General features: G+C 49.8%; 3 protein-coding genes across 4 annotated transcripts; all 3 read right to left on the bottom strand.

The window, feature by feature from the left end:
* Positions 1-16,333: 16,333 nt before the first annotated feature.
* Positions 16,334-24,052, bottom strand: KRT71 (keratin 71). The gene is made up of 9 exons (XM_019960506.2): positions 23,606-24,052; positions 20,935-21,149; positions 20,416-20,476; positions 19,808-19,903; positions 19,299-19,463; positions 18,975-19,100; positions 18,071-18,291; positions 17,392-17,426; positions 16,334-16,573 (listed from the first exon to the last, which is right to left on the bottom strand). Exons 1-9 carry the CDS (start codon positions 24,050-24,052, stop codon positions 16,362-16,364), a joined length of 1,578 nt encoding a protein of 525 aa, XP_019816065.2. The 3' UTR covers positions 16,334-16,361.
* Positions 24,053-34,004: 9,952 nt separating this feature from the next.
* KRT74 (keratin 74) lies at positions 34,005-41,452 on the bottom strand. Its single transcript, XM_070788709.1, has 9 exons — positions 40,979-41,452; positions 40,167-40,381; positions 39,670-39,730; positions 39,080-39,175; positions 38,437-38,601; positions 36,873-36,998; positions 35,224-35,444; positions 34,703-34,737; positions 34,005-34,222 (listed from the first exon to the last, which is right to left on the bottom strand). Exons 1-9 carry the CDS (start codon positions 41,450-41,452, stop codon positions 34,005-34,007), a joined length of 1,611 nt encoding a protein of 536 aa, XP_070644810.1.
* An 11,075-nt stretch (positions 41,453-52,527) lies between these two features.
* Positions 52,528-65,043, bottom strand: KRT72 (keratin 72). Of its 2 annotated transcripts, XM_019960021.2 has the most exons (9): positions 64,582-65,043; positions 62,160-62,374; positions 59,466-59,526; positions 59,031-59,126; positions 58,095-58,259; positions 57,392-57,517; positions 54,676-54,896; positions 54,006-54,040; positions 52,558-53,256 (listed from the first exon to the last, which is right to left on the bottom strand). In XM_019960021.2, the coding sequence occupies exons 1-9, from the start codon at positions 65,041-65,043 to the stop codon at positions 53,063-53,065; spliced, it is 1,575 nt and encodes a 524-aa protein (XP_019815580.2). In that variant the 3' UTR covers positions 52,558-53,062. The 2 variants fall into 2 exon arrangements, with proteins under 2 accessions (XP_019815581.2, XP_019815580.2); XM_019960022.2 differs by lacking the exon at positions 57,392-57,517 and having other exon boundaries at positions 52,528-53,256.
* Positions 65,044-69,748: the final 4,705 nt, after the last annotated feature.

The following is a 69,748-nucleotide window of genomic DNA, read 5'->3' as shown; positions in this document are numbered from 1 at the left end:
TTCCAAACTGCTTGAACTGTTATATTCTTTAATATTTTTTTAAAAATTAGCTTGTTTAATATATTTATATTTTAAGGCAACTTTGTTGACTAATGAGTGACATCTTTTTTAATACACATTAAAACAGCACCGGAACCACAAAAGGGCCTGAAATGACTCTGTGCCAGCAGCGCTAGCTGCCAGCCATCTCTGCTTTGGAACAGGAAGAGACCCCCACCCCCTGCTTGCTGGCTTCCTATATCCATTCTCCAGCCATATAGCCAGGCCTTGCTCTCAGCTCTTGAGGCTCAACTCTCACCAAGTGAGGAGCTCCCTGGGGGGCAGTTAGGAGAGACAGGGCCAGAGCCATAACTGGGCTGCTTTACCTTCTCAGAACATCCAGCTGTGAACACGGGCCAACAGGTACACCTGACCCAGAGTCAATGAGGTGGAGAGTCCATTTCTGTAATTACACCACTGAGTGTCTGGAAACCACAAATGAGCGCTTAGAAAGCCAAATTACAGCCCTTAGAGGGTGAGTGTAGCAAGTGGCAGCTTCTGACCGGGCAGTCAAAACAACGGGCTGTGGGCAGGTCAGCCCAGGTGTTTTTCAGAGAAGATGGAGGTAGCTGAGGCTCCAAAGCCCATCCCCAGCTGAGACAGGTAGCGCCTATCAAGAGATGCTGAGAACATGAGAAGATGCTGAGAAGCACTCTGCCCGGCCTCAGAAGAAATTCCTAAAAAGCTACTCATCTTAAGGCATCTGCCACCTCCCCAGGGCACCAGGCTCATAACCATGACCATGCTGGCCAGCCCTCAGGGCGGCCCTAATCACATGGGCATTACGAGCCTTGCGTGGCCTTGACTGTGTCTGGTGGCCCTGCCCAGTCCACAGGGCTGGCTGCCACCTCACCCTTTGCCCTCCCAGCCCCGTATCATTGGTCCCATATGGGGTCCTCCACTGCTCTGAAACACCTCTCCAGTGCCACGGTCTCAGACCTGGCTCCTGAAAACAGACTCAGGCCCTGCAGCAGACTCAAGATGGGGACAGTGAATTTCTTGTCCCCACTCGAGCACTCTGTACCTCATCGGGGTACGAGAGAGTGTGGGGGTTGCTTCTAGCTGGTGGCCAAAAGCCATCTCTCCAGCCCTATGTTTCTTTATTTATATACAACAGGGGTGATAATGGTGCTGCTATTGAGGACTGAATAAGGAAATGCCCTTAAAAGATCCTAGCCCATCATCTGGCACACAAGAAGCCCTCAATAGACAATAGTTCTTATTGTTGTGTGCTGTGTGCTAAGTCGCCCCAGTCATATCCAACTGTTTGCAACCCTATGGACCGTAGCCCACCAGGCTCTTCTGTCCATGGGATTCTCCAGGCAAGAATACTGGAGTGGGTTGCCATGCCCTCCTCCAGGAGCTCTTATCATTATTCCTACCTTCAATGTTTTCTCTGTACTTATTTCCCATCTACTTGATGGGCTCCGCATCACCCCCTGGTCTGCTCCAGTCTCCTGGCCTTCGACATCCAGAGCTTGGCCCAGGTTCCTAGTTCTGCTCCAGTCAGTGTCACAAATGTGAGTCCTATGTCCAGCACCTTACACTTGGACATGAAGGGCTCCTGCTCTGGACTCACTTTGGTGGGCCCTGCTCTGGCCCCTTCCAGCCACCCTCTCCGCACAGAGCAAGGAGTCTGCATGCCCACAGGGACAAGTTCATCTGAAGTCACACTCCCCTTCTAGATCAGCTTAAGTAACCAAGACCTTGGAATTCCCTGCCCCATAACCCCAGCCTGTGTGGGCCTCTTCCCAGCACCATCCTCAGAGCACAGACTGCTTTGCTGGTGGGCACTCCTCCGGGTTGCTTGCAGCTCCAACTGAAGCTTGGGAGTGTAGGCTGGGATTTACAGTAAGGACAGAGCCAGAGGTAGGAAGGGAAAGGGGCAGACTATAGACAGGAGCTGTAGTGCTGTCTGCAGCCTCATTCTGACCTGGGACTCTGAGGAGTCCAAGAATACTCCATTTGAGCCTGGCCTGCCATTTGTTGCAGACCAAAGTCTGGATATCTTTGCAGGAGCAAGGTGGTCTCTGCCAGCTCCTTGGTCACCAGCCTGGAGACATTTTGGAAACCTAGTCTTTGGCTCAGTGATCGGTGCTACCTGGGTGCCTGGGGAGGCTGCCTGGAGCTCTCAAGAAATCTCCAGATGGTGGAACTTGTTGACTGTATTTGGCTTGATCCTTCAGGGTCTCTGGGCTATGGGCTAGGACATGAAGAGAAGTTTCTGGGATCTCCCTACCATGACAGTAGATGCAAAACTGATGTGTGCAAACACCTGGGCCCTCTCTCAGAGGCTAATGCAAGCTAGTAATTCTGTCAGGTGTTTTCACTGTTTCTTCATAAGTGTTTTATAGTATTATCTCCATTTTCTATGGCCTTTATTGAAGATGCCTTTTTGAGAATTCTGCACCCAAGCATGTTTGTACAAAGAGAAAGATTTTAGGTTTGTTTTCGTCAATGATTATCCTACACTCAAGCATCTGGAAATAAGTGCTAAGTGGGATAATTATACAAATGGGTGAGTATGGACATGAATGCATTAATTACATATATCCTTATCTATATCCTTTCACATGGATCTGATTTTCCCATCTGCTAGCTGTGTGACCTTAGGCAAGTTACTTACCCACTCTAAGCCTTAGGTTCCTCATCTAGTAGCTCTCTGGATAAACCCTAAGAACCCTTCCACCCCTAACACCCTGGTACTTACCCTCTTTGGTCTTCCTTCCTCATTCTGCCGTCACGCCAGGGCACTTGCTTCCTTCCAAAGGGTTCTTCCTGTTCCTGCCCCTCTACTTTTGCCTTCACTGTTCCTGATACCTAGGATTTCCTTATTCCACATCTCTATGTACTGAGAAAAGCATTTTTCAAGGTAACACAAATGCCACTTCATCCAGGGAGCCACCACTCCCACTCATCTTGCAAGAAGACTCATTCTGGAAGCTGGAATGGAACCATTCACTCAGCCCAATCCTCTGATTTAAAGACAAGGCCAATGAGGGCAAAATGAGGCAGCAACCTAGAGAAAGAAGCAAATGTCCTTTTAACTCTCCACCTCTGGAGTCCACAACCCTTGGAGCCACCATTATAGCTTGACTTGTTATTGTTTCTGTAGGTCTCTACGCATCCCTTACATCACAAGACTTCTGAGGGCCAGAGTCCTATTGTGTTCATTCTATTCCTCACCACCATTCCCACCCTGCACCAGCTATCTGTATATGTGAATAGCATTAGCTCACATGAATACAGAGACTGACAAGTCCCAAAATCTGCAGTTGCCAAGCTGGAGATTGAGGAGAGCCAGTGGTATAGTTCCAGGTTCTGTTTGAAGGTCTAAGATCTAGCAAAACTCATGGCGTAAATTCCAGTCCTAGAAAGAAGATCAGTGTTCCAGCTGATATAACCAAGTTTTTTCTTAGTCAGCATTTTTCTTCTATTTGGGTCTTCGGCTGATTGGATGAGGCCCACCCACATTGGGAAGAACATCTGCTTTATTCTGCCTACCAAAGATTCATAGGTAAATCTCATCTAGAAACACCCTCACAACAACCCAGCACTAATGTTTGACCCAATGTCTGGGGACTTTGTGACCCAGTCAGGGTGATTCATAAAAATAATCAATAAATGTCTGTTTTGTTTAACAAAGAAAAATCTCATTTTGATCCCTGCTGAAAACTCACATGTCCCATTTGAAAGCTCCCTTTGTTCTGATCTTTGACTAGTGTTATGCTGGACCAAGTTCTACTGGCTTATAACAGCCAACTGATAAATTTTCAAGAGCTTCGTGAGTTGGTTTTCAAACACAGCTGTAATTCAAATTAAATTATATATACTCAGAATTAAATAAATTAAATCAAAAGGAAAAGTAAAAAAGGCTTAAAACTGATAACTTCCTAACTATTTTACTACTCTCTAAGCTCTTGAGGTTATTTACATCTGTGGAATCTGTAGAGTGGAAATACTGGGTTAGCCAAAAATTTTGTTCGAATTTTTCCATAAAACGGCTCTAAGTAACACTTAGTTGTCCTTAACTTCTTTCAAAATACTTTTGTTAGATTGTTTTGTGACAGCTGTCATATCAGGGTGCACTTAAAAGGATTATCAAACTTGGTGAATTTTTTTGTATAGCCATTTTAATTTTGAAGATGGAAGACAAAAGCAACATTTTTGGCGTATTATGCCTTATTATTTCAAGAAAGGTAAAAATGTAACCGAAACACAAAAAAACCCACATTTGTACAGTGTATGAAGAAGGCGCTGTGACTGGGCATTTCAAAAGTATTTTGGGAAGTTTCATGCTGGAGATTTCTCACAGGATGATGCTCCACTGTCGAGTAGACCAGCTGAAATTGACAGCAATCAAATCAAGACATTAACTGAGAACAATCAACATTATATCACTCGGGAGATAGCTGATATACTCAAAATATCCAAATCAAGTGTTGAAAATCATTTGCACCAGCTAAAGGCTATGGTTTTTCCTGTGGTCATGTATGGATGTGAGAACTGGACTGTGAAGAAGGCTGAGTGCCGAAGAATTGATGCTTTTGAACTGTGGTGTTGGAGAAGACTCTTGAGAGTCCCTTGGACTGCAAGGAGATCCAACCAGTCCATTCTGAAGGAGATCAGCCCTGGGATTTCTTTGGAAGGAATGATGCTAAAGCTGAAACTCCAGTACTTTGGCCACCTCATGCGAAGAGTTGACTCATTGGAAAAGACTCTGATGCTGGGAGGGATTGGGGGCAGGAGGAGAAGGGGACGATAGAGGATGAGATGGCTGGATGGCATGACTGACTCGATGGACGTGAGTCTGGGTGAATTCCAGGAGTTGGTAATGGACAGGGAAGCCTGGCATGCTGCGATTCATGGGGTCGCAAAGAGTCGGACACGACTGAGCGACTAAACTGAACTGAAACTGAATGTTAATCTCTTTGATGTTTGGGTTCCACATACATAAGGTAAAAAAAAAAAAAAAAAAAAAAAACTTCTTGACCATATTTCCGCATGCAGTTATCTATTGAACCACCACCAACCACACCAACGGCCGGTCTTCATCCAATGAAGGTGATGTTGTGTATATGGTGTGGTTGGAAGGGAATCCTCTATTACGAGCTCCTTCTGGAAAACCAAATGAGTAATTCCAACAAGTACTGTTCCCAATTAGACCAATTGAAGGCAGCACTCTACAAAAAACATCAGGAATTAGCCAACAGAAAATGCATTATCTTCCATCAGGGTAATGCGAGACTGTATGTTTCTTTGATGGCCAGACATAAACTGTTACAGGTTGGCTGAGAAGTCCTGATTCATTCACTGTATTCACCAGACATCACACCTTCAGATTTTCATTTATTTTTGTCTTTATGAAATTCTCTTAATGTAAAAAATTTTCAATTCCTTGGAAGATTGTAAAAGGCACAGAACCATTCTTCGCTCAAAAAGATAAAAAGTTTTGGGGAAATGGAATTATGAAGTTGAATGAAAAATGGTGGAAGGTAGTGGAACAAAATGATGAATATGTTGTTCAATAAAGTTCTTGGTGAAAATGAAAGATGTGTCTTTTATTTTTACTTAAAAACCAAAGGAATTTTTTGGCCAATCCTATACTGTACAATGATGAGCTGTTGCACATTTCTGCAGCTCTGAGATCACGGACATCATGTTGGCAGCTTGAAACCACTACTGTGGGAGGAGTCACACCAAAGGAATCATCAAACACTGCAAACCAGAGCTTAGTCTACTGTTTTTCATTTTTTTTTTTTTTTTGTATTTTAAGTTGAAATATATGTGACATATAACATTATATTTGTTTTAGGTGTACAAAAAATGACTATATATCTATATATACACACTATATATATGTGTGCATATATGCACATACCTATATGTATCAATACATGTGTGTACAAAATTGATTGTTTTGTTAATTGTCTAGAACTATACTGTCAGAGAAGGCAATGGCACCCCACTCCAGTACTCTTGCCTGGAAAATCCCGTGGACAGAGGAGCCTGGTAGGCTGCAGTCCATGAGGTCGCTAAGAGTCAAACATGACTGAGTGACTTCACTTTCACTTTTCACTTTCATGCATTGGAGAAGGAAATGGCAACCCACTCCAGTGTTCTTGCCTGGAGAAACCCTGGGACGGGGGAGCCTGGTGGGCTGCCGTCTATGGGATCGCACAGAGTCGGACACGACTGAAGCTACTTAGCAGCATACTGTCTACCACAGTTGCCTCTAGCCCCATGTGACTACTGAGCACTTGAAATGTGGGTGGTTCACATTTCAAAATGTTGTATATGTAAAATGCACATTGGATTTTGAAGACTTAGTATGAAAAAAAGAATATCAAATATTCCATGAATCATTCTTATATTGGTTATACGTTGAAACGATAATATTTTGCATATATCAGGTTAAGTAAATACATTATTAAAAAGAATTTCAGCTATTTTTCTAGTGTGGCTACCAGAAAGTTTTACACTATGTATCTGGCTTGCATTGCACTTCTGTTGGACGGCTCTGGTCTAGGTTTAATGAAGTGATGGTAAAAATGTCATGCAGATGAAACTTAAAAGTGTGTCATGTTCATAACCATTACACTATGCATAGCAAAAAAAAACAACAACCAAATAATCTTCCAGTATTCAAAACCTTTTCCCTGATTCAGCCATTCACATCACTGGGTAGCAAGGAAAGCTCTAAAGCCATGTTCCTTGTTCCACTTCAATCTTAATCATTAGCATGAAAATATGAACTGACTAATGTTCCTGTCGGAACTGTACTTGTTGGTAAGTTGTGGTTAACAGACTGGCGGTTAGCCAAGAGCTTAGGCAAAATCAATTGAAAGTATTTCATGAGATTCAGGAGGTTTTATAGTTTATAATGAAGAGTATTGAATATTTTATTATTTATAAATTGCATGTTATACACCTCGTTGCTGTTGTTCAGTTGCTAAGTGGTGTCCGACTCTTTTGTGATCCCATGACCTGTAGGCTGTCAGTCTCCTCTGTCCATGGGATTTTCCAGGCAAGGATACTGGAGTGGGTTGCCATATCCTTCTCCAAGCGATCTTCCTTATCCATAGACCAGCATCTCCTGCATTGGCAGGCGGATTCTTTACCACTGAGCCACCCAGGAAGCCCCATAAAAACACTTTATGTATCACTAAAACATAAAAATGTTTATGTACATGTATGTGTTATACATATGTACATATATGCATTTGTGTGTATATATTCGTGTGTGTGTATTTACGTATACACATTTTTTCTCGAAGAGCTGATTAAGCTTTAACCAGCACACCACTGTCTCTGACCCTCCTGCACCCAGATCCTGCCCATTGTCCCCCCCTATCCTTCACTTTCCAAATGTGCAGACTTCAGCAATGTGACTGGTGGATCCTCCCCCTCCCATCTCCAAACCCTCCTCCCTCTCTCCCACCAGGCTTTGTTCCTCTCAGGATGTCTTTTTTCAGCCTATTCTCCTCTTACCCATCCTGGATCATAGCCCAGTTTCCAGACACCGGCCCTGAATAGTCAATCATGGTGTCATGGAGTTTCCATTTCCAGGCTTGGTTCTTAGCCCAAGCCCTGCCTGCCTGCTCTTGCCCTGAGACCCTCGCCACTGGAAGTCAGCTTTGGCAGTGACTTCTGGCACACCTGGCCCTGCGGGATGAAAGGTGGCCATTCCCAGTCCAGTCAAAGACAGGTCTTCAGGGAGGCAGAGAGGTGGGCTGAGCTGCAGCAAGGGGTGTGGTGCGGGGGAGTAGCCTTCAGAGTTCTGCAAGCATGACTCTGCGGGTGTCTTCTTCCCACCATCATCAAAAACAGCAAGTTCACCTGGAGACAGTTCTGTCCTGATCACTGCACAGGGAGACATGGACCTCCCAGGCTCTGCCCACCAGGGACCCTGGAGAAGATACCTCCAGCACTGAGACTACTAATAAATAACCAGGAGGCCCTGGGGGAAATGTAGCAATCCTGTTTCAAGTAAGCCACAAACTTAGCAACATCTACATGATAGGAGAAAGGCAAAGTTTTAGGAGGAAACTCCAGGGGTTTGGTTCAGGAAAAAGTCCAGGGGCAAAAGCTCCATTCTGGTGGGGTGAGACTGAGAAAGAAGCCATGGGCTCTGTAGACCTGGATTAGTTCCCTGGAGGAGGCAGTTTCAGAAACAGGCTCAAACATATCAGTCTGACGTGTGCATGGCTAAGTCGCTTCAGTTGTGTCCAACTCTTTGAGACCCTATGGACTGTAGCCCACCAGGCTCCTCTGTCCGTGGGATTCTCTAGGTAAGCATACTGTGGGTTTCCATGCCCTCCTCCAGGGGATCTTCTTGACCCAGGGATCAAACCCGCATCTCTTATGTCTCCTGCATTGGCAAGTGGGTTCTTTACCACTAACATCAATGCCAAAGAAGGGAAATGCCAAAGAAGGGACTCGCTGCTGGGAAGTCAAATTAGGATCGGAGTCCCAGTGAACCTCTAAAAGTTATCGGTGGTTTCCTAGCTATCATTGTTCCTAATAACAATAACAATAATAGCTAACATTTATTATGGGCCTGGCATTTTTATGTCTCAGCCACTACAAAAACAGGAGGTGGTTATTATTTTCATTTTTGCAGAAGAGGAAGCAGGCATAGGGAACAAGTTTCTTGGTGTGGGCGCAGCCCTGCAGGGTGGACCAACAGCCCACTCCTCCCTTCCCCTCTCGCCACATTCCTTGTGCAGGATCGTCATTGTCATCAGTCCTTTCATCCTGCAGCTCATGCTCCTTTTCTACAGACTTCCCTTTTATTATTGTTCCTTTTGATGATTTTCTCAATGTCGTGTCATTGACAGAGTGCTTTTACGCTCATCATTTGGATGAGGGGCTCAGATAGGAAGAGGTTGTACAATAAATGCTGAAGCAGTTTTCACTGGTCTGGAGCTAAGGGAGAAAGATAAGTATGGTGCAATAAGTTTCTTGTGTGGCTGACTTTGTTTAAACTCAAGGGCTGATCTTGTTCTGAGAGCATGTGCCTCCTACTGTTAAATGGTCCTTTTCTTTTTTGAAACAATAAAGGCAGTCAATGGTCATTGATCCCATTTTGGCCCAATTAGAAGCTGGCAGCCTTAGCATCTTATTTGAAATCCTGCTGGATCGTGGACTCTGAACTGTTCACACTGTCATCACTTACATCTTTCAAGCAGGGGGCAATTAATCAAGTGCTCTTAGGGCCTCTGAGAAACTACAAAGGATCCTCAAAGGGTGGTACCCAACCCCCACCACCTCTGACTGTGGAGGAAAGGGAGTCAGAGGGAACGCTGGGCCTGGGCTGACCTGCCAGCTGATGATGTGCAGAGAGAACACCCCAATCTTTCTGGCTCCAGAGGGTGCAGTGTCCCCACCAATCCTCCTTTGCAAACCTGCCTTAGCCTGCATGGGGCCCCTTGCCCTGACTCTCTATTTGCTGACTTGAAATGTGGGGACTGGAGGTGGGGGGGTGGGTGGGGAGTCAGACAGGAATCTTCCCACCATCTACCCTGTCCCATCCGTCCTTTGGGCAGTCAAAGCCATGATTCATCCACCTCTTATTTGCTTCGAGGATTTTCTATGACAACCTGGAGGCCCCTCTTTCCTGATTTGGCTGGATTCCAAGGCTATCTATGAGCTCTTCAAACAAACAAAAGAGTCAGGACCAAGTGAGAGGAGCTAGTTCATACAGCATAAATTTATTTTCTATTTCTCCTAAAGGAAAGACTCCTTGGCTCCTCTGTGCTTCTCATTTACCTCCTCTGTGGCCTATTCTTCATTTTTGGATGGCTTTTTCTCCCTCTTCCACAAACACTGGCCGTGCACAGTGATTGTATTCAGTCTAGAATGGTGGGACAGAAATAGCTAAGGCAGAGAGACTCTCAGACTTGAAAATGTCCCATCTTCTCAAGTGGTGTTGATCAGCCCTCAGTTGATAAGATTTGGGCCAGTGGGGTTAGGCCATGGGCCCCAAGGATCTCCAGCCCTGAGAGGCAGCAGGTGAGTAAGCCAGAGGAGAAACAGTCTTCACTGCCGGGCAAGATGACACACGCATGATAGGGAGCCAGGGTCCTGGATGGCTTGAGGGGTGGTGGTCAGAGAGGAAGCAGAACTTTTCCAAGGTCAAGTGGTGAGACATGAGGTCTCCTGAGTCTCCTCTGAAGATGCTCAGGAAAACTAAAGATACCCCTGTCATAGTGGTGGCAGAGGTGGCAGCCATCCTCAGCTGGCTGGACTGGCCACCATACCGATGTCTAGGCAAATGACAGGGACCAGAAGCACTAACTTGCATGGCCGGGCTGTCTCCTTCTTGTATCTCCAGATTCTTCTTGCTGATCTAGGATTTCATTTTGATGCTTCTGCTCCCAGAGCCCAGACAGCTTCTCAAGATAAACTGCCCACTCTAGTCTGCTTCAGTTCCATTCCTTCCAAAACCTCTTCCACCCCTGTCCACTTAGCCCACCTCCACCACCTCTTCAGGGCTTCCCTGGTGGCTCAGATGGTAAAGAATCCAACTGCAATGCAGGAGACACAGATTTGATCCCCGGGTCAGGAAGTTCCTCTGGAGAAGGAAATGGCTACCCATTTCAGTATTCTTGCCTGGAGAATTCCATGGACGGAGGAGCCTGTCAGGCTACAGTCCATGGGGTTGCACAGATTTGGACAAGACTGAACGACTAAGCACTCACCACCTCTTCATCACCCCCACCTGCTCCTGATCCAGGGCCGCCACCACCCCTGGCTGCCTCTAGCATGGGAGACCAGGATCAAGAGAAGTTTGATCAAGGTACTGCCCTAAAGACCCCCAACATTGAGGGGATGGGCCCCTGTGACTGACCAGTGACTGTGGGGCCACAGCTTCTGCAGGAAGCTGGCAGTATGTAAAACTGAGATGGCCTAATGGCAATCAGGAGGTGAAAAGGGAACCCAGCCCAGTGCCAAGGACTCAGAGACATCAGGCTTCCGATGACAGAACACTATGAAAGTTCCAACAGAGAATGGGCAGGGAGCCCGTGGGATGTCAGGGTAGGGTGGGAACAAATGCACAGCAGCTGGGTGGGCAGAGGCAGGCCGTTCCCACGCCAGGCAGGGTGGCAATGTGGAAAGAGTGTGGGCTCTGGGAGACGGAGCTCATGGAATCCTGGCTCCAGGTACTGCTCAGTGGCCTTGGATTTAGCATGTCAGTCTTAGGAACAGCACCACCTGCCTCAGAGAGGTGCCAGCCCAGGGCTAGGGCTCCATAAACATCAGTTTCCAAATCCTGTCCTAGGACCCCTACCTGCTACTCTGGACCTGAAGTATAGGAAAGGGGCTAAGGGCTGAGGCTCCACAGATGAAGAGAGGGAACAGGGCAGAGGTCAGAGTCAAGAGGCTGCAGCCCCTTGGAAGGATCCCTGGATGCCATCTGGAACCCCCTTTGCTCTCCTTGCTCTCCAGAGATGTCCCAAGGGTGCCAATGTCCACATCTACAGCCAGCCTGACTCACACACCCCGACAGTCCCCCAGCTGGGCCACTGATATGTCTGGCTTTCCTGCTGCAGGGCCTTTAGTGGGTTATACCAAGGACCAGCTCCTGTCAGGACCCTCCATGGCAGCCTGGAGTCAGAGCGTGCTGGGTGTTGGGGGGCTTAGTTCACCCACTTGTGCTGAGCACAAACGGTGTGCCAGGCACAGGAGTACACAGGTGAAGACGATTCAGTCCCTGTCGTTGGTCTGGGAGGAGGAAATGAGTCAGGTGGGCAGGGGAGCAGAGACAGGGTCTCAGAAAGCAAGGGGCACTTGCCAAGTATCAAAGGCCTTCACTATCTGCATCTGAGGAAAGGAATCATGATGGCTCCTCTCTCTCCTCTTCTCCCATTGATATGGCCAACCATAGCCTCTATACTCTCAGGATCCATCCAAGCCCGGCCCTTGCCCCTCAGCTCCACTCCAGGCTCCCTCTGACACAAGCCATCCTGCACAGTGCAGCTGGCCAGTAGTCTCTAGGCTGTCTCTAAACCAGTCTCCAGACTATGAGCTGCCCCAACGTCTCCATCACCCCCCAGTGATTAACCTCCAGTTCCTGCCTGCAGCCTCAGAGACTGGCTTAGAGATGTTAGGCGGGCCCCCTAGTCATCCCCTTCCCACTTTGGGCACCCATTTAAAGTGTCCTGGGCCCCGGACCTGGCCCTTTAGTCAGGCAACCCAGCTAGAGAGCACTACAGGGCTCCTGGTCTTCCAGGACTTGGGCTTCCCTCCGCAGGGCCATCATGTTCTTCTACTGGGATGACGCAGCCTGGCCCAGGAGCTGCTTGTTGCCTGTGGACAGAAACATGGACATGTCTGAGGCCCAGGCCTGTTGGTTCCCTCCTGGAAGGCTGTGAAAAGCTCAGCCCCAGGCCTGCAGGCCAGCTCTTATGACACTGTAGCCTGAGGAACTCCCTGACTTAGAAACACACTTTGTACTCTGAGTGCACGTGACCAGGCCTTTGTCCTCACACCAGCTGGATCTGCGGGTCCAGAATGAACTGTTTTGGCAGGCAGGAACCCTCCAGAAGGAATGTTTGGAGTCAACGACCTGGCCCAGGCTCCATCACTTTCCCTTCCTGAGGTTCAGTTTTGGTGTGTGTGTGTGGGAAGTGGACATGAAACCCGACCCTGGGGGTGGGGAAGATGGAAACAGTTCAGCAGCAGAGGAAACCCAGGCCATGGCAACTCCAAGGGCACACTCAGCTTGGTGTCATCCTGGAGAGACCAGAACCGACTCAGTCACCCCTCTGACCCCCAGAGCCAGCCCCGATGGGACCCCTACACAGCACCTCCATCCTGGCCTTCAGCTCCACTGAAGTTCCCTCCACACCCCGAGGGTAGGAAGGACCCTGGACCTCATCCCTGTTACAGTGAGCCCACCCCTCTTTTCCTCTGTCTCCAGGGACCCCGTTTCTTCCCTCTGCCCCTCCTGGGCTTCCAGGAGCAGAAGCAAAAGGCTACACATGATGCACCATCTGCTCCCCAAAGCAGCCTCTTCCTGCTGCCCCTTCTGCTGCCTCCTCCCCCGGCCTCCCTGATTTGCCACAGGCCCACCTCCACTGTTCTGTCCACCGATGCCACTGAAGGCTGTAAAGTGCTCTCCCCTATCTGACCGTCCAGAATCCCCTATACTCCCAAGGCTTCTCGGGTCCCTAACCTGCCCACCTTCGGGCACAGTGCCTTCACCCCTGTTGCAGACTGATGACATCCTGCCATGGGTGTGTTGACCAGATAGATCATAGGACTTTGGGGTCTGAGCCTGGCTCTGCCCCTGATGACCTAGGTGATCTTAGACGAGGCCCTTGCCCCTTCCTGGGTCTCAGTTCCTTCACTGGTGAAAAAAAGAAAGCAGCTCCTGCTATGCAGCACAGAGGGCCCTCACATTAGGATATTGGGGCCTGTGATGTGTCAGGGCAACCCTGAGCCCTCTTCTGCACTGACCCTGCGGTTGATCTCCCCTGGAACCTGCCAGGATGGGGGAGCAGGCAGGTGGCAGCACTGTCAAGCACCTACTCCAGTCCAGACTCGTGCATTAAGCTAGAGCCCTGCCCTCACTCTCCATTCAGTCCTTTAGGCAAGAGACAGGGTACCTCTGAGGTCTTCTCCAGCCTAGGATGGTTGTTGATAGACCAAGGATCTGATCGTCAGTTTTTTTGCATGTAAAATTACAAGAGTGGCATTCCCTCACTTTCAATGCTGTTCAGATGATGGACGTGAAAGTACTCGGCAAACCATGAAGCCACAGGTGAGCACCAGTGAGAGAGGGCATCCTATGCCTCGACTCCCTTCACCTCCCACCACAGCAGGCATTACTAATCGATCACGGCATTCTTCCTTTCTGGATCCCTAAGACCACATCCTAGACCAGCGGTTCTCAGCTCAAGCAGCTCCCTAGAATTCCTTCACTAACTTCAAAAGATACTGGTGAAACTTGGACCCCACCCCAGTAGCCTGACTTAACTGATTTGTAATAGAGGCTCAGGCAACAGTATTTGTTTTGAAATTCCTAGGTTATTTTTCAGCCAATGTCAAGAACCATTGCTCTCAGTAACCACAATCCAATGACCTTGTAGACTCATGTAACATAGTGGCCACCCTACTTGCTAGTCATTGTCATTAGTCCTTCCCCAGAGCCCTCTCATGCTCCCCAAACCAAGTCTGCAGTGCACATTCAGCCCAGCCATCCCACTCTCAGACCTGCCAAGCTGATAACTTAAGTCCTGATGAGGGGCCTCAGTGCGTGGCTCCTGATTGCCTGCTGCAAGAAGCTTCACTCACTCTCCAGCACTGTGATCTGCTGTTCTAGAAAATGGACCCAGAACCCAGAAACACCCTGCCCACTCAGAAGACCTCCATGAGCCCTGGGGAGGGAGCCTTCGCTCCCTCCCCACAACCTGGTTGATAAAACAGCAGCATCTAGAGAGACAGTCTCTATCCCCATATTTGAGAATCTAGCATTTCTTCTAAACTTCTCAACCGGAAAGTTCTTTCTGCTGTCTCATCTCAGTCCTTACTGCTGCAAAGGGAGGAGAGTGGCAGAGATAGCAGGTGTGTGTGACTCCTTTACTGAGGAAATGGCAATGTCTCTACCCAGTTCTGGAAGCACACATACACACCAGCCTCACCTTGTCAACCAGGGAAGCAAAACTTGCTTCTGAGTCTTGATCTGCTTGCCCCTCCTCTACCCACACCTGCTGAAAGGTGGCATTGACTTCCTGGTTGAGGGCAGCCTGGAAGCCCTGGCCAATGGTTACTTCCTGGGTGGTGGGGGGTTCAAGCCTGGCCTTGTGGCCTTGCTCTAAGCCCAAGCCACTACTCTCGAGTTCTATCTGCCAACCTAGCCCATCCATCCTATTATCCAATCCCTCCTCCTCCATCTTTGGAAGCCCTTGTGAACTCCAGGGACTTCCTGGCTGAGGTTTGCCAGCTCTCTACGGTCGCTGTGGAATCCATCCATCTGCCTCCTTACAGTCCTTCCCACCACAGGGCAGGAATGGCCTCCACCACAGTGGGAGCAGGACAGACAAGTATCTGGGGAAGCGCCAACTGCACAGTCACGAAATCTCACAGTCTGCCCCACACCCAACTGACTCCGCCCCAGCCTGGGCTCAGGCTCTAAAAACTTGTTCCCTATCTTAGATTTTCTAAGAGGAGCGAGGGGGTTCGGTCCCCACCACCTCCACCCTCCTTGGGAGATCCACTGCCCTGCCCAGAGGCCAGGACTGTGAGAGTGAGGCACAGGTTGAACAAATGCAGATAACTGCCTGCCTAGCTCCCACCATCTAGGAAACAAGCAGTTCTCAGAAAGAGACCAGAGTCTCTGTCAAGAGCAGGACCATTTCTGCCAGTGGACACAGGCAACACTTGTTGAAAGCTGCAAACCAGGCCACACACACACCCTGGCTATGCTTTCCTTTTCTTTCCCCCATGCCCTCTCCCTCTCTCTTCCCAACTCTTCTCCACACTTCATGTCCCTACAGCCCAACATGTGCTCCCAGCCCCTCTGCCATGTGGGCTCAGAGAGCATCTTCTTTTCTGCTCTACAGAGAAGATTAACCTGGAAATACGGGCTGCCCAGGTGATATGCCGTGGTGTAATGTGTGTGTCCGTGTGCCTGTGTGGCATCTGCTCACATGAGCATCTGAACGGAGGTCCGTGCGCGCACCTTGACCACTCAGAGACCAAGCCATCAGATCGTGCTGTTTATTGAGGATGCAGTGGGAGGGTCTTTAAGGGGAAAGGAGAAATGAAGGGGCCTCCTCTTCCCTGCTTGTGGGTGCAGGATAGAATGAAGAAGAGTCCCTGAGTTGTACTCGGTCCACTCAGAATGAGTCGTGAGCCAGACAGGGTGGGGTGGGGATGGTCTCGTTTGGTGGTCTGTCCTTCAGCCCTCTTTTAACTGAACACAGAGCCCTCTCCTACCACAAGCAGGAGCTGGGACAAAGGCCCCAGTGTGAGAAGAGGGCCTGGGTCTGAGACCCACAGAGCCAGACAGAGTAATCAGCAACTGAGTCAAAGGCTGTGCAGAGGACGAAAGGCTGGGAGCCCATGGCATGGTTCAGGGACCACAGCCAAGGAGGCAAACTCCAGCATGTGCAAGGAGGAATTTCACCAAGCTTAGTTGTCCACACCTGTCCAGGTTCAGTAAGACACAGTCTGGAGAAGTGAGCGGCCAAGGCCAGCACCGGAGGTACAAGAGCAGGCTGGGCGGGGTGGGGGTGGGGCTGACAATGGGCTGGGGAGAGCGCAAGTGTGCGAGCCAGAGCGGGGACGCAGGGATGGGGGGAGGGCAGCGGACTCTACCGACTGGCTTTCTTGGAGGGGGCACTCAGGCTGGAGCCCTTCCCCAAGGCATCCTTGTAGTCGGTGGTGCTGCTCCGGCTCCGGCTCTCCCCGCCACGGACACTGCACACTCCAGAGATGCAGCTGCCGCTGTTGGCCACGTAGCCTCCGCTGACCGAGCTGGGCCGGAAGCCATAGCCGCCGCTGCCGCTGGTGCTGCTGATGATGGCTGCGCGGGGAGAGCAGAGGGGAGAGCAGGGTCAGCAACCCGCAGGCACAGCTAGGGCCTGGGCCAGAGGAGGCCGCCTTTCCCCAGGACAGGTGCAGCTCTTCTTGGAACAGCAGGTTGGCTGGGGGACCCAGTCACAGTCAACTCCCTCCCCACTGGGGACAATATTGCAGAGACTGCTCCCCCCATGCCCTACGCTTGGTTTGCCCAGCTTATATTCAATCCAGCTGATTCTTAACTCTCAGAGGTCCACCTCTTTGGTCCAGGTACCCACTGACTCTCATGTCATTCTGGACACCTCCTGCCTCTTCTGTTAGCCTTTTCTCTAAACTTCTCAGTCTCCAGCCTCTTCCTCCTGCCTTCTGCCAGCTGTCCTCCAGGGGCATCTTTGGGAAGCTACGATTTAACTCTTAACCCTGGTGAGAAATCTAGAGATCTAACAACTATCAACTTGACCTCCAAGGTCCATCAGTCCCCCAGCCCGGGTCTGATCATAACCTTGCAACCTGGCTCTCCGGGCCTCTCACCCATACTCATTGTCTTGCACCATGTCCCTTGTTTCCCCATTCCCATGGTGAGAGCCTTCCTAGCTGCCATTCTCTGGGAACAGGGAGAAAGTGATAAGTGGGAAGGAGACCTGGGTTGGGAGTCAGGAGGCCTGATTGCTTGGCCATGCCCCACTATCTGGATGTGTGATTTCAGCCAAAGGTTTTCCCTCTCTGGTCCTTAGATTGCTCATCTCCACACGTGGGGTATAACTAAGGCCCTTTCAAGTCCACAGAGTGTACAGTTTTAGGTCCAAGCATACAGGTACTTACAGATGCTGACAGGGGAGGGAAATTCTCCTGACATCCTGTTAACAAGGGGAGAAATAAGAGCAAGCAGTCATTCAACCTGCAATCTATTAACCTCAAAGCTAATGCCCCCACCAGACTAACGTGGGTTTCTGAACTCGGTAGACACCTATGGAAATTCCGGGGCTCCTCTGGCACAGAGCCTGAGAAGCTATGGGGACACCCTTGAGTCTTTGGGGTAACAAGGCAACCATCCAAGTTAAACCTAATGAGGTTTAACATCTGAGAGACAGCATGACACCTCCCAAAGGTCAGACCCAGGCATTGATCTCTTCCTTCTCCCAAGATCACTGGGGATGCTGGAGTGGCCGCCCATCTCTCACAAGCTCATCTTGGACCTGGGCAGTTAAGGAAGATGGAACAAGTAATGTGTTTTTCTTTTTCTTTTTGGCGGGAATGGGAGTGTGCCCAGGTACACACAGGGAAGTTGTGAAGATTGAATGAGCCAATCCACGTAGCACAGTACCTGGAATGAAGTAAGCACTCATGTCTGGGTAGGTATTATCAATTCTATTAATTTCCCTAGCATCACCACCTCTTCAGTCCCCAAGAACTCATCTTTTCTGGATTAGGATGTGTTGGGCTTTCTCCTTGGGTCCTTCCCGAACCCCCGGGGCCTTCCTGCCAGAGCGTCTCCCATTACCTGCACTCCTCACTCTCCAGCAGCTTGCGGTAGGTGGCGATCTCCATGTCCAGGGCCAGCTTCAGGCTCATGAGTTCCTGGTACTCGCGCATCATCCTGGCCAGCTCCTCCTTGGACTGGTGCAGGGCGGCCTCCAGCTCGTCCAGCTTGGCCCTGGCATCCTTCAGAGCATTGTCACCCCTCTGTTCGGCATCAGCGATGGCAGTCTCCAAGTTGGAAGCCTAAACAGGGAATTGGAGACCAATTGGAAACCAGAAGCGCTCCCCAGAATCATCCACATCCAAGTCCCACTCATTCTCTGAGATTCTGAAGCAGACACGCCCACCTCCACCTGTCAGACCTCCCTGTTCCTCCCTTCTAGTTAGAGCCCTTTCTGGCATTGGCAAGTCCTTCCTTAGCTTTAGCTTCACTGTCTTGTGTTTAGACATTGGTGGATGAAAAATAGTGCATTCTGCAGCCTGATAAATTCAGCACCACTCAGTTCCTTGCAAAGTGATTTATTTGGCCAGCCTATGCTGAGAATACAAAGTGAGTGAGAGTAGAGCTCAGCCTTCTGCTCTTGACTTTAAAGTCTGAGAGAAGAGACCACTGGAATACTGTACTGAAGGTACAATGTCAGTGGCTGCCCAGGTGTGTGGGGTCAGAGACAAGGGCGTGGGGAAGGAGATGCTCTAGGACCAACTATTATTTCCCAAGTGCTTACCATACCCCCGGCACTTGAGCCACAATTGAGACATCCCAAGGATGCCTGCTCTAAGAGTTTGATGAGGTGACCTCTTTGGCCCCTTTCCCTTCCTGGGCAGAGATTTGGGAGGCTGACACCCTCAGCCCATTCATCACCTCCGCCCCCACCCCCCACCAATTGTGCCCGTCTGCCCCAGGCAAAGGCAACCAGCCATCTCACCTGCTTCTTCACATTCTCAATCTCTGAGCGGATTCTCTGGATGAGCCGGGTGAGCTCCGAGATCTCATTCTTGGTGTTTTTGAGGTCGTCCCCATGCCGGCCGGCTGCCAGCTGCAACTCCTGGAACTGGGGACCCAAAGAACAGAGCCATGGTTAGGGGTGATGAGTGTGTTGTGGGAGTGCATGGTGGCTGGGGTTGGTAATGTGATGGGGACAGGCCATGCTGGACACTTAACTGGATATTGTCTCCACTCTGAGAATGATCTGGCCCAGCCCTCCTGTCTAAGGGGGTCACCCTCCCCGGCCTAGCTTCAGCCAGCTCACCTTGGTCTGGTACAGTGCCTCAGCCTCAGCCTTGCTCTTCAGGGCAATGTCCTCATACTGGGCGCGGACCTCGTCAATAATGCTGTCCAGGTTCAGGTCACGGTTGTTGTCCATGGACAGGATGACAGACATGTCACTGATGTGGGACTGGATCTGAGCAATCTCCTGCGGGGGAATCAGGGATGGTCTCAAGACGTGACTGATGGAGGTCAACAACCTCCCTCATAAGGTGAACAAATCAGTGATGCCATTTAGAGGCTCCAAACCAAGACTGCTGCTCACGGTGCATAGCGAGTTCCCTCCAGGCCCCAGACGGAATCCTGCTGCCATGGAGGTAAGGCCAGGACCATTTCCCTCCCACCCAGAGAGTGGAGATGAGGAGCCTCTCAGGGCTGAAATGGAGATGAATAGATGAGACCGGGGGCCTGGGTGTCCCTCCTGGGTGTCTCAGAATAGAGTCTTACCCTAATGGTAGCATTCAGAGGGGTGGAATGGAGAGATAGACTTACAGCTTCATAGAGACACTTGAAGAACTTGATCTCCTGGTCCATGGAGTCCACCTTGGCCTGCAACTCCACCTTATTGGCATAAGCTGCATCCACATCCTGAAAGATAGCCCAGCCATCCCCAGGTCACTGCCACTGCCACCAAGAAGGCAACACATACCGCAGGCTGCTCCCTTGCACGGGGAACTAGCCACCTCTCCTCTTTGGGAGGCTCATGAGAAAGGGGAGGAAGGAGCAGAGGGCCCAGTCCTGCCCCATCCTGCTAGTGGGCTCTCTCGGCAGTAGGGATGGGTGCCCCGCTAAGAAAAGGAGCCCCAGCCAGGCTGCTATCAGTCATCCTGTGGCATCTGAGCCAGGCCTGCAGCTGCAGGGGACTTCTGTGTGCTGTCCTCTGCTGTTCTTCACTGTGGGAGAATTCTGCCCCCATTAAGCACTCAAGAATGCCCCCATCCTCTCTGTCTTTTTTGTCTTCTCTGGATGGTCTTGCATCGTGGTTTTCCCCTCACCATTTCAGAATAAGCTCACTTTCTTTGAAAGCAGAGCACACTGGCAGGCTCAGCTCCACCGGATCCCAGGCCAGCCCCAGACCCCAGACCAGCCTACCATCTCACCTTCTTGAGCAGCACAAACTCATTCTCTGCCGCTGTCCGCCTGTTGATTTCTTCTTCATACCTGTGGGAATTCCAGGGCTTTTTTGGTTAATATGTCTCACCGAGAACCCTCGCTTGCCCAGGGAAGATCCTGAGCTGGGGGCAGTGTGCTTGACAGAGGGCACAGATGCTGGAGGGCCTGCAGAGTCCAGGGCCTATGGGGCCAGCCAAGCAAGAAGGCTTCCTGGAGGAGGGGATGTGATCACCAATTTTGGAAGAAGGAGCTTGCTGGAGATTCAGCTTCAAAAATGAGGAAGAGTGTGTGGCATGAACATCCTGAAGGAAGCCACCCATCTGTCCCAAGTGCCAGGCCAGAGGAGCAGGGAACAAGTCCCAGAGCTTTCTTGGGGTGATTCTGCTTGGTATGACAAGGAACACTGCCCCCTGCCTCCAAAAACTTCAAGCTGGGGTAGCTGCCCACTCCTGCTCAAAAGGGACAGGGACAGTCATGTAGCTACAGGGAGTCCCCTCCCCACTCACCTCTTCTTGTAGTCCTCCACCACGTCCCGTACGCTCCTCAGCTCTGAGTCCAGCCTCACCCGGTCCCCGGACAGTGTCTCCAGCTGCTTCCGCAGGTTGCTGATGTAGCCCTCGAGGATGGGCTCCAGGTTGTTCTTACAGTTGTTCAGGTCCAGCTGCTGCAGCAGCTCCCACTTGGTCTCCAGCACCTGGTTCTGCTGCTCCAGGAACCTCACCTGAAACCCGATGCCCAGAAATGTTGAGCTTCCATGGAAACCATCACACCCATCACTTCTAGGGTGCTGGGCAAAGTGGTCCCCCTGCATTTTCTCCTCTACCCTCACAACAGCTATTTGAGGTGCATGCATCTTTAACCTTATCTTGTGGAAGGGAAACTGAGAAGTTGACCTCTCCCAAGGTCCAGTGGTTTAATAAATCTCAGAGCCCAGAACTGAACCCAGATATATGTTCCAATAACCCGTGCATCTGGTCACTCTGAATCCAGTATGGCCAAACCAGTCCAGGGCAGGGGGGAGCCTGAATTTACTGCAACAGAGTCAGGCTGAATCCATCTTTGGAAAGGCTGACCACTCAAAAGACAGGAGTCTGCTCTTCATTTTCTAGTATTTCATGATCAAGAGGCTCAATAGACCAAGAACTCCTGGGTGTTCTAAGGAGTCCAACATCCAACATGTTCTAAGGAGTTGGACATCAGAGTCCAACTCCATCTTTCTCAAGGCCTCTTCCTACTCCCCTAGTCCTGCTCCTCAGAACCATCTTCCCTAGAGCAAACTTGGCTCATGGAGCAGATGGACAGACAGAACTCCCATGCCATTGCAGCCTCACTGGGCCAGGAAACTGACCGGAGCTGGTGGATCTGCAGCCACCGCTCTTGTTTGGTTTGGGTTGACTTTTGGTTTTTCTGTTTTGAATGTGACTTCTCTTAATCATATGTGAGCGCAGCTACTTTAAACAAGGTTGTGTTCCTTAAAGTCAGAAACACAGGACATCAGAAAACTGTCTGGGCTTCAGTGTTGAGGTGGGATTGGTCAAACAGCTTGCTTCCAGCAGATCCTCCAGCATTTGGTCTGGTTTAAGCAATCCTGACTCTTTCAAGCCTATCCATAAGACTGAGTATTCACCACAGGGAAAACCCTACACCCAGGACACCACAATGCACATCTGGACTCCACATCTGGATGGCTGATAGCATGTACTCATCGTCCCTGGCTTCCTGGGCTTATGGGATTGTACTCTTCTAGGGACTAAAATTATTTAGGAAACCTCCAGGCTTTTGAGCCCAGAGGCACCCCAGGCAGACCAGCTTTTTCACAGAGGTGACTGTCTTCATGCTTGTCTTTCTTTCTGTGTCTCCAGACTTTCACTCCTTAATGAGGTTTGACCAACTCAGCTCAAGGTCAGTCCACTCCTATCTCCCAAACCTCAGAATACTTTGCTCTTCTAGATGTGAAAAAGCTTAGGGGGTAAGAAGCCACAGAGACAGTGCAGCCCCTGAAGTGAGCAGAGGCAGCAGGAACTGCTCCAAACTGGAGTCCAGAGCTGTGGTTTTGATGGCCGTTGACTGTCACAACATAGGCTTTGTCCTGGGCTGACCCATCCTTGGTGCCTGACTGTCATGTAGTCAGCAGAGTCCTCCAGTGCCCAGTACTGGGTCTGGAGTCAGGAGGCTGAGCGTCCAACTGCACCTTCCCTTGCCCGGAGATGACCTTGGGAATGGTATTGCCCCGTGCCTTTGCTGACTTGCAAAATGGGAGCAATCATTTCTTATCTACAAAAAGGCAGGACCTATCTGGACTGGATGATCCCTCGAGGCTTCTTCCAGACCTTTGATTTTTCTCCTTCTCAACACCCCTCCTTCAGCTTTCAGAGATAAAAGCGATAATAACAGTAACCGCCATCTGGGGAGTACTTAGCATGCATCAGGCATCATGCCAAGATCTTCACATGCATTTTCTTTCACAAATCTGAGAGTGACCCCAAGAGGTAGGTTATTATCTCCATGGTGGAGATGAGGAAACAGAGGCATAAACAGGGTGGATGACTCTCCACCCGTCCACACGGCTGGCTACGTGACTGGCTTAGCCACACAAAGTCACACAGCTGGTCAGTGATAAGGCCAAGGTGGAAGTTACACAGCTGATCAGTGATGGGGCCAAGGTGGAAAACAGGTCTGACTTCAGAGCACGGTGGAGACCTCATCCCCACCATGCTCTTCTGCCTCTCAAGAGAGTCATCGCCCACCTAAACTAATGCCCATGGCCAAGCCACCCTTGAAGGACCATTCGCTGGTGCTCCCAGTCCTTCTGTCGAAGGACTAGAGGATGAGATCAGCTTGCAGTGATAGGAGGAGGACAGCTTCCCTGGCCCCTTCCTGCATATAGCCTGCTTGGGCCCAGGCTTAGCAGCAGCACCAAGCTGGCTCTCAAGAGTAAGAAGCAAGGGTCTGTCTTCTCTTTGGAGCTCCTTTCAGTAACCCCGACAAGCCTCTGCCAGTAGAGATTGACCTACCTGTCTTTTCTCAGGGAAGACTATACGGGAAACCTTAATTCGGTCACCCTGGATTCCGTGCCTTCTCTTTCTAACCTCAATCCCTCTTGCTGCAACAAAAGCACATGTTCCAAGAAGAAAAAACAAGGGCTGTGTGCAGGTCCCCAGGTCCTAGCAGACCCACCTTGTCGATGAAGGAGGCGAACTTGTTGTTCAGAGCCTTGATCTGCTCCCGCTCCTGGGCACGCACTTTCTGGATCTCGGGGTCCAGCTCCACGTTGAGGGGGGCCAGGAGGCTCTCATTGACAGTGACCTGGTGGATGCCTCCAGGTGGGCACACAGTTGGGCACATGGGCCCCAGGGCCACGCTGCCAAACATGCTGCCGGCGAAACCACTGGCCCGGCCCCGGCCAAATCCAAAACCTCCACTCTTCCCACTGCCGCTGGCCACGTTGAAGGAGATGCTCCGGACGCCGCCCAGGTTGTAAAGGCTCCGACTTCCGAAGCCCCCGCTGAGCCCTTTGCCTCCTGCCCGGTAGGAGGATGTGCTGCCTCCGGAGAGCACAGCTGAGCAGCCGCTGAAGCCTCCCTTGGCAGCAGCTCCCGACTTGCAGGTGAATTGGCGGCTCATGCTTCTGGTGGAGATGGAGCTTGGATGCTGGAGGAACGAAGGCAAATTCCCACACGGTTCTGCAGGTTGTAGTGAGGACTGGCAGGTGCCCTCCTTTATATGCGCTTGGCACTGGGGCTCGTGGCTGGCCAGTCAAGAGCTTAATTCATGGGTTTGGCTTGCCTGCGAGCAAGAAGTCATTTTCTCTGTGCTGAGCTAGAGATCAAGCCTCCCCACCTCTGAAACAACATGAAACCATCAAATTGCTGGGCTTGCAAGCCTTGCTCATGTAATTTGGGTCTTATCTAATTAACCTGCTGTTATAGGGTAATTTGCCCCAGGCCCCAGCCTCTCCAAGGGGGTGTCATTGGCTCTTCATCATCTCTATCCTGATGAATCTTCTCTTGGCTGTGGGCTTCCTCTTAGGGATCAGGGGGAGCAGATGGACTTCCCTAGACAGGGAAGGTTGCTGGGTAGAATATCTGGGAGCTCTAACCATAGCTGCGTCCTCTTCTTTCATGGAAAGGGGCCATTCATTGAGCTGTTCACACTTCCCCCAGGCCCTCTGAGACACACCCCACCCCATGGCCTCATCTCCTAACCCACAGAAGACAGTAGCTCTCTCTGGGGAGTATCAGGGGTGGAGTGACCCTCTCCCTGGCAAGTGACATGAACAGCCCAGGCCAGAGTCAACCCTGGACACAGCAGGTCCTTGAGCCTCTGTAAGTTCTCCAAGAAATGGGATTGCCACACTTCACCTCTCTCAAACTCTCAAAATAAGACGGGTTAGAGGCTGTGCAAGGGATGTCTAGGGCTTCCAAGGTGGCTCAGTGGTAAAGAATCCACCTGCCAAGGCAGGAGCAGCAGGAGACACGAGTTCAATCCTTGGGTCCAGAAGATCCCTGGAGGAGGAAATGGCAACATGCTCCAGTATTCTTGCCAGGAAAATCCCATGGACAAAGGAGCCTGTCTGGCTACAGTCCATGGAGTCGTAAAGAGTCAGGCCTGACTGAGCGACTGAGCATGCCAGCCCACAGGGATGTCTAGCCCTTCAAGCACCTGCGCAGAATGGAGAAGATGAGGAGGATGGTGTCAGGCAGGTGGGAGAGAAACTCCCAGAGTCCACTGGGAAGAGATATGGACACAGTGGACAGAGGCTCGTCCAGGGCCTGGAGGTTTCAGGGGAAGCCTCCTGAATATCCATTTTGCCATGTATGTCTCTCCTCCAATGTGTACTTGCTAATAAGATGTGGAGCAACTTGGTCAGGAACCATCTGTTTAAAATTGAAATGAAGAAGTTACTGTCGAGATGAGACTGGACTTCCATCACATCCCTCAATACCCAGGCAAGCCAAGGGTGAAGGTCTGTCCCAGAGCGGGGCCCAGGGAGCACTGTGCATCCTGCTTCAGACACTCCAGCGGTCCCTGCCCCAGACTCTGCCTGTTGTCCCCTCCCTCCTGCGTTCGGCAGTTTCTCTCCCACCTGGCTCCCGCAGTGGATCCTAGTGCTCCCCCATGATTGCTCCTGTGACTGCAGCCCCAGCTGTGCCCATGGCTGGCTCTGCCTCTGGAGATTGCCATTTCCCAAAGATCCCTGCTGGGGCCCCACGGGTGGGCTGTGACTCTCGGCTTGGTGTGGACACAGAAGAGAAGAGAATCTGGGGCCAGGCTGGTCTGGGGCTCTCTGTCACTTTGTTTAGGGGGTTGACCTGAAATCCCTTACCCCACCAGCCACGTGTGACCAGCCACGTGCTCCTTCCCAGCCTCCCCCTGCCATTTTGTCTGCGTGGTTCACCAGAATTTCTCTTTCCCTCCTTCTCTCCTCCCATCTCCTGTCTCCATCCTGCCTTATCCCTCCTTTCCATTTTCCATCCCTCCTTTCTTCTCTCCCTCTTGCTCTGCTGCTCCCTCCTCTCAGCCTCTTCCTGGAGGTCTTCCTGGGCCAGCAGAGCCCACGTCTGACTCTCCTATCTCCCTCACCCCTTGGCATGTTCTTGCCGTGTGCCAGAAGGATAGGGACTCTGCGGGCAGTTCCCATGAGCTTCCTCTGAAGCCTGCATCGCGTGTCATTGCGTCTTCCTTCCTAAGGAGGGTAGAAATTTCCCAGACACCCGCTAGTAGGCACCTCCGCCCCTCCTCTTCTCCCTCAGTGAATCTCCACTGTGCACCATGTGTCAGGCAGTGTGCCCGGAGCTAGTGGTGCGCACTCAAGGCCTTTCTCAGCTCTTGGAACCCAGTCCTCACACGAGGGTGGTCCCCTCGATGGTTTCACTGGCTGTGTGTTTCTCTGGTAGGCATGGCGGCTTCCTAGCACAGCCTTCAGGGTCCTTGCAGCTGCCACCCTGACTCCACCCCATCCAGCAACCTTCCTGGCTGCTCCTTTGCTCTGCCAAGGACACCTACAGGGCTCATCTTCAAATACCTTCAAATTTTTACCAAACTGTTCTTACCCAGCCTGAAACACCCTCTCCCCCCATCTCTTCTGGTCCAAATCCTTCCAGTCTTTCAAAATCCTGCTTAAACTCCTGGATTTAGCCCCAAATCCAGGACTCCTCTGTCCATTGACTGCTGTGTGGAGGCTGCCATGTTCCCTAGGGCCAGGGGCCTGGGAGAGGGTTCCATGGCCCCCAGTTGACTCCTCCCTCTGTATCTTCCCTCGGCACAGGACTAGCCTCTGGACATCCTTCCCAGGTGTGAGAGGATTGACAGTGGTTTGAACAGCCACCAAACTGCTGGGATGGTGCACTTCAGGGAGCCTCTGCACTTGCATCTGCCTCAATGGCACCAGGTAAGAGCCCAGGCTCCAGGAGCTGGCTCCCAAGGTCTCAGTCCCATGCTACCACCCAGCACGGCTTCACCTCTTGAAGCCTCTGCTTCCCAGCTCTAAATGGGATCACAATTCTTCATGGATGGACTTCCCTGGTAGTCCAGTGGTTAAGATAGCATGCTTCCATTGCAGGGGGTATGGGTTCAGTCCCCAGCCAAGGAACTAAGATCCTGCATGCTGCATGGTATAGCCAAAACAAGTAGAAAAATAAATACATTAAAAAAAAAAAAAAGATTTCTCATGAGGTAGTTGTGATGATTACATGTATTAATTCATGTAAATCCTTGGTAACTGCCTGGTGTATCTCAATGCTCAATACACATTAATCAATGACCAAAAGTAGAATTTAGGAGTCAGTCTGTCCTCTACTTTGCTTCTCTCTCCCCTTCCTTTCCTCAGCAAGAGGATGTCTGGATCAACACATTCCCATACAGTGTTATCTGCTGTTGGGGGACCTGGAGTAGGTGGTGTTCCCAAAGGTCCTAGGCTCCAGGAATCTCTCTGTTCAGACCATCTCTGATAATGGAAAATTCTCCATTAGAAATAATAATAACCACTGTCTAATAAGTGTTTCTAGCTATAAGACTTGACAGGAAGCATTTTTCAAATATTAAGTATATTGATGTGTGCATGCTAAGTCACTTCTGCCATGTCCAACTGTTTGTGACCCTAGGGACTGTAGCCCTCCAGGCTCCTCTGTCCATGGGATTCTCCAGGCAAGAATACTGAGCTGGGTAGCCATTCCTTTCTCCAGGGGATCTTCCCAACCCAGGGATCGAATCTGCGTCTCCTGTGGGTCCTGCATTACAGGGGGATTCTTTACCACTGAACCACCAGGAGAAGCCCAAATATATTGATACTGATCCCTTTATCAAACACTCACTGAGCACCTACCAAGTGCTGAGGGAGGCAATAAAAGGCATTCTGCCCTCAGAGAACTTAGTTTCTGAATTCCTGGAAAAAGCATCTCATCAAGCTATTAACAAGTCATTAACACCTTAGTATAAATTAGTTAATTAGATACTGGCCATTAGGAATGCAACACCCAATGTTGTTGATGCGGATGATAGAAGAGGAAGGAGGAACATTCTGGGCCACTCACAGGAAGGATGGGCCCAGGTGGGGCTCCTGGGGTGCTTACTGGTGTTTTGGCCGCAGGGATAAAGGGAGGTACTAAAGAAAATCGGCTCAGAGCTATAGTTCACCAAGGTTATAAAGGCCCTGCCCCAGACTCAACTGAGACCTGGGGAAACTTACGGGCAAGAGGAGACAGAGTCCCCTGCCTGGGGAGGCTGGTAAAGGAGACAGGATGGGATCTACCACGTCCCATGTCCCGTCTTCATCTTCCCCTCATGCCCTTTGCAGTATTGGGGTGGCTGCTTTCTGTCTGTATGTGTGTGATCAGTTGCTCAGTCATGTCTGACTCTTTTCAACCCCATGGACTGTAGTCCGCCAGGCTCCTCTGTCCCTGGGATTTTCTAGGCAAGAATACTAAAGTGGGTTGCCATTTCCTTCTCTAGGAGATCTTCCCGACCCAGGGATGGAACCCATGTCTCCTGCATTGGCAGGCGGATTCTTTTTACCACTGATCCACCTGGGAAGCCCTGCCCAGTTTTCCAGGTGGGAATTAAATTCTGAGAGATGATGGGCCAGGCATGGAGGTCTCTGAGCTGCAGTTTTACTCACCTGTGAATTGGTGGGGAAAGTATGTTCAATCAGAGACTCAAACCCCCAGATTACCAAGAACATCTAGCTTGAATGTTCAAAGAAATTTTAAATTGCTTGTTAAATGAATCACATTTATATGGCTCTTGGTTTTATAACCAAATGTTTTGTTCAATTTACACGAATAATCTGTAGCTTTCTTTATGTTTTTGTTTCTACATCTGTGAGAATGATCAGTTTTGCACATTCATGTGATTTCATGGTCTCCGCAGGATCCATTGGCTCCCCATTCTCAGCATTCTGGGGTCCTATAAGCCTCCAGAGAAGGTTTGAGAAAGAGAAGAGTTAGAAGATCTAGTACAATCCAAGAGGGTATTTGCTGGGTGAAAGGAAAAGGGAATGCACAGAGGAGAGGCAAGACCTGGGGACACTGGATCCACAAGGACTACCCGGAGGAAGGGGTTTGAATGTCATTCTTTCAAGGAAAAAAGGCTTGGGTAGGCTCTTCCTGAGGAGTAGCAAAAGCAACCCAGGCTGGCAGAAGGAAGGGCATTTGTGAGGCAAAGACCCTTCAGGCCGGTGTGATTATGAGTGAAGGGAGACCGTGGGTTGAGGGACCCTGGATCCCACCCTGTGCATGGGACAGGGCGAGCGATAGGGCCACTGAGGGCTCTTGAGCCAGACAGAGTCTGAGCCACACATGTTTGAGGAAGCAGAATCTAGCTGATATAGGAGTTGGGTGGGGGAGGCTGGAGGTGCTGAGAAAGGGGCAGGTGGTTCTCGGAGCAAATAATTGTCTCCAGAATTAAGGAGAATGAGCTGGGCTATTTTGGAGAAGGCAATGGCACTCCACTCAAGTACAATTGCCTGGAAAATCCCATGGACAGAGGAGCCTGGTAGGCTGCAGTCCATGGGGCTGCATAGAGTTGGATACGACTGAAGCAACTTAACAGCAGCAGAGAGCTGGGCTATTTGGATGACATCAGCTCTGGTCCTGCCAGCCCTGCTCAGCAGACGGACTCAGGAAAAGAGCATGTTGTCTGTGAATCCTGCACAAGTACCCCCTTTATCCCCCTACATCCTCCTATAGTTTCAGGCAGGCAGGGCACTCAGTCCCAAGCCTGACAGTTAGAGCACAGTTCCTGGGGGACTTGGCCATGGTCAGAGCCATCCATCTGGGGGCAGGACAGCTGTTTAGCAGGTTTGCAGCTGGCAAGGCCGAAAGTGAGTTCATGCCAGAGGAGCCGGGGTATAAAAGCCAAGGAAGACTGTCCTCCCAAACACTTGGCTCTGCTCCCACCCTGCTGTTTGGTTGCCAGAGAGGTGCCTTCCAGGGCTGCCCCATCCCCCTCATTTCCTCCTTGCTCAACTCCGTGGCCAAGACCATCTCCTTTGAGCTTTGCTGGTCATCTCCTTTCTCTAGCCCACCCCAAGCCTCTGGCAAGGTATGTGGACTCAGGACTCTGTGCATCCAGGCCCTGGTCCTGCCATGTGACCACGGGTAGGTCTCCCAACTTCCTAATCCTCTGTTTCTACATCTCTAAAACAGGGGGTACTAATACCTGCTCCGCCTGCTCCCCAAGGTGGATGGGAGGCATCTTGTAAATAATAATGATGATGGTAATGATCCTGGCGAACACACAGCACGGGCTCTGCAGGACACTGCTCTAAGCACTACATACATATTAACTCATTTAATTCTCACTTCAGTCCTGTGAGGCAGGTACTGTTATTATCCCCATTTTACAGATGAAGATACTGAAGCGCAGGAAGTTAAGTAAATTATTGGAAGTTGCAGAGCTAGTGAGTAGTTGCACCAGGATTTGAGGTAAGCTGCCTGGCTGCCATCTGTGCTCTTCGCCTCTGCACTGTCCTGGCTTTCCTGTGTGCAAATGTCCAGTGTACATGCCCGCCCTGAAGCGTGTGAGAAGCTGAGCTCAGCAGCACCAACTCCTCGCGCTCTCTCCTTCCTGTCCCTGACTCTCCAAGCAGATCTGACCCCTACTCTCCTTAGCCTGTTTTGCTCTTTTGAGGACAATATAATTTCAGGACTTGGGTGGGGTGCTTATGAGACAATTGTATGTTTCTCACATGCATCATGCTTTCCCCTGATGACATGCCCTGGGCTGTTCTCCCAGCCTCCTGCCCACCAAGGCAGACTGGTCCTATCCTTTAAGACAAACAAAAACACCCCTCTCTAAGAAACCTCCCCTGAGCCCTCCCTAGGGCAGCCACAGCTTTCTGCACACAACCCTATTGCCCAGGTGCTCTGTGCATCCTTCCAGCCTAACAGGTCCCCCTGAGGCTGGACGATGCTCTCTGCTCCTTGGCCCCAGTCTCCGGGCTTATGGTGTGAATTGTAAGCACTGCTCACCAGCTCATAGACCTGTTCCCATAGGTGTCAGAGGCCGTGTGGGGGCCCACATCTTCATATGGGTGGTCGTGAATACAAACTTAAGCAGAATGGTGTCCAGCCAGTAGTGACCAGCATGGCTGTCTCAGTTGCCTGTGGCTGACACCTTCTGTGATGGGTTAGTGCCTAATTAAACCAGTGGTTAAATATTTTGAGTCTCTTCCACAGGCTTGAGTCTGTGGGCTGATGAGCACGTGTCTACCTGTGTACCCAGGTTTCTGATGACAGTCCACCTGACAACAGGCCCCATCTTAGATTAGCTATCACTGTCAGACCTCCAAGTGTCCATTCCTCTCTGTTAGTGGCACACATGTGAGAGCCGATTGCCTTGTTTTTATTACATTCTTTTTTAAGAACGGAGGAAATGGTGACTCCCAGCTTTTGAGTACAAGTAGATTCCATTTGTTCATTGTTTGTTTCTATTTCCATTATTCTGGGAGATGGATCAAAGAAGATATTGCTGCAATTTATGCAATTTATGTCAGAAAGTGTTCTGCCTATGTTTTCCTTTAGGAGTTTTAGAGTGTTCGGTTTCACATACAGCTCATCAACGGTTTTCGTTTTCTATTATTTTTTATTACAGCTGTCCTAGTGAATGTGAAGTGGTACCACTCTGTGGTTTGGATTTGAATTTCCTGATGATTAATAATGTTGAGAATCTTTTCATGTGCTTGTTGGCCATTTGTGTGTCTTCTCTGAAGAAAGGTCCATTGGATTCCTCTGCTTGCTTTTAATTGGGTTGTCTTCTTGTTATTGAGATGTCAAAGTTCTTTATATGTTTTGGGTTCAGTTCAGTTCAGTCACTCAGTCGTGTCCGACTCTTTGTGACTCCATGGACTGCAGCACGCCAGGCCTCCCTGTCCATCACCAACTCCCGGAGTTTACCCAAACTCATGTCCTTTGAGTCGGTGATGCCATCCGACCATCTCATCCTCTGTTGTCCCCTTTCCCTCCTGCCTTCAATCTTTCCCAGCATCAGGGTCTTTTCAAATGAGTCAGCTCTTCGCATCAGGTGGCCAAAGTATTAGAGTTTCAGCTTCAACATCAGTCCTCCCAATAAACACCCCAGACTGGTCTCCTTTAGGATGGACTGGTTGGATCTCCTTGCAGTCCAAGGGATTCTCAAGAGCCTTCTCCAACATCACAGTTCAAAAGCAATGTTTTGGGTACTAGACTCTAATCAGATACGTGATTTGCAAATAGTTTCTCTCATTCTGTAAATTATCTTCTCACTTTCTTTGTAATGCCTTTTGATGTGTAGAAATTTTTAATTTTGAGGAAGTCCAGTTTCTGTATGTTCTCTTTGGTTGCCTGAGCTTTTGATGCCATATCTAAGAATCTACTGCCAAATCTGTTCACCTCCCACCCACCCCACCCACCAACCAACAAGACCAGCACACAAAACCTAAGCCGAAACTTACTGTGATGGTGTGATTTAAATTCTTTTTAAGAGGGCTTCCCTCATAGCTCAGTTGGTAAAGAATCTGCCTGCAATGCAGGAGACCTGGGTTCAATTCCTGGGTTGGGAAGATCCCCTGGAGAAGGAAATGGCAACCCACTCCAGTATTCTTGCCTGGAAAATTCCCATGGACAGAGGAGCCTGGCGGGCTACAGTCCACAGGGTTGCAAGAGTCGGACACGACTTAGCAACTAAACCACCACCACCAGTTATCTAATTTATATATACCCTCATGTTTCTACTCAATTGTGTCTGACTCTGTGACCCCATGGACTGCAGCCTACCAGGCTCCTCTGCCCATGGGATTTAAAAAAAAAAAAAATTCTTTTTAAGAACCTATGTTCTCACTTTTCTAATTAATTGATTAAACTCTCCTCCTCCTCCAGGAAGCCTTCCTTGCTTAGCTTCCCTGTTCAGATCACTTCTCAGCATTGCTGCACTGGGCTGCCCTTCCCTGATTTGTATGAGTGTGTGGCTTTGTGTGTGTGTCTGTTTCCCCCATTGGTCTGAGTTCACCTCCAGAGCAGCCTCCAGGTTCCTGAAAGGCTTGTGCCCGTGAGCGAGATGGAATGTATCATCATCAGAGATGGGCAGTTTGGAAAAATTGAAACGTTGACAGGCATGCACCTTGGACATTACTCAAGGACAGTTTATTGAACATGTGGCAGAAATTCAGAATCCTTCAGTCAAGGCAAGGAGGAACCAGGTGCCTCCATCCTTAGAAATATTTACAACAAGAACCAGGACTTCTGGGCTGGGTGGTACCACCAGAGACAAAGCAAGCTTCCCTCATTGAACACAGCTCCTGGCAGCAGGAATTGAGAATCAGAAGCTACTGCAGGACACAGCCCCAGAGAGAGGCCCAAAGATAAACACATAGCCACTGACAGAAAGGCAACTTAAGTCTGCTGCCTGCATCAAAATAATAGTGAGTTTGACATTCCCTTCATTAAAGAAACAGTGGCGTGTAAAAGCACATGGACCCTGGAGTCAACCAGGCCTGGGCTCAACTCCTGACCCTAGCACCCAGGGAGTGAAGGGGGCAAGTTCCACAGTCACTCAGAGGATGGGGGGGGGTCTCTTCTGTCCCGAGGATGCTTATTGCATCTACTTTGCATAATTGGATGAGAATTAAAGGCAATAGATGTAGTTGGTGCTTAACATATAGGAGTTGCTACCGCCTCCAGGTTGCAAAGTAAGCCTTCGGACAACTGCTGACTCCACCAAAGCATAGAGAAAACTATCCTGCCCTCCCTCGCCCTCTTCCTCTCTTTTTCTTCCCTACTCTCCTCTCTCTCTAGGGATGTTCTTAGGGATGTTCCAGGGCCAAGAAGGTAATTATAGCTTGTGTCCATAAGTCTCCTAGCAGCCGAGGGCAGCAGGGAAGAAGGAAGTCACTAAGTCCAGATGTGACCTGAAAACGGGAGAGGATGAGGCCAACCAGAACTTGACAGTGAGACAGGCCACAGTGCATGTGGGTGGCCGCACGTACCACGGGTGGTCCTAGGACTCGGGAAGTGGGGGCTGTGCCAGACATCTCCAAGTGAGGTGGCAAGGCAAGAGCATCTCTTCTCCCAGCAGCTGAGAGAACCCTTAAAGCTGAGGGGCTTTACCGGGCAGCTTTCCTTGCCCGGCTGCTGACTGGGGTGCTCTTGTCTTGGGAGTCCTTGGGGTCTCCCACTCGTGCCCCTTTGGCCCTGGTCTGCCAGCTTTGGGTGCTGCTGGAGCTGCTGGTCCCTGTGCTGGCCATGGTGCTGGCCCCAAAGTCAGTGCTGGCCGAGGATCCAGGGTGGTAGCCGAAGCTGCTTGCACTGCTGCTGATGACGGCTGTGGTGGAAGGACCCAGAACAGGGGAAGAAGGATGACAGCATCACTCAGCGAGCCACCCCCTTCATCCCACAGCGACCCTTGGCGGTCAAAAAACACTGCAAGGATGGGTCAAGATCCAGTTACACTGCAAGCTTTGTGCGAGGCGAGGACAACCTGGGATAGAATGGTCCCTGCCCTCCTAAAGAGTCTAGGACCATTTGTCTCACAGGTCCGTATTCTCAACCCCTTCTTGGGATGACGATGCCCAGAAGAGAGACACAGGAAGGAAATGGGGTTGGCATGACCTCAGTCACTGATTCCCTGGGACAGAAGGCAAATAGACTTTCTCTGAAGCCAGAGAAACCTTCCTGAGACAGTACTAAGAGCCCCCAGATGAGGTGAGACAATGATTGGAGGTAATACCACATTATCTTGTGGTCCCCAGCTTTCCAGTCCAGTCAGAATCCCCAACTCAACCCATCTCTGGGGGATACTCACAAATGCTCACAGAGGAGGGATTCTCCCCAGACATCCTGCAAGACAGAAAGTTAGAGAAGGATAAAAACCTCAGGAAAGTGTCTAGTTCAGCTGAGCCTTTTGATGGGTTCCTGCCTTTATATGCCTATCATTTGAATTCATCCTTAAAACAACCTCATTTTACGGAGATTACAATCCTCCATAAAATGGAGGATTATTTATTTGCTCATTTACAGATGAGCAAATAAATAATAAAATTTACAGACACCAAGACCACATAGCTGACATATGGCAAAGCGAATGATTAAATCCAGGTCTGTCTGACCCCACTGGCTCTTTTCATGCCACCACCCAACCACCTGTGCTTCACATCTGACCTCCTCTTGCAGGAAGCTAAGCTCAATCAACAAACAGCCCCCTTCTGTGCTCATGTCATGAGCACTGCTGTCTTTCCTATTTTACCTCTTAAATGGTCCCTTGCCCAGCAGGGAGCCACCCACAGTCCCCCGCCCCCACTGTGGCATCTTCCTTGCCCCGCTCACCAGCACTCCTCGCCCTCCAGCAGCTTGCTATAGGTGGCGATCTCCATGTCCAAGGCCAGCTTCAGGCTCATGAGCTCCTGGTATTCACGCAGCATCCGGGCCAACTCCTCCTTGGCCTGGTGCATGGCAGCCTCCAATTCATCCAGCTTGGCCCTGGCATCCTTCAGGGCACTGTCTCCCCGCTGCTCGGCATCGGCGATGGCCGTCTCCAGATTGGCACACTGAAAAGCAAAGGACGGGCGGGAAGACCATCAGAACCCAGAGCAATGTTTAGATCTTAACGGTTAGGTACCAACCCCCCTCACTTTACAGATGAGGTCCAAGGTGGTAGCAAGTAATTGCTGCAGAGCCAACACAGTATCTGAGTCGCTTCTATTTTCTTTTGTAGATGGATATTTAAAGGCCCATGAAAAGCTGTCAGAGCAGTTGGATTTCAGGACCGCAAGAAGAGACTTGGATGTTCGCAAGTTGTCTAGTGCCTGAGGTTGAAACCAGTGGCTGTCGGTTTCAAGTCCACCTCGTCCTGGAGAATCACACTGAGACCCCAACCTGGAGCCTCCAAGAATCCGACAGCGTGCCAAGACCCCTACCCGCAGGGTGTCTCCCAGCAGGGGCCCTTCCTACCCGTTAGCACCCAACAGTGTACATCTCTGGACTATTCTAGCACTCTGCAGGGAGGGTCTATCTAAATGCTCCCCAAGTCTGGCCTGAATGGATTAGGGGAACCTTCCCATACAACAAGAGGTTAAGGGCCTGAGGTTATATCCATGGCCTCAGACAGAGCATTTGGACCCTGAAAAACATCCAGTGGCACTGTGATGGCAAATACTACCAGGCGGAGAAACGGTCCTCATAGAGTTTGTGAATCAGCCACGTGTCGAGTTGGAAAGCAGGCCCCGTATTCCCCACATTACGTGGCTTGGAAGGCTGTGTGGGTGCAGGAAGGAGAGCCGGCTCAGCTCTTCTGGGTTTGGCAATTCTATCACTGGGCAGAGTTGACCTGCCAGGGTCAATTGGGGAAGGATTCCCTACCCCCTTAAAATCATCTCCCCAAAGATATGATGTTTTTCTGCTTTCAGACAAGACAGGGTCCCCCAGCAGACAACCCAGAGCATCTTCATCTGCCATCATCCTCACTGGTCACCCAGAGACAGCAGTGAGAGGAGGACCTTAACTGGCCACTGAGGGTCCCAAGGAGAGGCCCCCCCAGCCCTACATGCGCTGAGTGTCCAGTGGGAGGAAGAGGTGTGGGGCCTGCCCTTGGAGCGGCATACCTGAAGGGGACATGGGGCAGGTTTACTGCACACAGAAAAGGCCTGCGAAAGATGGAAAAAAGAAAGGAAACCTAAATTCTAATCCTAATAACCAGCTGGACACCCTGGGAGAGCCCCTTCCTCTCTCCAGCCCAGATTCCTTATCTGATCTGTGAGAGTCTGGTGAAATAAGTACAAGGCCCCTCCAGTTCTGAGCAGGGAGCCAGCTCTGAGTGTACGGGTCCCAAGGTATGGCGAGGAAGAGGGACCATCAATGGTCCAGAGAGTCCCAAGTTGGGAAGGGGACATCTGCTTTTCACTCAAGGATGGGCTCCAGTCTCTCCCTCACAGAGGGTGAAGCCCGACCTCAGGGCTCTCTGTGGGCTTGCTGCCCACCTGCTTCTTCACATTTGCAATCTCACAGCGGATCCTCTGGATGAGCCGGTTCAGTTCCGACATCTCATTCTTGGTGTGTTTCAGGTCGTCCCCGTGCCGGCCAGCTGCCAGCTGCAGCTCCTGGATCTGGTTTCCAGAGACAGGAAGTTGGTGATGAGACAGGACACCCCCTATATCCCTCACCACCCCAGGCAAAGAAAGTGTCCTGAGCAAACCCTTCCACCACTGGAGCAACCCGGGGGAGATAGCTCTGCGGCAGGAGGTGATAGAGCCATGACCTGGGTTATCCTTCCAGCTGTTTGGAGCTGATTCTGACCAAGAAGTCCACCTGTTTCTCTAAGCAGAAATCTATTTGCTGGGCCTATCCTCCTTTCTCATCTCCCTGACTAATCTTTTCTGGGGGAGGATAAAGGGAAAATGCAGTTTGCATGTATTAAGCACTTCCAAAGTAAATAGGGCTTCCCTGGTGGCTCAGTTGGTAAAGAATCCACCTGCAATGCAGGAGACCGGGTTTGATCCCTGGGTAAGGAAAATCCCTTGGAGAAGGGAATGACTACCCAATCTCATATTCTTGCCTGAAACATTCCATGGACAGAGGAGCCTGGAGGGCCACATACAGTCCATGGGGTATCAAAGAGTCGGACATGACTGAGTGACTAACACTTTCACTTTCCAAAATAGAAGAATTCTGAACCTCTCCATTGATTTAGCACCTCTTTATAGAGGGATCTTTTAAAGGCCAGGTTCTGTTCTAGGTACTGGGGATACAGAGGTGAGCAGTGTGGGTGAGGTCCCTGGTCCCATGAAATTTACATTCCCCTACAATCCTTCCTTAGTGACGGGTGAAGGGCCAAGGCTAAGGACTGCATGCATGTACCCTGGAGGTGGTGGGATTGTTGGCTCAGGACTTGTAGCTCAGATCCTCCCCTCACCCTTGGCCAGTCCTTCAGAAAAGAGAGGATGACACAGCCCTGGACAGGGAACAAAGAACCTGTGGTCCTTGCTGTTGGTGGGATTTAATGGCCAAGAAAGCTGGGAGGTGCGAAGCCCCATAGGGCCCCCAGGTAAACGGTCTTCTCAGTGACAGCCTAGAAGGGTTTTACTTCAAAGCGTAAGTGCCATCCCCCAGAATGCTCCTAGAATCCCACTTCTTCTTCTTGGAAGTCCTTCCACACTGATCAGAGGGAAGCTCATGGCACCCTCTTCTTTACTCCCTGTCCCACTACAGGTCACCCATAGCTACTCTCCTCCATATTTGTTACTCTCCTTCTTCCCCATGGTGACATGACCTAATCCCTATTTTACAGCAAGAGCACCTTGCTTCGTTCCTCCATCAGAGGATGGCCTATCCCTCTCTGTTGGAAATGCCTACCCAGTTTTATGGCTTATCTTTGATAACGATTTTTGCCAAGAATTCTTTTTGAGTAGAATGTCGCTATGGCATTGATTATAACCCTTCTTTCATTCAACACATCTCCTAAGGGATGTCTCACATCCATTGGTGGAGGTGTCCCTTCCCAGGAAAGGAAGGCTGGTGGAGGAGAGAGACCCAATCAGTCCTCACCTTGCTCTGGTACAGCGCCTCAGCCTCAGCCTTGCTCTTCAGGGCGATGTCCTCATACTGGGCTCGGACCTCGGCAATGATGCTGTCCAAGTCCAGGTAACGGTTGTTGTCCATGGACAGGATGACAGAGGTCTCACTGGTGTGAGTCTGGATCTGGGCCACCTCCTGAGTTGAGAGGTGAGGACAGAGTCAGGGTCCTTCCCCCACCTCCCTCCTCTGCCCATCAGACTTCTGGGCCTGTGGTGCCTGGCAGAATGGGCCAAAGTGGAGGAAGAAATGCCTGCTGGAGCTGAGGAAAAGGCTCACACATCAGGATACACCCCATGTGGGTAGCAGGCCATGGGAGGCATTTCTTGCAATTCACAGTATCAGGCATCTAGGACCTCATGGGGCCATTTTTACCTGCCTACTGCCAAGGTCATTATCACAGCCCCAGTGAGATTTTTTTCCTGTGAATATGGCTTCCAGGGACCAGGATCCTATACTTCCATGGCCTCCCAGTGCAGGGTTTTGCACCTTCCCATCAAAACACCCTTAATTCTGTTTATCCTCAGTCATTCTTATTAGCATCTCCCTGGAAGAGCCAGGGAATCTCTCAGGTGGAAAGAGGTGGGGAAGGGGAGGGGGGGGGGGGTGTCCTCACCGCATCATACAGACACTTAAGGAACTTGATATCTTTGTCCAGAGAGTCCACTTTGGCCTGGAGCTCCACCTTGACTGTGTAGGCTGCATCTGCATCCTGCCGAGAGGCACCCAGAGCCATTGGTCAATATCACCCACATCCCACCAGGTGCCCTGTCCTTGCCCTAAAAGACAATTAACTTCCTATCTTTTGCCCACCAAGGGAAGCAGGTTGGTGAATAAAAACCCTCAATACTGGCTTTCTCTCTTATGGATCTTTGGGGATAAATAAAGAAGTGGGGGCTGCTCTTTTTCTGTTACATCTGGAAGAAAGGAAGCTCAGAGAAGTAGAGTGAATTTCCTCAAGTCACAACAGGAAGGCCAAGCTGAGCCAGAGGTTTCCAATTCCCAGACCATGATTCTCTCCTATCTGTCTCCACCCATATCCTAGGCGTGTGTCCTCTCTACCTTGCTAGAGGCCAGAATATGACTCCATCTCTACTCAGGTACCAGCCCCTTCCCAGAAGAAGACCAGGGCTGGAGTCCCAAGCAGGGTTGGTTAGGATGGGGATTCGAGGGAAAACAGAGTCCATAGGCTCTTCTCGCTCTTACCTTCTTGAGCACCACAAAATCATTCTCAGCTGCTGTGCGCTGATTAATTTCCACCTCATACCTGTGGGCAAGGAGAGAAGATACAGAGGTCTCAGTTCCCTTGGCCAGGTGACCCCCTCTTCACACTGACCAGGCAAGTGCTGCGGATGCAGAGTCCCCACAGAATCTGCTGGAGCACTGCAGGGGCTGGTGGTGGCAGTCCTGTGTCCCTGAATTGCCTCATTAACATTCTATTCTCTGGACCCTGGGAAAATATCCAGGTGCCCCAAACCAGTCACTGAACCCATTGGTGGATCAATGAGCAAAGGAACTCCTTCCCATTAACCAGGTAGGAAGTTCTCATCAAATAGGGGTGGTCCTTCCTTCACAGTCAGAGGAGGCATGTGAGCCCTTGACCCTGGTGCTTGCTCCCTCCCCTCCTAAAAACTGGCACAGAGACTGGATGATCCCAGAAGCCTCTGGGAACATGACCCACGACCTTGGCTGGACCCACTCACCTCTTCTTGTAGTCCTCCACCAGGTCCCGCATGCCCTTCAGCTCCAAGTCCAGCCTCAACCGGTCCCCAGATAGCATCTCCAGCTGCTTCCGCAGGTTGCCAATGTAGCCCTCGAGGATGGGCTCCAGGTTTTTCCTACAGTTGTTCAGGTCCAGTTGCTGCAGCAGCTCCCACTTGGTCCCCAGCACCTGGTTCTGCTGCTCCAGGAACCTCACCTGGAATCAGATGGATGCTACAAGTCCCGTGGAAAAACACCATGGACCCTACCAGGTTATACAGATTTTTCTAAAGACATTTGGCTCCAGTCCTGACTCCCCACTCATGGAATTCCATGCGAACAAGACCCTTTACAATTCATTCTGTAGCCTTTCAGGCAAAACCAGTCACTGAAAACTCATTGAAGAAGGAGATTCCATACCTGCTTCTGTTGCCTGACCCAGCCCCAGGAGATGCTCTTCCTCTGTCTCAGCTAAGTGTTTCTTCTGTACCATGAGCCCTTCCCTCTGAATAGTGATGGTTCTATCAGCCCTGCATCTGCCTTGAAGGGCTAGAGGTCCAGTTGACCTCCAGATTCCCATCAATTCTTCCTCAAGGTAGGGCTACCTTTTACCAAAATTTCCACCCTTCTCTGTAAAAGAAAGCAACACATTCATTTATTCCTTCATGCTACCTAGCTCACAGGTTGTGCTATGATCACAGAGCCCTTCATGAGATCCAGCAGCAACCTTTCCATCCACAGTGCCCTGTGCACTGCCAGGGGAAGGGGATCACGCACAGCTCGCTGGACTGTCTTATCCACCTGGGAGACCCACCTTGTCGATGAAGGAGGCGAACTTGTTGTTCAGAGCCATGATCTGCTCCCGCTCCTGGGCGCGCACCTTCTGGATCTCCGGGTCCAGCTCCACGTTGAGGGGAGCCAGGAGGCTCTTGTTGACAGTGACCTGGTGGATGCCCCCAGGTGGGCACATGGATGGGCACACAGGCCCCAGGACCACACTGCCAAACATGCTGCCGGCAAAGCTGCTGGCCCGGACCCCTCCATACCCAGAGCCAAGCCTGAAGTTGTAACCTCCAGTCCGAACACTGCTGCCAACCACCTTGAGGGGAACACAGAGATCCCCTCTACAGAGACTGTAGAGGCTTCGGCTTCCAAAGGCAGCACCAGCTCCTTTGCTGGGTGCGCGGTAAGAAGCCGCACTGCCCCCAACCTTCCTCAGCACCACCGCCGAGTGCCCACTGAAGCCCCCCTTGTCACCACCAGACTTGATATTCAGTTGCCGGCTCATGGTGCCAGAGCTGGGGGTGACAATGCTGGAGTAAAGCAGTCACCAATGGAGAGAGAACCTTTGATGGGGCACCCAGAGCACCGCTCCCTTTTATTCTGTCCATCCCTGAACACCGGAAAAGGGTGTTGCTCCTCTATCTGCTTTCTCCCTGCTGAAGGTCCTGAGGCCATGGGCAATTTGTGGAACAGACATCTCCAAGCCCTTTGCAGCAACAAAGCTCTTCTGATAGTGAGCGGAATACGCTGCCCTTGCAGACTGGAGTGGTCGAATCAGGCGTTTATCTGTGATCCTAATTAGGGACCTGGAGAGTTATCCCCTTCAGAGATCTCCGAGCTTAATTTTTTCCAGGGCTGCCTCTTTCTTGCTTATCTGTCAGTAAGAAGCCGGGGAAATGCCCAGCTTTGTCCAGAGAAAGCTCATCAGAAAACCCCAGCTTTCCGCCCTAAAGAACCTACCCCTCTCTTTGTTGGTCCTGTTGAGGAGCTGTGGTGTTTGCACCAGAGAAGACGAAATTCAGAAAAGATGTGATGCATGTCTTCAAAGATCTAAGTCCAAGAAAGAAGTTCCAGGGCTCATTCTCTGGGTCACTGTAAGGACCACAGCTGTCTAGTAATGGAACGGACCTCAGGAAGGTAGTGGAAATGACCATATAGAGTCTGCATGCCACCCAGCAGGGGACCGTCTGGACATTTCTGTACGAGGCAGAGACTGGGTGGTGATTACCTCAACATTGCCATCTCAACAGACAGAATCTTTTCAGGTAGCTGGTAGTTCCTGCAGCTGAATTTTTTTTCCTGGACAAGGTTATCTGCTGCATCTTAGGAAATGAGCCATGAAGCAGGCTTGGAGGTGGGCCATTGCCTCCCCTGGGGAGAACGTCTCCCCTAGCGCTCCCTGGGGACATGTTCCAAGCCCAGTGACCAAGGTACTGAAGCCCATGGGTCTCGCTCCTGGAGTCAAGGTAACTGTTCTGCTCCTTTCTTGATCACTTTAGGAAGCCATTCAATTTTGGGTCAGGTGAGACCAGCTTTTTGTATCTCAGGGAGCCCTGGTAGAGGTAAATGTTTAAACATTACTCCAAAAGCAGGCATCTCCTAGCTCTGACTCTGCTAGGAGTAATGAAATTCGGGAGCCTTGACTCATTTGAAGCCAGTGATAGCAGACAGCTTCTCCGCAGCTGGGAAGGGGGAGTGCGTGAGCGGGACAGCAGGATGTGCATAGCCCAGAACGGCTTCCTCTGAGGGTTTCATCTCACGAAGTTCTCCAAACAGCCCCAGAGGCAGCAGTGGAAGTTTCTCCAAGGTCCCTGTCTCCCGTCCTTCTTGGCAGGGCCTAGCCCTAGGGCATGTGTGCTAAGTCGTAATTGAAGTGGTTTCTTGTGGTTTTCTAAACCAGATTCCAAGTGCTATTGAATGAATGTCAACAAATAATGTAAACCCCTTGACCAGAGGTGGCTATCATCTGGTCCCAGCCCCCAAGGAGCGTGCAGATCAGTGAGAGGAATCTATGCAAAGAACTTAACTTTGGATAAAGCTCTGGAATAAGAAAAGTTGGGAACAAAGGATCGGAGGTGTGCTGGGAGTTAAGGACCTCTGGAAGGCTGGGCTTCGATTACTTGTGGCAGGGTCGTGGACTAGGCGCTCCCAGGCAGAGGGGGGTTGAGATAGTAATCGCAATAACGGCAGCAGTGGTAGCAGCAACAGTATCTGTTGTGGTAACAAAAAGAATCAATGTTGATTGGTCACATCACATGTGCCAGACATTGTATGAGCACTACAAGGATTTTTAATTTAATCCTCATGTTACTGAATTCACTCTACAGTTGAAGACTGAGGATTATAGATGCTAAGGAACTTGCCCAAATTCACTCAGCTAGCAAGTCGGAACTGGGTCTGGAATTCCAGTGTGTCTGGTTTCAAAGTCCATATTCCTAACCATCACCATCCTGTTATGTGATGGAGATGAGAGTTAAAGCCATGGATGCAAGACTTTCTGATGCACAAGGCATGCGCAGCAGCTATGGCTCTGAGTTCCGCATACTCATGTTTCTATATATTGTTGAGATGAGCAGATGACGAGAGAGGAAGGGGAGGTTGTCCCTGAAACGGGGGCTTATGTAAGGTGGTTGCTCTAGATGAGACATCACTCTGAGGTTGAGAGAGAAAGTCAGCCAAAATGGGGGTGGGCAGAGGGAGGAAAAGACTCACTTTCATGGGGGCTATTTTATTCTACAATGTCCAATAGCTGGGCCTTCACTGAGAGGCTCCAGCTGGGAAATCAGCATGACTCTGGGGATCTGACTCTTCCTGGGCCAAGTGTGCCCCTCCACTGCCTAGTGGAGTATGAGCCCTAATCTGTTAGGGGAGCTGGACCTCAACAAAAGAGAATTTACAGGAAAGGCATGAGACTAGGTCTTCAAAGCTGGAGAAGATTTAGAATAGATCAAAACCAGAGTTTCAGGTGCCCAGGAAAATGCTACAGAATGAACTGGGCCCATCTATGCTCAGAAGTGACAGGCTGGGGAGAGCCAGGAGCAGGGCTAGGGGTCCCTGCTCTCTCTGTATTCATTCTGCAAGCAATCAGTGAGTGCTGGCATGGGCCTGGCCCAGTGCTGAGGGCTGAGCAGTAAGAGTCTAGAGCAGTAAGAGCAGTAAGATGGTGATGATGGTGATGGTCGTGGCCGTGGTGGTTGCAACACAGAAGGAAGAGGAGGAGGCAGAGAGGAACTTCCTGACGACAGTGTGGCGATCGTGGCCAAACACAGAGGCCCCTCCCAGGAAACTTAATTGCAGAGAATTGCCTTTGCTACACAGTAGGATCTCTGACAGTTCCAATCTTCACCATGCGGGCTACCCTCTAATTACTCATCGTAGTCCACACCCCAGTCTTTGAGTTCACAGGACTAATGAGTGTCCCAAGGCTTGAAGAGATTGGTCCACTCAATAAGTAGAAAATTGAACGCTACTCGGTGAATTGCTCTAAGCTAAGCTAGACATCGAAAGAGAAACAGGTAAGACCTTCTCCTTCCAAGAAATTTAAATTGAACAGGAGGAGACAGCATATAAGCACGTGAAAGTTGTTTTGCTGTTGTTATTGCTATAGTTTAATTCCTTGTGTTTAAATGAGTAATTCAGATAAGCTGTTACTGAAATTCTGCCTTTAAAAATAAATCAGAATAAAATATATTGGTCTTCCTGAGGTGGGGGTTGGGAATGGGAAGGTGGATAGATGCACAAGCATCCCAGAGGCAGTGAGTAGCCCAGGTGGACTGTAGGGGAAAGTTTGACTTGGGAAGCAGAGGTTGCTAGGAGAAAAATGACAAAACAGGCCAAGGTATTTCCCTTCTCCCTGAGGATAGTGTGGAATCATGTGAGGGTCCTCAAGGGAAGAAACCTCACAGCGTGTGCTTTAGATTAAAGAACATGCTCTGGGTTGCATGAGGAGAACTATGCGGGGGAGACAAGTACCCTAGGGAGACCGGAAGGAGCTGAGCCCATGTGCACCATAATCTCCTGCCATCTTGGTGAAAGCTGCTCCTGGAGGGGAGAGGTCTGCAGAGCACACCACACTGGAGGGGAGTAGACAGTAGTGCCACAAATAATCCCAAATGGACATAACTGAGGTCATGTCAAATTGGTTTGAGAATGGATGCCAAAGGTCTTTTTTCTCTAATCCATTGTCTATTTGACTATTCCTAGACATAGTCAAGGAAGCCAGCATTCATAGAAGGTAATTAATGGGGAGAAGAAGAAGCTTGACAGATTCTTGAAGGAAGCTTGATGGGTAATAAGACTTGGGGGCAAACCACAGCACCTCAGAATGGAAAGGACATGAAGCTGAGTTCTCTACTTTCCTTTCAAAAATGAGCTCAGGGCAGAAACCAAATACTCTCAGCCTGTCTGAACCAGTTTGAAAGGAGGCTGTTTTTCCATCCTCATCCAAAGTTAACTAGAACAAGCAAGAGAGTTCATTTGCTTTTCTCCCTCTCTCCCCATACCCTCTCCCAACACCCTTCACCTTCCTGACATGAAATTCCCCAGGTCTTAGGGTATCAAGTCCAACAGCAGATGGGACTGAGGCTTGGGTCGAGTTCACTGCTGCAGTCTAGAGGCCTGGGCACCTGGCTGGGGTACAGTGGGTGCAAGAGGATGTTCAGAGACTGAAGCTGAAAGTCCCGTGTTTGTAAGGTGGGAAAGGGGGAATTCTGGGCACATAAGATGAGGGCCAGCACCCCAGGCCAGACGACTGAAGCAGCTAAAGACCATTTGGTAGGGTAACCAGCTACTCCAGTTTGCCCAGGACTGAGGGTTTTTCTAAGTGGGACATGGGACTTTCTATGTTACAACCTGGACTGCTCTGGAAAATCTGGACAGTTGGTTGCCTGACCAACACCCACCACACCACAGAGTAAAGAGTATCAAATTCTCTAGTACTTTAGGGGGGGTCCCTGAAGTTAGACCATCTCTCCAAGTCTGAAACTTACATAGTCAAGCAATTCACTGGCCTCTCGCCATCCCCACTGTTCCCTTGACTCCTGTCCCCAACACACACCTGTTAACATGAATTTCCCAGATTATTAAGAAAACAGCTGGATGGCACCAATATAAATTCAGTTCCACTGTCATATATTCAAGTCCTGTTATAAGGCACTGTATTGAGTGAAAACCCAGACAGGCAGTCAACAGGGTCAACATTTCTGCTTCTTGGTGCCACATTAGTATAAAGGACAGTGTGTAGTAAGCTTCTGTTTATTAAAACTTAGCAGAGGCTGTTCAGTGACCTGAAATCTGGCAGCAGCTTCCTTATCACAACTGGTTTCATAGAACTTCCTACCCATGTCTCCACACACCCCATCTCTGAGTCTGGGGCTTTCCGCACGTCTTCTTCTCAGCACCAGCATCTCCTTCTTTCTCTCTGTGGTCCAGCTCAGGAGACAAATGTCAGAGCAGTTTAGCCAAGTGGCTGCAGTGCCTTTAAATGCTTTTGTGCCAGTTAGAAAAAGGCGCCCCTTCCTCTGGGCAGATGCAGCCCTTTGCCAGGGTGCACAGCTGGATTTCAGGCCCCCCACTCACCCTCTCGCCAGGCCCTATTGCTGGACATAACCCTCGCAGCCCTCAGGACATTCGTGGGTGTGTGCCCGAATCTAAGGGAGAGGCTCGTGTTATACAGGTGAGTTGGAGCCTTTGATCATAAAGGTCTCCTGGCCTCCCCCCACCACCCTCAAGCTGGAGCCTACTTCTCCAGATCTCCACTCTGACTTCCAGTCCCCTGGATCTTTCCTCTTTGAGCTCTTGAAAGAAAGTGATGGTCCCCCGCCTCCCACCTCTGCCCACTCTGGCCTCTGTCCACTGGGAGCCCTGCCCAGCTCTGCTCCCCTCTGACTTAGAGGACTGCAGACTTGTTTTCACTGTTCCCAGCCTGAGTGTCCTTTGCATTCAACACTTCCTGGATATCCCTCACTAAGCTCCCCATTCTTGATTCTCTTTCTCCTCCTGCTCTGGCTCCTGAGGCTTTTATGGCTGGAGAGACTCCTGATCCTGAGGTGGACATCAAGCATGCTTTAGTTCTCTTTCTGTCCTCTTTTTAGAAAGAAAAGCTCTCTGGACTCTTTACAACTCCGCCCCCGCCCCTGCCCAGTCATCACCGGAGCTTTCCTCAGCGCGAAAGCACTGAGGTATGTGGAGACAAGCGCCGTCTTGCTCTGGGAAGGACATGCTGGCTTTCATTTGCTCTTTTCAAAATACCACCAGCCCCCGTATCTCCATTATTTCATCCATCTCCTTACCTCAGACCTCTCCCCACTGCCCCGCCCTGCCCCGCAACTCCCAGCCACTTCTGGAAGAAGTTTGTAAGGTACTTTTCTAACCCCCAAACCCCTTTATGGGGTGACTTCTTTTTTTTGAAAGAGAACAGTCAGGCTGGGGGCAAGGCCTTAATCTTTTCATCATGGCTGTGAAGTCTGATGCTTGATCCGCCTCTTCCTTTGCCCATTTCCAAAGCAAACAAACAGGCTGCAAGGCGGGCTGTAATTAAACCAGTTGTCCCAATGACAAGCCCTCTATCTCCCATCGGAGCCTCGTGCAACCTGATCCAAACGGGACGGAGCAGCCCACTCTCACCCCATCCAGTAGTGGGAAGCTGGAATGGTGGGCTGGGGGCACCTGCCTCAGGTGTGGGGGAATAGCCTTCCCCCCTTCCCTGTATCCATATTGTAACTAAGCCTGGGGCCAGGAGTTAGGAGAGGGTGGGAGAAGGGGAGGAACACCCAGCAGGGCAGGAGCACCAAGGGGCTTGGATGACCACAGGCAAAGCGGGAGCCGAAAGGGGAAAAAAAATCTGAAAGCAGGATGTCCAGAAAGAAGTGTAAGAAATAAGAAGTGTGTGTTTTCAGAAAATGAAGCTTGTCTAGCTCCCTGAGTGGTGGGGAGGGAAGAGTTGGTCTGGAGGGGAGGAGCCAAAGCCTAGAGAGGGAGGAAAATGAGGGAGTGGGGAAGGATCGGAGGGAGGCACGGGCATGGCCTGAGCCCCTATGGATCCATGACAGACTCCTCATTCTTGATTCTCTCTCTCTGCCTACTCTGACTCCTAAAATGTTTATGGCTGCAGAGACCCCCTAGCCTCGCAGTGGAGATCAGCCTGGGTGGAAAGGATGAATTACCTGCTGGCTACAGGGAACCCCCTCACTGCTGGGAGGAGGGGCCTAAGCTCCACCCCCCAGGACACAAGCCTGCCACGGACTTAGAGGCTCAGGCAGGCTGGGCTGAGGCTGGAGTCAGCCTGTGAGCTCCTCCATCCAGAGCTGAGACCACAGCCAAGCCCCTTCAGAGAGTTGCATCCACTTGCCCTCATGGAGAAGGAGGCCTCAAGACCAAGCCCCCTCTCCCCAGTGTCATGGTTCCCCCCAACATTGAAGCAAGTGGGATATTACGTCTGGACATAATGGTGGTACCAGGACGTGAGTGGTCTACAACGTGGGCCAGGGAACACAGAAGACTGGGCGCACTGGCTCCCACTTGAGGGAAAGGGAACAGAGGGGTAGCAGGGAGCAGGAGTGGAGCTGCACATCATAACAGAGAGCCAAGGAGAGGGCTGAGAGGGACCGTCAGCCATGGGAGAGAACCTTCTGGAAATGAACGTCGGCTGGGAGAGCAAAGCAGAATAAGGGAAGAGCTGTCAGCCTGAGATTGGAATCAAGCTGGAAGCTACTCTGACAGTCATTCCAGGGGTGTAGGCATGGAGGGATCACTGGCTGAGTGCTTGCTGAGGACATTTTAATGCATTTCATCTTCACACCAATCCTACTAAGTAAATACCCTTATTTTTTTCACTTCACACATGAGGAGAGGCCATCCTGATGGCTCTGTGGTAAAGAATCTGCCTTGCAAAGCAGGACATGCAGGAGATGCAGTTTTGATCCCTGGATCTAGACAATCCTCTAAGAGGAGGAAATGGCAACCCGCTCCAGTATTCTTACCTGAAAAATCCCATGGACGGAGAAGCCTGGTGGGCTGCAAGTCCATGGGGTCACAAAAAGATGGACATGACTGAGCGACTGAGCACTTCGCACATGAGGAAACAGGAGCAGGGAGACTGAGCTGCCCAAGTCGTAATGATGAGCAGCAAAAGAAACATACTCTTGGCTGGCCGGCTGCCAGTGTGTGTCCTCTCAGACTGGGTGATCCCTCTCCAGCCGGCAGCCACCAAGCTGTGATTCTTTTGGGTCCAATGAGTTGGGAGTAGCTTTAATCTAGAACTTGGGGCTGCATCTGGAGTCTCAGCCAGAAGGATCTGGAATCCCTGAGAGAGAGGATGGATGGGTTGGAAGTAAGACGGAGGGATTCCAGTGATGAACCTCTAAGAGGACCGAATCTACATGGTGGTGTGGTGTGGATGTGCGCCAAGTGAGGAGGGAGAGGCAGGGTGGTGGAAATTGGTCTGCAGGAGAGGGGACCCTCCGCATCTCCGCTGGCCTGTGCAGCACTTGCTAAACGTGAGTGTAAGGGCTGAGGGATGGTGCCTTAAGCAGGGGGCTTGTCCTATAAACAGGAGTGGTAGCGGCCCTGGAAGGGAAACAGGAGGCAGCTGGCAAAGCGCAGCTCAAACCTCAGAGCAGCTGCCAACGGTGGCTTAAAAAGTCTAAGACACTCCCGGTCTCCAACAAGTCACGTCCCCTTCACCTCCTCCAGGAAGCCTTCCCAGACTTTGTTCAGCTCTGATGCCTTCCTTCCTCTGTAGCCCCTTGGCTGTGCCTCACCATGCCTCCAAGCCCAGATCGTCCTCCAAGCCCCTTTGCACTAGGGAGTGAGAGGTCTCAGAGGGTTCCCCTTGCAGCCGGGACGGGAGCCTGGACACAGTACAGGCGAGGCGAGGGCACAGTACTGCTGAGAGATGGGAGCTCTTCCTCCCAGGACTCCTGGATCAGCCCATCGAGGAAGAGCTGTCGGAAGGTCCCGAATCCTCTGACTAGATGTAAAGAGGTTCAGGCTGTGGCGATGCCAGCACTACCACAGCCCCTACCCACCCCCTCAGTCGTGTGAAAGGAGGGATGGGAAAGAAGGAGGGGAGACAGAAGCCAGGGCCTGGGCAACACGGAGGCTGGGGCCTGCCTGGGCATGCCAGGGAGAGAAACAGCATCTCCTCCAGCTGGCAGCTCCGCGGTGGGCACAGAGCCTGACTAAGGTTGTCTCACACCGTCTTGGTTTTAAGTGTCTTTCCTCCAGAGTCACAGCGTCGGAAGGTGCAGTACCTGGGGCCGATGGCAGAGGGCGGTGTAGGCACAAAATACCAGCACCAAGGAGTTACTCTTCCTGCTTGGAAATGAGCAGTTTGTGACTGAATGGGACATGTGTCAATGAACAGACCCAGTGTTTGCCCTGGCCCCGCACTTAGCCCACCTGAGTCAGGTCTCTGGGCACAGTGCTGCTCTGGATTGACTGCTCATGGACCAGTGCACAGCTGGTAAACACAAAGGCCCTGTGAACACGCATTAACAGTGATTATTATCGTAACAGCTAACATCTGTTGGCTGCAAACTGTATTCCAGATGCTGTATTACTTGCATTATCCCTTTTCATATGCTCAACTCTCCTCTCCAGTGAGGACTTTGGCAGGTATTGAGGCATTGTGCATGGAAAACATGGACTGGACTCTGAGAGCTGGACCCCCAACTCTGCCATTTACTGTGTGACATTGGGTAGATTATTTTACCCTTTGAGCCTCAGCATATCATGAGTGAGATCCACATTATAGCAAAAATACCTGTTGGGTTGTTGGGAGAATTCATTGTTGCCAGATATAAAGTGCTGAGAGTAGTACCTGGCGTATAGAAAGCACCCATCAAAAGCCAGCTTGTATCAACCCCATTTTACAAGGGCAGGATCTTGTCCCCAGTTACAATCAGCCATTAGAAGAGCCAGGATTTGGAGCCAAAACATATGACGCTCGCCAGGACGCCAGACGTAAGATAGCATATGCCTGACACAGTCCTGGCTTATGCCTGCTGTCTGTAGATCCAGTTTCACATATGTCCAGAATAGAAATGCCTCAATTTGGTTCATAAATTCTATAAATAGCATACACATGGATGAATGTAAGACACAAATCTCTTTAACACAATTGTGTTTCATCACTTGCATGCCAAATCATCAGGACACACGTGTATTACATGAGCTCTTTCTCCCCAGTGAAGGTGGGTGAGATGGAGCCGTGCATACCTGTGACAAACGTTATGCTGAGTGCTGACCAGGAGCCAGACTGAGGGCCCCAGAACAGAACACGGGGCTCTGAGGAATGGGGGAGGGGACAGACATGGGGGCAGCTAATGTGACACCAGGAAAATAGAGCCTCAACTGTCATATGGGTTCAGGGACAGTGCTATGGATGTGCAGGGCCCCGGTCCCCACTCTGCTGCTCATCAGGGCTGTGAACAAGGGCAGAGTGCTTAGCCATCTGGGCCTCTGTTTGCTGGCCTATAATAGTGGGGCGGATTCAAGGAGTTATTGGCCACAAACCCTAATGTTCCGTCTCATTTATGCTTTTATGACTTGATGGAGTCCACATGGAGGGACCAGAAAATGCATGCCCATAGGAGGTGGCAATTCAGCTGGACCACCAAGCATGGGCAGGCTTTCAGGAGATGGGGCATGGGTACTCGAGATTGGAAGTTATATTTGCCAAGGTCCTGAGGTGTGAAAAGTCCTGGCTGCCAGGAAGAAAGACTGGAGTATGAGGCTGGGGAATGATGAGGGGGAGAAGGGGACACAGGCACCCTGAAGGTCACCCTCAAACAAGGTTCATCGTTGGCAGGTGGCCTTGCCCTGGAGGACTCTGCTCTTCAGCACCTTGTTCAAGGAGACTGTGTCAACTGCTTCTGAGAAAGCAAACATTCTTACAGAAACATACACATGCATCAAAGAGCACTCTTCTTACTCCATTTAATTTTTCTTCACAAAAATCATCACTGCCTGACATATCGTGTGTTTCTTTGTTAGCTGCTGACTTTTACTCTCCCCACCAGACTGTGAGCTACCCAAGGACAGGCTCTACGTGCTGGTTTGCTGACTCCTGCATTCCCTGTGCCTGATGATGCCAGACTCACCAAAGCTCGTGAGCCACTGCTACATGGACCCAGTAGACACAGAGGCATACACAGGCAGGTGGGCGTGCTGGCCTCAAACTTGAGGATGGAAAAGAATCAGCCGGAAGAAGAGGAAAGCAAGGCTGGTGTGGGAGAGCAAGATAGGAGGTGGGTTGGCAAGAGACTGAGGAGGAAAGAAAGAAGAAGGAATGACTCTCTGACAACAAGAGACAGTTGTAGGGACACTGTGGGAGCTTTTGAGAGGCGGAGCAGGAAGCTGCACTGAAACTCAGACACCTGAGAGTCCTGGGGTGACTCAGCTCCTTGATCACAGCAGCCTGAGCGTCTTTGTATGGGGGGCAACTGTTCCCATCTCACAGGGCCATTGTGTGGCCTACCAGGAGTAAGTGCCCAGGTGCCCAGGAAGACCCAAGCCTGCCCAGAGGCAAATCTGTAACAAATCTCTGCTGTGTACAAAGAGCAACTCTCAACCAATGCCTGCCTGGCCAGGACCAGATGGCAAAGATCCATATCAGACCAGGGACCCAGAGGGAAGCAGGAGCTGGACCAAGAGAAGTTGGATGGGGCAACTCAGATGTCAGTATGCCGGGCAACAGATTCAACACTGAGAATCAGATGCTATTGACCATTTATTGCAGAGAAGCAGAGAAGTGGGCATGACCCCAATCAGAGGACAATGAGAACCCCTTGACTGTGAAGACCCAGAAAGGTACAAGGACAGAGGGGCTTGCCTCTGGTCACAGAGAAGCATCCTGGGGATGTGTGTAATCTCTGCATACAAGGCAGTGACCCAGAGAAAGGTGCCCAAGGAGGACACTGAGAGAGCCCGTGGCTGGACGCCCTGCATCAGAGCATCACCCCACTGGGAACAAGGAGCAGGGATGGGACCAAGGCTGTGGTTATGGAGGAAGCACTTCTTGACTTGGGAAGGGGACCCAGAAGAGGAGATGAGGACATGGTGAGATGGGTGAGGTTTGCAGCTTTCTGCTCATGAGCCAGCCTTCATCCACCCTTCATCTCGAGGCCTTTTTGGTTGCACAGCTACTGCCTGAGGTTTTGGCAGGAGCATCCTTAAGCTCGCTGCCTCCACAGCTGCCTTTGGTTTTGACATCCACCGCTGAGGATTTATAGCTGTAGCTGCTCAAGGCACCGAAGCCCATGCTGAAGCCAGTGCCTCCTGCCCCGGTGCTGGTGTTGCTGATGACAGCTGCAATCAGCAAGAAAAGGCCCAGTTCATTCAGCCTCCTGGGACATCCTGATCATTCCCTTAGTTCTCTCCCCTTGGGTGGCTTCACATGGAGACACATTCTCCATTGTCTATTTTTAGTTTATTAAGAGATTTTCATCAGCACTGGTCATTTTTCATGTACTTGACCCCATGTATTTGATCTTTTCCTAATTAGTCTATGTTGATCTATCAATGTCAGACTGTAAGCACTAGCAGATTTTATCAGTGAATTTCTGTCTGGATAGGACCAGATGAAGAAAGGCACTTCAAGGAGGCCTTCTGATGCTTCTGCTAAAGACAGCAGCTGCTGGGAGTACCCTACACTAGAACCCTGCGTTCTCTCTAGCTTTTAAACCTGCTGGAGGTTATTTCTGCTTTTTTCATCATTCAGCCAGTCAGGCTCCTCTCATTCCTTCTTACTTCAGTCCAGTACCTCTCTTATGGACTGGCCTCAAAGAAATGGAATGTAGTCATTAAGCATCATTCACTGTTGGATATCATTTGATCTCTCTACAAGTTATACTTTTGTATAACCTGTATTAAAATAGTATTTCACAATACTGTTTTTCTCCTTCATTACTAAATCCAGCTCCCTCTTTGTGCCCCTAAGTCTCCCCTTAACCCACTCTGTTATTGTTATTCTAACTTTTCTTTGGTGTCATGAAAATAGAGGGGCTTTGACTTCTGGTAGGTGACCAAGGGCAGAGCTAGGTACTGCAGATACTCACAGATGCTCACGGAATTTGGATATTCACCAGACATCCTGCAGAGGGAGAGAAAAAATCAGATAAACCTCCCTAAACCTCTTTGATCCAGGAGGATCCCTCTGTGAATCAGCCTCTCCTCTCAGACATGCCTTCCACTCCAGCCCAGCCTTCTTTCTTCCCAAACACCCGAGTGGGACCTCTCAAGAAACAGAGAACTAAGATGAAAAGTCTGCTGCAGGGAGTCAGCCTCCCCATCAAAGTGGCTTTGGGATTATCTGATGTGTGGGATAATTGTGCTCCTGCTTCCAAATAGTTATGCCTTTGGTCTGAGACAATTAAGAGGAGTGAGCTCACATCCTCACTGGGCCTCAGGCTTTGCCAGAGCAACCTTGAACCTGGGTGACTTTTGGAGACTGTCTTGCCCCTCCCACTAGCCTCAAGAATGAATCATGAAGGGCCAGGGATGCTCTATTTCTCAATGTCTTCGATTCCTCCTGTGCCACCTGTTTGGGATGTTTACAGTCCTGTCCTTCCTGCTGTCTAACTCTGGTCTTTCCTACCGCACCATGTCAAAACCATTTTAATAGAGTTTCACCTCAGTAGGACCTGAACAAAACCAAACTGTTTGCCCTCTACCTTCCTACTAAAGCACAGAGATAATGCTCCAAACAAAAGACATCCTCCCCCTCACCTGCACTCCTCGCCCTCCAGCAGCTTGCGGTAGGTGGCGATCTCCATGTCCAGGGCCAGCTTGGTGCTCATCAGCTCCTGGTACTCACGCATCATCCTGGCCAGTTCCTCCTTGGCCTGGAGAAGGGCGGCGTCCAGCTCATCCAGCTTGGCCCGGGCGTCCTTCAGGGCACAGTCGCCCCGCTGCTCAGCATCGGCGATGGCCATCTCCAGGTTGGAGCACTGAGGGCCAAATGGATTCAGTGCTTTGGGTCAGAACATAGCTCTGAGATCCTGCTCAGAAGACCTCCCTTCTTTTGATCCTGATTGATGGTAAATGCTTTGAGGTCATTCTGGTTTTCCCATTTTGTGAACATCACTAGAGGTGATGTCTAGAATCTGTCCTTCCCCCCAACTCCAGGCACAGTTCAGTCCAGCTCATGCCATGGCATGTAAAGGTGGAGTGCCCTTATCTTGGGAGAGAGGAGGGGAAAGGTATTGATTGAGAAAGTGGCCAGATGGGCACATGGCTCCATCGTCTCCCTCCTAGTGTATAACATCGGCTGTTCTGCCAACCTTAAAAAGTCTACCAACCCTAAAAAGTCTCTGGGTCACTGGCCTTAATTCTACCCCATAGTGTAAAAGATATCTTGGGAGATACTGTAAATAGTGAAAAAAATAGGGACCAATCAAGTTCCTATTAATAAAATGTCTATCCAATAAACCTATCCCACAGAGGATCTGGCCTCCCAAATTGCAGAGACTCATGCTATAAGGCAACAGCTTCCAATAATACTTTTGCATAACTAACAGGTGTTACTAGTTCACAAACTTCACTTTTAGGTGTTACCTGCAGAAGCAAACTGCAGGTGGGCCTCAGCGCTGCATCCAGGGGAAGCTGGGCAGATGGAGGGGGTGTCTTGGGCCTTTCAGTCATGAGGGTGTTTGCCAGTCCCTGGGTTAGGCTTTGGTGGGATCTAAGGATCTGTCCCCTTCTTCTGGAGTCAAAGTTGCTTCACCCCAAGGACAGCAGCTGGTCCTGAGGCCAAATGGAATTTTTCACTGCTGTCCAGGTGGCGCTATCCTCCTCAGCCAGGCAGGCCCCCAGCAGTACAAGCATCCACTGTGTTTCAGGTGAGTGTTCACAGCCTCAGCAGAAGAACCTAGGACCCAGCTACTGAACCAGGGAAAAGCACCACCATCCTCAGGACTGTGGAGACCTGATTATTTGGGAGGATGCAATAAACTCTACAACTCAAATTCCACCAAACTGTCCTCTGTTCTTTCTCACTGACCGAGATCCTGCAGGTGAACCTGGGGGACTCCAGAAGCTTGGGTCTTGTGAATGTGGCATGAGTTGAAAGGAGGACCTGAAATGTTGGTTCCTTTGAAACAATTAGCAGCTGCATTCTGGAGCCACTGGATGCAGAGTCTGCATGTTTAAATGTGGGCTTCTTTGGTGGAGAGGTCAAAAGGCAGGAAAGCACCTTGGCTGAGAACCCTCAAGAGGAGCCATCTTGGGGACCAAGCATCAACAGTGACCTCCACTGGCTCCCCGAGGAGGACATCTCCCCTGACCTCCAAAGCACGGTGGCCTTTTCATCACAAATGTCACTTTCTGGTAATAAGTTTGCCTAAACAGGTACACAGAGCATTTTATCAGATAAATAGAGTAATTGGGTATCAAAGGTAGCTTCAAACACCTTGTGTTTTTCTTTCATTTATGCAGAATTTGATTAAATACAAACATCATAGGTTCTTAATTAGTCTATCTCTCTTCTTTCCACTGCTGGAGGAGGGGTGTGTGTGTGTGTGCACATATGTACGTGCACAAGCAAGACAGAGGAGGGAAGGAGATAGGGAACTTGACTTGTCCAGGAAGCTGAGACCTTAAATCCTTGCACCAAACTCCACAAACTTTGGGAGATTCATGAGTTTGCTTGCTTTGGAATCACAAGCGTGGCCCTGTATTGTGTTCCTATGGGCTGCGTTCAGTGTAGTGCCCCCCACAGACAGCCACAGGAAAGGGCAAACCTGAGCAGAGCCCTGTGCCAAGACTAGTGTTGGGGGTGTGTGTGGCGGGGGTCAAGGTGCGATGGCGGTCTTCCTTCTCCACTTCTAAAATGCACTGCTGGCTCTCCTTCCTCTGGCACAGACTCATCCTGGGAAATTTCCAAACCCTTTCACCAATTGCACTGGGTCTAAGGTCCACTGCCCTCTTTGAAGACTGCCCATAATCCACCCATTCCTACCTAGGGTGTCCTGCTCCCTGCCACCCACCCATCATGGACCTTCTGCTCAGGGTGGGTGTCTTTCCTTCTAGCACACATGCCCACCTCACATCCACTGCTCCTGTGGGTTCCTTCACCAGACCCCCTTTCCTCTCCTTTCTGCCTTCCATCCCAAGGTAATCCACCTCCTACAGGAAGCCTCACTCGGGTCCCCATTCATCCAGAGCCCCTTGGAAGCCCTGCAGCACTTAGGGAGTGTGATGCCCAACAAAGGATGCTACATCTTTCCATATGGATTCCTACTGTTCTCTCCTGAGAGACCGTGTTTTACCCTTTTAAATAATGAGCCTCATACAGATTGGTGCAAGATCCTCACCGTGCTGGGAAGGGCAGGATGCTCTTCTCATTTGTATAGTCTGGTACAACTGCTCTCATACTGACTGTACCAAACCATAATTGGTCTCAAACCAATGAGTGCTGTCAGCTGACTCCTTTCATAGAACCCACCTGCTTCTTCACGTTCCCAATCTCTGAGCGGATCCTCTGGATCATCCGGTTGAGATCTGAGATCTCAGCCTTGGTGAGTTTGAGGTCATCCCCGTGCTGGCCCGCTGTGGCTTGCAGCTCCTGGATCTGAGATTGGGGAACAAGAGATGAAGAGCACAGGACAGTTGAGAATTCAGCCCTTAGGGTGTTGGAGGAGAGGGAGAGTGATGGGGCACCGTTCTCTTTATCTAAGCAGCACAGGCACAAGAGGAGGAGGGGAGAGGGAGGGGGAGAAAGACAACCCTTTCCTTCTGAATAGGAAGGCCCAGCCCCAGCTCAACAGGATCCTCGGTTTCTCAAACATGAGAGCCCTGATGGAGTCTGAATTTCCTGTCCTCGTTTTGACAAAGTTGGAAACAGAAGGAAAGCTGAGATAGTGGATTGTCCACAGAAACGGCGTCAGAATCTCATTGAAGCTGTGACTGAGGTGGCCTCAGCTGTCAGCAAGGGCCTTGGCTGGGGAAGGGCTAAGCCCACACACGACCCCTAACACCTGCCAAGACTGTGGTGGATCTCTCTGGACCACAGGAAGGCACTTCCACAAGGCCCAACTCCAAGAAGCAGGAAGTCTCTGCCCAGCCCCAACACACGTGCATGCACACACAAGTACACACGTGCACGCATGATGCCAGGGTGGTAGTGTGGTCTCTGGGCCTCAGCTCACCTTGGTCTGGTACAGCGCCTCGGCCTCGGCCTTGCTCTTCAGGGCGATCTCCTCGTACTGGGCGCGGACCTGGGCGATGATGCTGTCCAGGTCTAGGTCGCGGTTGTTGTCCATGGACAGGATGACGGATGTGTCACTGATGTGGGACTGGAGCTGAGCGATCTCCTGGAGGACAGTTAGGGGAGGGGACTCAGTTAAAGGTTTCCCAAGGGGGGGGGGTCCCTTTTCTTGATCCTCTCCAGCAAATCCCCTGCTTCCCCTTCCTGCCCCTCCTCGGCACATGAGCTCTGCCTTCAGCAGAGGCCTGCAGTGCTCAGGCCTGTGGGTGTGAGATGAAAACGTGGAGCTTTCCACCCAGCATGGGACTGCCCTCTCCATCACACACGCAGGACTCCTCCCACCCTACCCACCCTCTCTGTCCCAACAGCCACCATGGATCAGTCTGAACTCCTTATGTGGCACTCAGTCCTCTAGAGTCACCAATGAACCCCCACTACTCTGGGCCCCTCATACTTTAGCACAACTCCAGCTCCAGGTCTCCCCTCATTCTGCTCCTTCAGGCTGGAGTCCATGCCCTTCCCTGCACCCACGGGAATCTTGCTCACCTTTCTCCTGGAACTTTCACTGACACCTCAGGCAGAATTCACCATTCCGCTGCTCTCCCAAAGCTCATTTACATGCTGTTTTCCCTACCGGACTATGGATTCCTAGAGGACAGGAATCATTTCTCCTCCATCACGGTCTCCTCAAAGCCTACCCCCACTGCTCAGCACATAGTAGGGCCTCAGCAAATGGCAGCTGTACTGACAATGTGGGTCAGTACAGAGGTCAAAAGGCCTCTCTGCCAACCTTTGGTCATGTGACCATCCAGGCCAAGGGCCAGAAACCACTTGCAAGAGGAACAGACCACACCAGAGAGCTCAGCAGGGTCCTTACCCCTTCATAGAGGCACTTCAAGAACTTGATCTCATCTGTCAAGGAGTCCACCTTGGCCTGGAGCTCGACCTTGTTCATGTAGGCAGCATCCACGTCCTGGGGAACACAGAGAGGGACCTGTCTCTCCCCCTGCCCTCCCTCCTGCCACAAGGAGCCCCAGATTCCCTGCTCTGTCCCCTTCCGCCATGCTTCACAGGGAGGGCCTGATCCCTGTGCAAGGCCACGGCTGCACCTGGATCTAAAGTTGAAAGCTTCTGGAAGCAGCACACTGCCCGGGCAAGGGGCTTGAAGAGATGAGTGGGACATTAGAATCCTAGCCATCTCTGCTAGAGACTAAGTGACCCCTAAGGGCCTTTCCTCATCCTACAAACATCCTCATGCCAGGTGCCTAGGGAGCCCCCCGGCTTCTTCCCGCCCTCCCCACCCGCCTCTTACCTTCTTGAGCATCACAAACTCATTCTCAGCAGCTGTGCGTCTGTTAATCTCCACCTCGTACCTGCGTGGGGCAAGAGAAAGGAGCGTCACCAGTGGGACAGTTCCATTCTGCAAATGCTCACTGAGCAGTGAGCAATCGCCTCTGTGCCAAAAGCTGCAAGGCAGTGACCCACAACCTGCACTGTACGTTCCCCCAGGGCACGGAGAGCCTTCTCAAAGCGGGTGTGACAAGAACAGCTTTAAAGGAAACAATGTGCAGCTCCTTCGCTCATGGTCAGGCTACCCTAAAATGTATCTACTTGGGAATGCATCTGTGATGGAGACATCATGCACGTTCTGCTGTCCCACCTTCCTCGTGACAGCCGAAAGTCACCCCCTCCCCACCAGCTGGCACCTTGGTATGAGCCCTAGCCAGGGGAGAAACCTCCCAGGCACCAAAAAAAAAATGCTATTCCCACCTTCACTCTGTAAGTTATGCCTGTTTCTTACATAGGTGAAGCAAGGTCTTGGAAATAGGGTGTTTGGATGGGGGTGAGATATTCTCATCACACATATTGTAGCTTGGAGGGTCAAGAGCACCGATCATTTCACTTAAAGATCTCACTATTCCATCCCTTACTATTATCAAAGAACATGTCATCTTCCCCCAGGGGCTTGTAGATAGAGTATAAATATATAAGCAGAAAAGGGGTAGGTGGGGAAGGGGTGTGGGGCTGGGGTCTCACATTCCCTCTTCCCCTCTTGCCTTGCCTCCTATCCATGCGACCTTTTGTTTAAAAAGAATAAAAAGATTCTTTAAAGAACATAATACAGGATATTTGCAAGAGCAAACAAAACAGAGCATTGGAAAGAAATGATCTGTGCCCCCAAAAGGGCTATTTTTCATACACGTTAACTTGAGCAGTTCTTTTCAGCTTTTTACTTCCTAAGCCATGGCACTGGCTGCCAAGAAAATTAAGTTGTGTTGGAAGGCTGAAGTAGTACAGGTTAGTGAAGTGGGCTATTTAAAGTATTTAAACAGTGGAGCATTTTCTGAGACTGCCAGATTTTTCTAGTTGCACTGGGTAAAACACAGGAAATAGCTTATATGATTTATCTCAGATTCTATGTGTTTTATTCAAAAGATAATTGAAAAACTCCTTTCTATCAAGTTATACTATGAAATACTTGTTTCCATCGCAATTTTATCTCATATTATCTTACATGTTATCACATTATATCCATCCTATTAACAAAAATAAAAGTATATGCTAATTGAAGACCAATTAGCTTTTAGCACCTTATATCTTTCTACTTCATAAAATACATTGGGAGAGTTTGATCATGAGGGCTACCAGAATTGATGACATTCCTGTATTATAAATAACTTCTCATCATTTACTTCTAAAAATTGAATATCAGACTTCAATATACACATACAACGTTTATAAAGAAAAACTGCATTTTACATTACTATGGACTTAATAAATAACATATAACTTTTAATAACTTTTAAAAACAGATTAAAATGTATAATTAAAAGTTAAACCATGACAAAGTACACATGGATTTATCTTGTTTTAGAATATAGATGTATTAATTATGTTAAATCTGCATTCTTTTCATCTTTAATGTTTTCAATAACCTACCGTACAAGATGTCACCCTTAGTTTGTTGCTGAGTGGATTTTAAAATAGTCCTCAGTGAATGTTTATATTTTGATTCGATTTTAGATATGAAGCCACACTTCTTCTGATAGAAAGCAACTCTTATTTCTCTGGTTTGACAACGAAAGCTAGATTTCCAATTAAGCTAGATGGTAGATGCCCTCTATAAATTAAATGAACCAAAATTTTGGAAACTGTATTTGAGCGTGTACACATATTTAAAGACGGGGCTCTCTGGAGGTGTTCTTTAAGCCTGTCCCCACAATCTGTGTGCTTTCAGAAGGCCAGGACTACATCACCGCCACCTTCAGGGGCTCCATACAGAGCTCAGGCCAGAGTTCCACTTCAGGGGGACTTCAGTAGAGATGGATGGGCAGATCACAAGTGAACCAAGAAAAAAAGCCCAGTTCCAACCATCTTCACCACCTTGTGGAAGAAGTCACTTATCCCCAAAAATCCTAACACCTGGAAGCAAAACACCAAAATATCAGATCACACCAGGCATGGGGCATCACTCTATCTCCTCATAGGTTGAACTTAGAAGGAGAAACCATCTCCCATCCAAGCACACTCTCAACTGTTCTCTTTAATAGTGGGATTCAGCAGCATGGAGATGCCTCACCATAAAAAGAAAAAACTCTTAAAAACTCATTTTTGCTTAGCTTTAAGATGTGTTCTGAGATTGGAAGGATGTCTCCTTTTATAGGAGTCCTGGCAACTCCTACAGAAAACCTCACTCAGGAGGAGCTACAAAGCCATTTGGGTTGTTCATCTGGTTTTGAGACAATTCTCTCCCCCTCCACCCCACATTCTTCCATTTCCAATGTTTAAAATGAGCACATCATCTCCTGGGCAATTTGGAGCACCATTTTGGGTAGATCTTTTCTCTTCCTCCATTTCGTCCTGTCTAGATCTCTCTCCCTCCCTTACAAGAAAGAGTAGTAATGATATCAGCACAGGATTCAAGAAGACAAAATTGCTGGCTCCAAATCACAACCTCATCTACAATCAAGACCTTCGAGTGGTGTTAATCCACCTCTCCACTCACCTCTTCTTGTATTCCTCTACCACATCACGCATACTCCTCAGCTCCGAGTCCAGCCTCACCCGGTCCCCCGACAGCATCTCCAGCTGCTTCCGCAGGTTGCTGGTGTAGCCCTCGAGGATGGGCTCCAGGTTGTTCTTACAGTTGTTCAGGTCCAGCTGCTGCAGCAGCTCCCACTTGGTCCCCAGCACCTGGTTCTGCTGCTCCAGGAACCTCACCTGGAAACCAAAGGTGGTCATAGCCCCCAAATCCCCTCTAAGTGTTCTTGCCTCTCAAGAGTGAGGACAGGGCCCCAGAAATCAGAAGGTGTCATCCTGCAGTGGGAGTCAGGAAAGAGCAAGTTTCCTCAGAGAGTGGATTCAGCCAGAGGGACACGCCCATCTTGTCTCTAAGACAAGAAACAGGATTCAGTTTTAAATGAAATCAGGAAGTGGGTGTAAGCAATGCTGTCTATCATCTGCCACCATGACTTACCATGTGGTTAAGGCAGCATCTTTTGCTATAAATGCTGGTGTTTTTGGAGTGAAGGGAAATGAGAAGCAGGAAGAAATAGTGACTGGGGAATGGCACTGGAAAGTCACTCTGGTAATTTGCATGTTCTTTCTTATATGCAGTCTAAATTGCTCCTGGTTTGTTTCTTTCATTGGTTTTGGAAGCAGATTGTCGCATCTTTAAACTCAACATTCAAAAAAGTAAGATCATAGCATCCGGTTCCATCACTTCATGGCAAATAGATGGAGTGGAGGGGAATGGAAGCAGTGACAGATTTTATTTTCTTGGACTCCAAAACCACTGCAGACAGTGACTGCAGCCACAAAATTAAGACTCTTGCTCTTTGGAAGAAAAGCTATGACAAACCTAAACAGCATATTAAAAAGCAGAGACATCACTTTGCCAACAAAGGTATGTATAGTCAAAGCTATGCTTCTTCCAATAGCCATGTACAGATGTGAGAGCTGGACCATAAAGAAGACTGAATGCCAAAGAATTGATGCTTTCAAATTGTGGTGTTGGAAAAGACTTTTTTTTTTTTTTTTTTTTTTTGGAAAAGACTCTTGACAGTCCCTTGGACAGCAAGGAAATCAAATCAGTCAATCCTAAAGGAAATCAACCCTGAAGATTCATTGGAAGAACTGATGCTGAAGTTCAAATATTTTGGCCACCTGTTGCAAAGAACCAACTTATTGGAAAAGATCCTGATGCTGGGAAAGATTGAGGACAGGAGAAGGGGATGACAGAAGATGAGATGGTTAGATAGCATCACTGACTCAATGGACATGAGTTTGAGCAAACTCTGGGAGATAGTGAAGGACAGGGAAGCCTGGTGTGCTGCAGTCCATGGGGTCGAAAAGAGTCCGACACAACTGAGCAACTGAACAACAATCACATCTTTACAAATCTATTCATACTTGACGGAAGATTTCTCATTTTTGTACTGAATAACGTCAGGCCTCTGCTATGCCAACATTCCTCTTCTTACCAATCTCTTTAGTTATTTCTTCCACTGCCCTCTGTCCTCCAATACTTCACTTCCTCTTCCCAAGTACAGTTGGGAGGGACATAGGCTACTGTCGCTGCCTCTTCTATTACCCTGGCACATTTCTTAGCTTCCCTCTATCTTAATTTGAGCTTCTGCAAGATAGAGTGATCACTGAATCACGGGTTGATAAATGAGAACCACTTGGGTCAGCACCAGGCACTGAGGAGTGTCAGCTATTATTAGTATCATATCCCTCATGGTCTAGATCTTTCCAGGTGGAGACGAGAGAAGCCCATTCTTTGTCTCCTCCCATTCAGCAGGATCACTGCCTATGACTCCAGAGCCATCTTCTCTGTTGCCCCAATTTCTGGACATACACACACCTACACAACATACACACACATACTTTGACATGCCCTCCTTCCAAACCTTCTCCCCTCAGCACCTTCACTGTTCTAGCCCTTTCCTCTCACCTCCTCCAAAAACCTTCCTAGTTTACATCCTTATCCCACTTACCACCTTCCAGGTCTTTCTCACCCACCAGCCATCCTGTCCTGGGACACCCCCTGTCCTGGAACTGCAAACCCATCTCTCTGTTTGGTAGTGAGAGCCCTCAGGGGGCCCATTATGCATCTCCTGCCCCTGACACCATCCTCCCTTTCCTGAGTCTTTTCCTGCAAGGAAGGAATGAAGCTCCTCTTTAAGGGGGAGGTGGGGTGAAGGTATGCCAGACACTGTTTTAAGCACCTCAGAAACATCCAGTTCATCCTCATTATAACCTTATGGGGTTAGAGCTACTCTTGTGCCCATTTTACACAAGAGGCAAGGGAAGTTCGGAGAGCATAACTAACTTGCCCAAGTTCCCACGCCAGTGGCAGGGGCAGAGTGAGACCCGCATGTACACTGGTCATCAAGGCACGGACCGGTAGACGCTCCAGCACCAACCTTGTCAATGAAGGAGGCGAACTTGTTGTTCAGAGCCTTGATCTGCTCCCGCTCCTGGGCGCGCACTTTCTGGATCTCTGGGTCCAGCTCCACGTTGAGGGGGGACAGGAGGCTTTTGTTGACAGTGACCTGAGGGATGCCGCCCGGAGGGCACACGGATGGACACGCGGGCCCCAGCCCCGCGCTGCCGAAGACGGTGCCCACGAAGCCTCCCCGGCGGCCACCACCCGTGGCCGCGCAGGAACCCAGCGCGGAGCCACCCCTCCCGGCCGCGGAGCTCAGGGCCGGGCGCCTGCCGCCCCCACAGTTGAAGAGGCTTCTGCTACCGAAGGTGGCCGTGCCCTTGATGCCGCTGGCCCGGAATGAGGCGGTGCTGCTGCTGACCCGACTGGAGATGATGGCAGAGCAGCCGCTGAAGGCCAGGCGCTCCCCACCGGGGTAGAGGTTTAACTGGCGGCTCATGGCTGAGAGGTGCAGGTCAGGGGTTGCTGGGTGGACAGGCGCAGAGCAGCTGGGCTTTCTGTCCCTGCTCAGTCCTTAAATAGTCAGAGGGCTGGGCCGGCTGGAGTCAGCCTAATATGTAGTTCATGAATATCTTTCAGGCCACCTAGGGCCTCTTGGTTCTCCATTTATGAAATTACCATCTCCCTTCTGAGATTTTTGTCTCTTCCACCCTGAACTCCCCATGAATTCCCTATAAAATGGTCCGGAACCCTGCATTTGCTCTGCTTATCTCCTGTATTATAGTAATTTGGCTGCCTTATCTCCCCTCACTGCCCTGCAATCACTGGGGTTATCCCTGCCCAGATCTCCAGTGGAAGTTCTCAGTGGGTCTGGCCTCTTTGAGTAGAGGAGGGACCAGGGTAATAGGGTAACAGATGTCCAGGCTGGTTCTGCTTCAGAAGGACATGAACAAGGTCAAGAATATTCCAGAGAGTCCTCCTTAGTCTGTCCCCTGCTCTCTGCCCAGAAGGAAGTTCCAAGGGTAGAAACTTCTGATCTGTCTGAAGGGACTTCTCAATCTGGGAGACCAGACACGGTGACAAACAAGGCTAGTGAGAGCTCTGGTCACAAGTGCTGACAGATGGTTTTGGGCCAGAGCTAAAAGCTTTCTCCAGAAAAGCATTTCTGGAACACGAGTTGGGGAGATGTTATCTAGGATGGAGGGAAGAAAGCGGCCTGGGGAGATGGCACGGGAGAACTTTAGGAAGACGGCCTTTCCTTAGGTTTAGGGGTTGTTTCATTGTTGTTTGGTTTGGTTTGGAGGTTTTTGATTTGTTTTGTCTTTGGTTTGTTTGTTTGAGTTTTATGTTTTGTTTTTAATAGTAGAAGAGGACCATTCCTCCAATCAAGGAAACTTTGGTCAGGACATTTGCTGCCCTGACATCTCTGATTCTGGATCAACATGTGATGGACTCTCAGGAACAGGTCAGGAGAGCCCAAGGACGACTCCCCGAGTCTGAAATTAAGAATTCAGTTCTAGAACCTGATTCCATGTAAGCTCAGGAGCATCTTTCTTCAATCTAACTCAACTTCCTTTTTTCCAACTGGAGTTGCCTTCAATTCTTCTCTTCCGTGAGAAACAGTTCCTTCCTGCTCCTCTGGCATCCAGGGGGTTCTGTCTCATCGCTCTTATAGCTCAGTCTGTCTGAGTCCTAGAACTCTATCCCATTCCTCCATCAGATTGACAGGTCCCTCTGGATTAAGGTCCTTCCCTCCCTGCTCCCCTGAGTTCAGCCAAGGCCTTGGTATCAGAGATACTCAGGACAAATGTGAAACAGACTGGAGGTCAGGACAAAGCTCGTGTTGTGTCTTCTACTCTTTGGTGGAGCCTCAGCTTCCCTTGGGACCCTAATGGGCCAGCCAGATAGTGCCTGGGGGTAGATGACTGACACAGCCTCCACTGAACCAATCACAGAACATAATAACAGCCAAGGTGTTTACCCCACAGGGAACAAGGCTCTGGGGACAGTGGTGAGTGCTGGAAGGTGGCGCCAGCCACAGATAAACAGATAGAGGAGTCTGTGGTGTTCTGGAGGGCAAGAGGTGGGCTCTCTTTGCTACCTAAGAGGAGATGCTATAGTCCATTCTCTCCAGAAAGGGGAGGACATCAGTGTGACTGGGTGATCATTAGGCCATTCAAGAAACTCAGGATTGTGCTTTCCACAATCTCATGAAAATGAGATTTCTCCCTCTGCCCCATGATTTTAGCCAGTGGTTGTTTTTGTTTTTTTTTTCCCCCTATGAACACAAAAATTAGTTTATAAGTTCTGGTCACTGAGTTTAAAAAAAGGTTTTAAATTGAAGCAGGAAAAACTTACATAGAATTGTAACTTACATAGAGCCTGGTGCAGAGAATGGACCGAGTGAACACACTCCAAGAGTGTGAACAGCTCACATGGGGTACCTGCTACCAGAATGCCAGTGTGTCTGCGCCCCTGGCTTTCAAAAGGAACCTTTGAAGTCTCCCTTTTCTTGGACACCTTCTAAGAAGCTGAGACACTTAGCCATCTGAGACCAAGCCATTTCTGCCCAGAGGTCGGTGTTGGCCACCCCTAGGCAGGAACAGGTAAGGGAACAGGTAAATGACCTTTTCTTATCCTCCAGTGAAGGGTCAACTGGCTGGATGAATCAAGAACTCCTCAACCCTCAGGCTCACCTTAGAGATTATGAAAAGGCAAAAGTGACACATCCAGGCTTCAGAGACATCAGATACGTGAGGACATGGGCAGGTCGAAACGTGGCTGAAGCCTGATAAGCAGGGTTCTCATTGCCCCTGACGGCAGCTCGCTGTGTCACCTCAGGCCCTGTGACCAACTCTGCCACTAGTTCTGAGAGACAGCCACCCCTGGATTGCTGGATGGGGCCGGAAATAGCACCCTCTGAAACTAGAGGTCAGCAGTCTAACATGGACGAAACTGTTTAAGCAAGGATTTGCCAGTGGGTCTCTTTTGCCCCAGAACACTAATTCTAAGGAAATTAATAGATATCATGTAGAAAAAAACTGTAGGGGTGGGTTCATTGCTGGGTTGAAAAAAAAAGAGTTAAGGAAGCATCTTATTGCAGGATCACTTAAAACACTTAGTGCTCCTGCTACACCAGAGTGAGCAACACTCAGTGCTTTCTCACAGGGTGACTGGGAAGTGAAATTCTAATTCTTTTTCTTATACTTTTTAATATTTTTGAATTTTCTAATATAAGCATATAATTTTTAATATAAATTTATTTTTTAATTGGAGGCTAATTACTTTACAATATTGTATTGGTTTTGCCATACGTTGACATGAATTCGTGATAGGTGTACACGTGTCCCCCATTCTGAAGTCCCCTCCCACCTCCCTCCCCATACCGTCCCTCTGGGTCATCCCAGTGCACCAGCCCGGAGCACCCTGTATCCTGCATTGAACCTGGACTGGTGATTCGTTTCACATATGATATGTACATGTTTCAATGCCATTCTCCCAAATCATCCCACCCTCACCCTCTCCCACAGATTCCAAAAGACTGTTCTATACATCTGTGTCTCTTTTGCTGTTTCGCATACAGGGTTATCGTTACCATCTTTCTAAATTCCATATACATGCGTTATTATACTGTATTGGTGTTTTCTTTCTGGCTTACTTCACTCTGTATAATCGGCTCCAGTTTCATCCACCTCATTAGAACTGATTCAAATGTATTCTTTTTAATGGCTGAGTTACTCCATTGTGTATATGTACCACAGCTTTCTTATCCATTCATCTGCTGATGGACATCTAGGTTGCTTCCATGTCCTGGCTATTATAAACAGTGCTGCGATGAACATTGGGGTACATGTACCTCTTTCAATTCTGGTTTCCTCAGTGTGTATGCCCAGAAGTGGGATTGCTGGGTCATATGGCAGTTCTATTTCCAGTTTTTTAAGGACTCTCCACACTGTTCTCCATAGTGGCTGTACTAGTTTGCATTCCCACCAACAGTGTAAGAGGGTTCCCTTTTCTCCACACCCTCTCCAGCATTTATTGCTTGTAGACTTTTGGATCGCAGCCATTCTGACTGGCGTGAAATGGTACCTCATAGTGGTTTTGATGCATTTCTCTGATAATGAGTGATGTTGAGCATCTTTTCATGTGTTTGTTAGCCATCTGTATGTCTTCTTTGGAGAAATGTCTATTTAGTTCTTTGGCCCATTTTTTGATTGGGTCGTTTATTTTTTTGGAATTGAGCTGCAGGAGTTGCTTGTATATTTTTGAGATTAGTTGTGTGTCAGTTGCTTCGTTTGCTATTTTCTCCCATTCTGAAGTCTGTCTTTTCACCTTGCTTATAGTTTCCTTTGTTGTGCAGAAGCTTTTAAGTTTAACTAGGTCCCATTTGTTTATTTTTGCTTTTATTTCCAATATTCTTGGAGGTGGGTCATAGAGGATCCTGCTGTGATTTATGTCAGAGAGTGTTTTGCCTATGTTCTCCTCTAGGAGTTTAATAGTTTCTAGTCTTACGTTTAGATCTTTAATCCATTTTGAGTTTATTTTTGTGTATGGTGTTAGAAAGTGTTCTAGTTTCATTCTTTTACAAGCAGTTGACCAGTTTTCCCAGCACCACTTGTTAAAGAGATTGTCTTTTCCCCATTGTATATTCTTGCCTCCTTTATCAAAGAGAAGGTGTCCATAGGTGTGTGGATTTATCTCTGGGCTTTGTATTTTGTTCCATTGACCAGATCACAACAGACAACACAGAAATACAAAGGATCATAAGAGACTACTATCAGCAACTATATGACAATAAAATGGACAACTTGGAAGAAATGGACAAATTCTTAGAAAAGTGCAACTTTCCAAAACTGAACCAGGAAGAACTAGAAAATCTTAACAGACCCATCACAAGCACGGAAATTGAAACTGTAATCAGAAATCTTCCAGCAAATAAAAGCCCAGGTCCAGATGGCTTCACAGCTGAATTCTACCAAAAATTTAAAGAAGAGCTAACACCTATCCTACTCAAACTCTTCCAGAAAATTGCAGAAGGTGAACTTCCAAACTCATTCTATGAAGCCACCATCACCCTAATACCAAAACCTGACAAAGATGCCACAAAAAAAGAAAACTACAGGCCAATATCACTGATGAACATAGATGCAAATTCCTTTAAAATTCTAGCAATCAGAATCCAACAACATATTAAAAAGATCGTA

The sequence above is a fragment of the Bos indicus genome, chromosome 5 (assembly GCF_029378745.1).
Source record: "Bos indicus isolate NIAB-ARS_2022 breed Sahiwal x Tharparkar chromosome 5, NIAB-ARS_B.indTharparkar_mat_pri_1.0, whole genome shotgun sequence".
Taxonomy (NCBI): domain Eukaryota; kingdom Metazoa; phylum Chordata; class Mammalia; order Artiodactyla; family Bovidae; genus Bos; species Bos indicus.
Note: the sequence above shows the minus strand (reverse complement) of the source record. Positions and strands in the feature narration are given on the sequence as shown.

Coding starts and splice junctions, on each gene's coding strand:
- KRT71 (XM_019960506.2), bottom strand. CDS start 24,052: ATGAGCCGCCAATTCACCTGCAAGTCGGGAGCTGCTGCCAAGGGAGGC. Junction 21,150..23,605: donor TCGCCTCCTTCATCGACAAG/GTGGGTCTGCTA, acceptor ATCGGGTTTCAG/GTGAGGTTCCTGGAGCAGCA. Junction 19,464..19,807: donor TCAAGTGTCTCTATGAAGCT/GTAAGTCTATCT, acceptor ATTCCCCCGCAG/GAGATTGCTCAGATCCAGTC.
- KRT72 (XM_019960021.2), bottom strand. CDS start 65,043: ATGAGCCGCCAGTTAAACCTCTACCCCGGTGGGGAGCGCCTGGCCTTC. Junction 54,897..57,391: donor TTGGGAACGTGAAGAAGCAG/GTGGGTTCTATG, acceptor TTTGGCCCTCAG/TGCTCCAACCTGGAGATGGC. Junction 53,257..54,005: donor TCCAAATTCCGTGAGCATCT/GTGAGTATCTGC, acceptor TGCTGATTGCAG/CTGTCATCAGCAACACCAGC.
- KRT74 (XM_070788709.1), bottom strand. CDS start 41,452: ATGAGCCGGCAACTGAATATCAAGTCTGGTGGTGACAAGGGGGGCTTC. Junction 40,382..40,978: donor TCGCCTCCTTCATCGACAAG/GTGGGTCTCCCA, acceptor ATCTGATTCCAG/GTGAGGTTCCTGGAGCAGCA. Junction 36,999..38,436: donor AGGCGCTGTACCAGAGCAAG/GTGAGGACTGAT, acceptor TCTGGAAACCAG/ATCCAGGAGCTGCAGCTGGC.